This window comes from Alosa pseudoharengus, unplaced genomic scaffold (assembly GCF_046254945.1).
Source record: "Alosa pseudoharengus isolate Yale_2024_CS ecotype anadromous, Long Island Sound unplaced genomic scaffold, YU_APseudo_1.1 YU_APseudo_1.1_scf_16, whole genome shotgun sequence".
Taxonomy (NCBI): domain Eukaryota; kingdom Metazoa; phylum Chordata; class Actinopteri; order Clupeiformes; family Clupeidae; genus Alosa; species Alosa pseudoharengus.
The window spans coordinates 32,249,718-32,321,806 of record NW_027468630.1 but is presented as its reverse complement, the minus strand read 5'-3'; the positions used below and the strand labels follow the sequence as shown (position 1 = coordinate 32,321,806).

General features: G+C 43.7%; 3 protein-coding genes across 3 annotated transcripts in view; 1 reads left to right on the top strand and 2 right to left on the bottom strand.

Moving 5' to 3' along the window:
• Positions 1 to 8,182, top strand: part of LOC143126329 (neural-cadherin) — a 158,161-nt gene extending 149,979 nt beyond the window's left edge. Inside the window, exons 32-33 of the mRNA XM_076288219.1 lie at positions 5,914 to 6,068; positions 7,481 to 8,182. Of these exons, the coding sequence (XP_076144334.1) occupies positions 5,914 to 6,068; positions 7,481 to 8,182 (857 nt within the window). The remainder of the gene's footprint in view (positions 1 to 5,913; positions 6,069 to 7,480) is intronic.
• A 21,095-nt stretch (positions 8,183 to 29,277) lies between these two features.
• dpy19l3 (dpy-19 like C-mannosyltransferase 3) lies at positions 29,278 to 58,682 on the bottom strand. The gene is made up of 20 exons (XM_076287735.1): positions 58,554 to 58,682; positions 57,838 to 57,966; positions 56,815 to 56,942; positions 53,548 to 53,638; positions 52,652 to 52,773; positions 52,240 to 52,385; positions 51,906 to 52,029; positions 51,413 to 51,547; positions 50,187 to 50,318; positions 46,217 to 46,318; positions 45,799 to 45,872; positions 45,041 to 45,199; positions 44,065 to 44,193; positions 43,518 to 43,615; positions 42,499 to 42,514; positions 40,559 to 40,610; positions 40,190 to 40,272; positions 34,666 to 34,798; positions 32,745 to 32,903; positions 29,278 to 31,873 (listed from the first exon to the last, which is right to left on the bottom strand). Exons 2-20 carry the CDS (start codon positions 57,944 to 57,946, stop codon positions 31,670 to 31,672), a joined length of 2,196 nt encoding a protein of 731 aa, XP_076143850.1. The 5' UTR covers positions 57,947 to 57,966; positions 58,554 to 58,682; the 3' UTR covers positions 29,278 to 31,669.
• Positions 58,683 to 65,220: 6,538 nt separating this feature from the next.
• Positions 65,221 to 72,089, bottom strand: part of znf507 (zinc finger protein 507) — an 11,902-nt gene continuing 5,033 nt past the window's right edge. The window contains exons 4-7 of the mRNA XM_076287734.1: positions 70,874 to 70,994; positions 69,624 to 69,728; positions 68,888 to 69,022; positions 65,221 to 68,680 (exon numbers count right to left, since the gene is read on the bottom strand). Coding sequence (XP_076143849.1) covers positions 68,248 to 68,680; positions 68,888 to 69,022; positions 69,624 to 69,728; positions 70,874 to 70,994 — 794 coding nt within the window. The 3' untranslated portion in view covers positions 65,221 to 68,247. The remainder of the gene's footprint in view (positions 68,681 to 68,887; positions 69,023 to 69,623; positions 69,729 to 70,873; positions 70,995 to 72,089) is intronic.

The window sequence follows — 72,089 nt, the reverse complement described above, 5'->3', positions numbered from 1 at the left end:
TAGTTGTGCGTGACGATGGCAGGGCTTGGAGAAAATCTTCTCCCAGCCAGGGAGGGAATCCGCTGAGATCAGCTTGGGATGTGGAGCAGTGTGTGGATGCTGTGTGACAGGTGTGTGCGTCTGTCTGAGCAAGAGATGGCTTCAGGCAGGACAGCGCGCGTGTGTGTGTGTGTGTGTGTGTGAGAGAGAGAGAGAGAGAGAGATGTGGTGATTGTTTTTCCAGGTTAGTGGAGAGCGATCTTGCTCTGATGCCAACTCTGATCTCGAAGTCCCTGTCGGTTACAGCAAAAGCTCCTTATGTAAAGAGTCAAGGTGCACACACACACACACACACACACACACACACACACTCGAGCATGGAGGCCAATATAGCAAAAATCCACAAATCACTGAGCAGATGAGTGTCAGTGGAGTGTTGCACAGATCAAACATTTCCAATCCCAAAAAGGCCATCACTGGATCATGTGATGCACAATCTACTCCAGAAATCTTTACAAAGAATTACATCACCCTCAGTATCCAATAATGTGCAATAGTGAATGTTATAATTGAAAGGGCTTGTTTTCAAAGCATTGTGGGCTAACACACTTGAGCTATATATGTGCATTCATTTATGATGTTATCAAATGCAAACGATCACAGTAGTTTCCCTTAACTCAGAATCAGAGCCATTAAAGATACTCCATGTGCTTTATGAAAGGACTGTACATTTGCTTTGTGGATTGCACTGTGTACGTATGTAGCCACACATTGTTTAGATATATGCAAAATACGCCTAATAACTATTACAACAACAAATTCAACCCCCTGTTGTTGTTTATCTTCTGTGCCAACAAACAAGAGCTGCTAATGTGTTTTTTTCCCCATTTTGTTTTTCAAAAATTGATTGAGGAAAAAATGAAATAAAACTATCACCAAATAACCCCCTCATGTCTCTCATTTGTAACGTTTGCCATCTCATTTTCCTGTTTCCCACTCACTTACATTCCCTGTAATGTTAGGGATTGCCTGGTTCGTTAAGTTGGTTCAATTCAAATCATTAACAATGCAAATATCACTTTTATGTTATAAAAGAGCATGCGGCATGAAAAATTCATTATGGAACTGTTGTATTGTCGTTGCACCTCTGTTTGCCCAATGATAGCTGGCTGCATTTGCCATATTCTCTCTTTTAATTAGCTGTGATGGGGATTAAAAGCACTGCAGCTTATTATTTGCTCTCCGAGGTGCAAATCAGATGTTGAGAGTGGTGGTGTTTTTGCCCTTCCTTTGACAGTACTGTGAAAATAAGTGTTCTTTCCGTGGGATCTGGCACTGAACTTTCAGCTTCACAGAAAATAATATTTAGTATTCTATGCAGAGCAAAGACCCTAACAGAAATCACCTGACCTCCTTGACAGCAGTGAATTGACTGGAATAAAATGGCAGTTTTGTGGAGGTAGCACAACATGAATATTGGTACATGAATGTAGATTTTGGTAGAATGTAGCGACTTGTTAACAATATTACACAAGCCTTCAATGTCAACAGGTTTGTATTTTTATGCAACTGGTAAGACTTTGATTGTAACTATAAAGAAGTATAGCTATAAAAGACTGACTCTGTGGGGCAAAACTTTTCGCCCATTATGCCAGTGCCACCTCATCTCCGCTCATCCCAGCTGCCTGTCTCCAGAGGGATTAATTGCTGTGGCGCTGGCTGTAAATGTCAGGGGCTTTCAGGCCTGCTCTTCATTTTAGCCTTGTAAAGGTGTCGCTACTGTGGCTGGATCTGGGCTTGGAGAGCCTCCAGTGACAGGCAGAGAGAGCCAAGGAGAAAGGAATGATTGGGCTCATCTCTGGGGGCGAAAAATGTTAACCACAAAAAAATCTTAGCTGTGTTAAGAAACTACTGATGTGTGTTAACATGCCAGGAGAGGGAGAGCAGGAGAGAAATGAGATTATATGCAAATATGCATAGAGTATATATTATAGATCTATAGTGTGGGTGTGGAAGATTGTGAGTGAGACTCCATTCCCTGTGGTAAACATTATTACAGTAATGCCCAGATACCTGCTAACCTCATTATTGGCTGCCATTGATTTATTCATTTTGACAAGTCCATCCACTGGTAGTTTCAAGTGAAGAGCTTTTCAGAGCATGCCTTCCCTTAGTTTCTTGTATGTTATATTCAAAAGGCTCTTAAGTGTATGTATTTTTTAATCTTATATAAGTATATATACTTTTTTTGATCCCGTGAGGGAAATTTGGTCTCTGCATTTAACCCAATCGGTGAATTAGTGAAACACAAACAGCACACAGTGAACACACAGTGAGGTGAAGCACACACTAATCCCGGCGCAGTGAGCTGCCTGCTTCAACGGCGGCGCTCGGGGAGCATTGAGGGGTTAGGTGCCTTGCTCAAGGGCACTTCAGCCGCGGCCCACTGGTTGGGGCTCGAACCGGCAACCCTCCGGTTACAAGTCCAGAGTGCCAACCAGTGGGCCACGGCTTCAGTGGGCAAGCCATTGAATCTCGTGGTGAATGTTGAGTCAGGTGTAAAATGCCTGCACTGTTTGTTTTGTTTTGTAGCTAGCGTTCTGAAGAATAGATGTCATTGATGGTTAAATGTGAAATATTGTCTAAGTCAACATGTGTTATTCAATTCCATTTCCTATTTAGTTGGAAAATGAACAAGTAAAACTTGGTGCGAATTGAACTGTGAGGTGATTCATTTGCCTCAAGCTGCAGTTTTTCGGTCCACAGCAGCCCAGAAAAAAAAGTTTTGTGAGTGATTGAGATGCGTCCAGTTGGGTGAAAAGAGGCAAGTTATCACTGAAGTCAGGAGATCAATAAAGCAGACAGTCTACGGTCTGGTCTGCTTGGTCATCTGCCTGGACAAAGGAAAGCCTCAATGTGCTCGAATTCAACTTAAAAATCATACGAAGGGATGCCTCATGCAAGAAATCCTCTGAAGTAGCATACAGGTTCTGGTCATATAATTAGAATATCATGAAAATGTTGATTTATTTCAGTAATTCCATTCAAAAAGTGAAACTTGTATAATGTATACATTCATTCCACACAGACTGATATATTTCAAGTGTTTATTTCTTTTCATTTTGATGATAACTGACGAATGAAAACCCCAAATTCAGTATCTCAGAAAATTTGAATATTGTGAAAAGTTTCAATATTGAAGACACCTGATGCTACACTCTAATCAGCTAATTAACTCAAAACACCTGCAAAGGCCTTTAAATGGTCTCTCAGTCTAGTTCTGTAGGTTACACAATCATGGGGAAGACTGCTGAATTGACAGTTGTCCAAAAGACGACCATTGACACCTTGCACAAGGAGGGCAAGACACAAAAGGTGCTGAAGAGGTTAGCTGTTCACAGAGCTCTGTGTCCAAACACATTAATAAAGAGGGGAAGGAAAGGATGTGGTAGAAAAAAGTGTACAAGCAATAGGGATAACTGTACCCTGGAGAGGATTGTGAAACAAAACCCATTCAAAACTGTGGGGGAGATTCACAAAGAGTGGACTGCAGCTGGAGTCAGTGCTTCAAGAACCACCAGGCACAAATGTATTTCAGCTGTCGCATTCCTTGTGTCAAGCCACTCTTGAACAAGAGACAGCGTCTGAAGCGTCTCGCCTGGGCTAAAGACAAAAAGGACTGGACTGCTGCTGAGTGGTCCAAAGTTATGTTCTCTGATGAAAGTCAATTTTGCATTTCCTTTGGAAATCAAGGTCCCAGAGTCTGGGGGAAGAGAGGAGAGGCACATAATCCACGTTGCTTAAAGTCCAGTGTAAAGTTTCAACAGTCAGTAATGGTTTGGGGTGCCATGTCATCCGCTGGTGTTGGTCCACTGTGTTTTCTGAGGTCCAAGGTCAACGCAGCCGTCTACCAGGAAGTTTTAGAGCACTTCATGCTTCCTGCTGCTGACCAACTTTATGGAGATGCAGATTTCATTTTCCAACAGGACTTGGCACCTGCACACAATGCCAAAGCTACCAGTACCTGGTTTAAGGACCATGGTATACCTGTTCTTAATTGGCCAGCAAACTCACCTGACCTTAACCCCATAGAAAATCTATGGGATATTGTGAAGAGGAAGATGCGATACGCCAGACCCAACAATGCAGAAGAGCTGAAGGCCACTATCAGAGCAACCTGGACTCTCATAACACCTGAGCAGTGCCACAGACTGATCGACTCCATGCCACGCCGCATTGCTGCAGTAATTCAGGCCAAAGGAGCCCCAACTAAGTATTGAGTGCTGTACATGCTCATACTTTTCATGTTCATACTTTTCAGTTGGCCAACATTTAAAAAAAAACTTTTTTGTATTGGTCTTAAGTAATATTCTAATTTTCTGAGATACTGATGTTGTCAGTTATAATCATCAACATTAAAAGAAATAAACATTTGAAACATATCAGTCTGTGTGTAATGAATGAATATAATATACACGTTAATGTATAATGTATTTAAATCAACTTTTTAATGATATTCTAATTATATGACCAGCACCTGTATTTTAGCTGTAAAATAAAAAACAAAAAACAATCAGCATAAATTTGAAGTGATGTTCTGAGGTAGACCATGGAATCATTTGATATTTCATGAGTTTAGACGATGGAATAATTTGATATTTCATGAGTTTAGACGTATGTCAGTCTGAATGTCTAGCCCTATATCTCAACAGCCTGTACTTTTCAATTCTCCTGTGCTGTTGAGCAATGCAGTGTCTACACAGCTTTACCTAATTTCAATGTGTAAGAAAATAGGTTTTAATGAAACAATTGTCACTTGTTCAAATATTAACAGCTCCATTCCCTAGCTGCCTTTGGGCAGATCTATACCTCTTTGATGTCCCTTTTAACAGTCCCCGACTATCTGAATCTCATTTGGTGTCATTAAATGAGCTAACAGAGCTAAAAATGCATTTTAGCTCTGGGTCTCTGCGTTCTTTTGGCACCAATATAGCGTGACAAATCTTCACAGAAGACAGATAGCCTGTGTTTCTATTTGTGGGATGCAGTTGGCAAAGAGTAAGGGATTTGTTTTTTTTTATTATTATTATTTTTGTTGTTGATGGTGTTTTGTACTCCCGGCTGATTGCACAAATACACAATTTAACATGTGCTTGGAGTTGACGCATCAGTGACTGATTTTCCCTACACAGTAATTTGAACTTCTGAAGCCTATAGTCCACTGACAGCACGAGGTTTCTGAACAAGAGGTCGACAAAGGCAGGACCAAGTGTGAACAAAACATCACTTGAAGAGATAAAGGTGTGAGAATGAGCAGGAGAAAGGGCACAGTTTAGAGTATAGAAAAAGAAAGACATGCAGAGAGAGGAGTCAGAGAGGGAGAGAGAGAGAGAGAGATGCGCTAAGGGCCAGATAATATACTGGAAAGGTCATCTGGGTCCCAGTGTGGATTGATTCTCCTTGCAGCCTTGACATGGCTCTGAGCTCTTATCGAGTTAACGTCGGCGCTGTCGAACAGTGCCCCCATCTCAGCCACAGACATTGCCCTGTCAACACGGCACATCAGAGCTCCACTCCCCTCATGCTGCTGTGCTCCTCACAGACTCCGAGGTGTAAGGAGTGCAATCAGTCTGCTACAGAACTGCACAGATCTCTCCTCGGAGACCCACAAGTCTGCAGGGCTTCAGTTTGTTTCCATTTCGTTCTCACACTCTAACAGAAAGTGAGTCACACCGAACCCTGACTGGGTTCACGTAGACAAAGTAGTAAGTGAAGTAAGGATGTAAGTGAAGAATGGCTACAGAGTTTTTAACAATGCAGGCTAGTTAAGTAGACAATGATGATGATGGAGCCTATTTGCTTGGACCTGGTAGGGTAATAATGGCTTATTGAAGGGTTTGTGTGTAATCGTGTCTGCTCTGTTGCGCCCCCTAGTGCTCCTGCTGGGAATCTTCCTGTACACCCGCTGGCGAAGCTACAAAGGGCTGAAGGAGGGCGTGTACCATGTGTCTGCACACCATGATGGCTGGGAGGATATCCGTGAGAATGTCTTAAACTACGACGAGGAGGGTGGAGGAGAAGAGGACCAGGTGAGGCCTTGTGTAACTATGACAGAGCCATCTGAACTCTCCAGTCCCACAAAAAGCCCCCTCCTGCACAGTAATAAAGTCACCACTAAGACCATAGACAGTAAACAAAAAGACCACAGCAGCTTCCTGTTGCTCCTTTGTCATCACATACTCTGACACACCTACAGTATGACTCCTGTTCACTATGGCAACGCATCTTACCGAGAGCTTTTCATCCAGGTCACCATAGCAACCTACAACAATAAAAGCTCCTCAGTTTTTTTTTCTTTCTCGCTAACCAGCAAGGGATCTTTTTTACCCTCTCTAAGCACAATAAAGATATTCAAAAAAGAAAAATGGTGGAGGTACTGTAACTCCATAGACTGTTAAGACCTATCAGCAGGGTACATATTTTCTGCTGGAAGCCTAGATGGTGGGAGTGTTGGCATGGCTGAGTGACACTGCCACTTTTTGCCTTATATAACAAGGCACTAACATGATTATCAGATGCCAAACTGAGTTCTGATCCCGTGACGCGATCGTGTGATGAGACCCGGGACGTACGATGCGTTTCTGCACACTTCTTCTCATCAGGTAATCAATTAGCGCGCGCTCCCACGCGGGCGTTACCCACACCTCCGCAGCCCCTCTTCTCCAGCGCTATCACATCCTCCAGGGAGCTGCGTTCCCTTTCTCTCGCTGGCAAAAGCTCGGCTGCTGTAACGAGAGGAATCAGTCTCGCCTCAATGGGATTAATGTTGAAGTGATTATGCCCTGCTATATAAAAAAAGGAAGGCTGCACCATAGCCGTCATGTTCATGCTCGTCTATTCAGCTCAGAGCTTGAACGCTCTCCCCCTTGCACTTTACCTTTCCACTCAGATTATGCTCAGTGCCCAGGTGGAGTAGCTGCAGCACGCGCAGGCAGCAGCTGCTGCTAATATGGCTTTAGCATGAATGACAGGCTAAATCTGGATTTGCTTTAGTCAGGGAAGCCGTGGTGATAATGACACTAACTTATTTTACTCTTCTCTATGTGAAATCACTGTGTGTGTGTTTGTGTTTGCTTTAGTCATATAAACTGATAGATAGATAGATAGATAGATAGATACTTTATTGATCCCCAAGGGGAAATTCAAGACTGACACACATATTCGTGCCAGGACACACTCACACACACACACACTCACAATACAAAAGCACAGAGTAGTCTGAAAAGGTTAAAGCCATTGTAGAGATGGGTTGTAAACAGACGGAAGGGCATCATAGCCTGACTGTTTTCTATTTCAATCATATTTTATTCATGAAGATATAAGGCCCCCGCAATTTGGAAGCTGTTGTGGAAATTCACATCTTGTCTAAATAAAAGGTGAAACAAAGTGCTCATTTCTTTTTATCGTTTCTGTGTCTTCTCCTCATGTTGTCCCTCTCCAGAATGCCTATGACATGGCGGAGCTCCAGAAGTCTCTGCAGCCCAGCCCGGCCCAGTCGGTGCAGTACAGCCGCTCGCGGGCGGTGCAGCTGCACGCCCACTCCGTTCAACAGCAGTCGCTCCACCAGCAGCCTCCACACCAGCTCCACCACCACCACCAGCAGCAGCAGCAGCAGCAGCCTCCACCGCAGCAGCAGCCCCCCTTGTGCCAGCCGGCGACGCCCCTGCAGACCCTCCAGCACCAGCCGGACTCGTGTGCCCGCTCCAGCAGCAGCAGCAGCATGGCCGCCTCCTCGTCCACGGGCCCGGCCACCTCGGCCGCCACCACCACCACCACCCTGCTCCGCCGGGACGTGCCCCCCGTGCGCACCCCTGCCCAGGGCCAGAGCTCCAGCGGCCGGGCCGCGCAGCTGGCCCGCAAGAGCCTGTCCTTCTCCAGCCAGGACCTGGCGCGCTACCTGTGCGAGATCATCCGTGACGCCGACCAGCACCCCGAGACGGCGCCCTTCGACTCCCTGCAGGTGTTCTCCACGGAGGGGGGCGGCTCGCCTGCCGGCTCCCTCAGCTCCTTCAGCTCGGCGGGGCTCGACGAGGACCACAGCAGCGGCGGCAGCGGCACCGCCCCCGACAGCCTCAGGGAGTGGGGACCGCGCTTCGAGAAGCTCAAAGCGCTCTACGAGAGAGCCGAGGCCAGTGACCTCTGAGCATGCAGGCCGAGACGTTAAAACCTCCTCACGGCACGATAAACCCAGGAGAGATTCCCACTGGAGAACAGAAGCCCAGTGACACCTCAACAGACACTTTGGGAATTAGACAGGATCAGGAGATGGCAAGTGGGAAAAGGAAGTTTAAAAAAAACACACATAAATCAAAAACTCATACATTGCTTTATCACTCTCTTTATCCAAAATTCCCATGTTTGATGTGTGGGCTCCTGAAACTGCTGCCCATGTGGTCTTTCGGAGTTCATCTGACACTGCAGAAGCAGTGACACCATATTACTGAGCTGTTACATATGGCACTTACTGCAGGGGTTGGAAACAGCAGACCCTCTCTGGCAGTGACTTGCGGATGACAATGATGTGTGGGAGAGATGCTCTCTATTCTCTGTTTGTTGACCACACTTGAGGACTGCCAAGCGCCTCTTGGACCTTTCTAATATGCCGTTCTATATGTCTGTATGCTGTCAGTGTTTTAAAAAAAGATTAATAAATATTACAAGAAGTGCTTTGACGTTTAATATGGGACGATTTCTCTGTGGCCTTGCAGGGGCTTGGTTTTCTAAATCAATTTGCCGCTTGTGCTGTCGAAGTCGCTGGTCTTGCTCATCAGTCATAGCCATCCTTTGTTAGATTTGATTTTTCTGTTTATGCTGCCTCTTGTCATATTTGTTTTTTCACCCATGGTGCAGCCCCAGAATGAACAAGTGGCTGTGAAGGGACCGCAGGAGTTGGGTTGGGGTGGGGGTCTGGGTTAAATGGCGGAGGGCCAAATGGTGATTGGGAACTGCTCCAAAGTAAGGAGCAAAATGGTTTTTATTGGTCTTATTTTTGAAGCTTCAGTGGAATACTGAATAAGTCCTTTCAGCTGGAGCTAGCGGCTTGTGTGGAATACAAATGTCGGTGAGTCGGATGAAACCCCCCCCCCCCACACACACACACCCCTCAAGGCTGAGCTGCCTGCTGTGGCCGACAGAGTCCTTCTGTTCGGAGAGTGATGGGCGGCATCCGCACGCGTCGGGACAACTGTGAGCAAAGCTCGGTGCTACCGTGAGCGCGGGTCACTGGCTCAGCGATCGGCGCCGCCAAAGGCAGCAGGAGGAGGAGGAGGAGGGGGCCTCGTGGGTGGGATGAGCTGGGAGCATCTGAGAGCCGAGCGGCGGAAGCAGTGTCCCTCCGGAGTGGAGGCGCATGGTCATTACCGAGGCCTCTGGAGCGAGGGGCGTCAGTCCATTTAGCCTCCCGCGAGAAAGCATTATGTCCTTAACACAAAACCTCTTACTCTGTCACCGAGTCCCGAATCATCCACCCGGACCCCCACCTCGCCCACCCGTAACAGAGGAGAAACGCTTCAGCTAGCACTTTGTCCTCCGATCGCGTTATCCACCTCTGCTGGGAATGTGATGGAGTCCAACATCACCACAGTGAAATTACCCCCCCCCCCCCTCCGTCACCTTGGTCTCCTAACTGAAAGCAGTTAGGCAGGCAGCGTGTCTCCGACAGAGTGAGAGACAGCGAAAGAGTGAAGGAGAGAGAGCAAAGGAAGGAGAGAAATAGAGAGGGCCAAGGGTGAGCATCTCCCCGACCCCTGCAGTTAATGCAATCGTGTGAGGGGAGACGTTGGAGCCTCATACAGAGCAGTGGGGGGTGGGGAGCTTAACAAAAGGCTCCACGAGTCATTTGGCTCACTGGAAATAGCGTCAATCGAGTAATGTCGCCTCCCTCCGCGCTGCCTCAAATGCCATCCTTGTATTTTTATGAATCTGGGAGCCAGAATTATCTCACCCTTTTCACATGATTTTATTTTTTCCAGGTTTCCTTCCCTGCGTTTTTGTTGTGTAGAAATATTCGCTGAGCGTGACGGCACAGTTGTAAAGGGTAGGAGGGTGCTGAAAGACATCAGGACCTCTAAGCCTAATGTGAACTGATTGCTTGCTGTCATGCTGCAAACCAAAGGATCATGGGAGTTTCAAAAAGTCGACCAAGAAGTCGTCTCTCTGGTTATGGATTTCAAAAAGTGCCAATTTTCTAAAAGGCGGCAACATGAGTTTTCTAGAGGGTTATTCTGTTTCAATTCATCCGCGCCACAAGGCTTTTGTGGAAGCCAAGCTGTATGGAGTGATGAATATAATCACAGTTCAGAGATGAGCTTGTTTTCACCACAGATTCTTACCATGGAGACCAGATTAGTTCCGCTGTCATATCTCCACCAAGTCTTTTATTTGTGATGGATATATAGTATTGCATATCGTGAAATGTTATGGTTTTACCTCATTTGTACATAACAAAGAGATATTATTGCTTTTTAAAGAAATATTGGGGGAAAGATACAGAATACATTACTTTTTTCAAGTGATATTGTGATCTTTTTGTTACCAGCATTGTTTTTTTCTCTTTAAACTAGACACAGATACATTTGGTGTTTTGTACTTGTATCATTTGAACTGTTGTTTTTCTTTTCCTCAATAAATAAACGTCTCAACCTCAACTTTGGCTTGTGTTGTCCCTGTTTTTACTTGACCCAATGGGAGCATGTTTGCTTGCGCTGAGTGGCTAGCGTGTTTGTTCAATTTTAAGCGTACTGCCCAAGGGCTTTAATGCGAATGTTGACCTTGTCTGAATACAGCTTAGGGTAGGTTTCCTTACCATATCATCTTAAATTGATTTTGACATTATGTCTTGGTAGCTTATTAGTTAGAGGGGATTGAAATCCGGAGACTTCTTATTAGAGGGGATGCATCCCCTCTATTGAAATCCGGAGACTTCTTATTACAGTGCATGAAAATGCACTGTACTGTTCTTCCTAGGCTTCTTATTATTATTCCGCTTACCACTTTTTCCATACCCAATTTCTCTTGAACAGTTTAACTTAGAAACTTCATTCAAACTTTGTAACGTAGGTCTTCAAACAGATCGGGTTGCTATGTCTTTTCAACTTTGAAACTTTTATACTTTTTAAACTATTAAAGAAAAACTTTTTAAAAATCCCCATAGACTTAACATTGCCGATTATGACATCATAATACGGCCATTAAGCAATTAGAATCCTATGGCAGGTGTTCAGGCCACCTGCAGCCTCAGGCTTTAAGCATACAATCTGGGTCAATTAAGACTACACATCCTATTCAACTGTTTCCTCTGCCCAAAACTGTTTCAAAATAAAAGTCCTCACTACAATAATCCACTGTTAAACAATGTAACCCATTAAACTACTGAACTTTTTACATTCAACTTTTAAACGGTCTACTTTTAAACTATCATTAAACTATCTATCTATTAAACTAGCTGTCTATCAACAACTTTTAAACTATCTACATTCAACTTTTAAACTTTTAAACTATATACATTCAACTTTTAAACAGTCTACTTTTAAACTATTATTAAACTATCTATTAAACTAGCTGTCTATCAACAACTTTTAACTTGTCATCAACTATATCAACACTTGTCATCAACTATGACTCCTACCCACTGTAGCTAGTTAGCATGGTTAGCATAGTTAGCATGTTAGCATTGCTAGCATTGTTAACATTTTTAGCAAAACTGATAAAACTGATTAGCTAGGTTAGCTAAGTCACATGGTTAGCATAGTTAGCATTTTAGCATGGTTAGCATACAAGTTAGCATAGTTAACATAACAACTAAAAATGATTAGCTAGGTTAGCTAAGTCACATGGTTAGCATAGTTAACATTGTTAGCATGTTTATTAGCATAGTTAACATAACTACTAAAAATGATTAGCTAGGTTAGCTAAGTCACATGGTTAGCATAGTTAAAATGTTAACATTGTTAGCATGTTAGTTAGCATAGTTAACATAACTACTAAAAATGATTAGCTAGGTTAGCTAAGTCACATGGTTAGCATAGTTAACATGTTAGTTAGCATAGTTAGCATAACTTCTAAAAATGATTAGCTAGGTTAGCTAAGTCACATGGTTAACATAGTTAGCATGTTAGCATTGCTAACATAGTTAGCATGTTTAACAAAACTGCTACAAAACATTAGTTAAGTTAGCTAAGTAGCATGGTTAGAATAGTTACTATTGTTAGCATGTTTACAAAACTGCTAGAAAACGTTAGCTAAGTTAGCTAAGTAACATGGTTAGCATGTTAGCATTGCTAGCACTGCTATAAAACATTAGCTAAGTAGCATGGTTAGCATAGTTAAAAATCTTAGCATAACTGCTAGCAAACATTAGAGCCATTCCAACTTTCAGTTATCGTCAAATATCTACCTATACACAGCCATTAAACTATTTGAATATCAACATTCATTAAACTTCCAGTCTGTCAACAACTTTTAAACTATTTACCTTCAACTTTTAAACGGTCTACTTTTAAACTATCATTAAATTATCTATTAAACTAGCTGTCTATCAACAACTTTTAAACGATCTACTGTCTATCAACAACTTTTAAACTATCTACATTCAGCTTTTAAACAGTCTACTTTTAAACTATCAACTTTTATTAAGCTATGCAACCACCATGTCTATCCTAGCATCACCGTATTAACCATCTCTGTATTATCTGTTTTAACTATACATGATATTTTACATCACAACTTAAGCATTTTCATGCACTGGTAATTCCTTGGAATTGCATTTCTAGTTATTATTATTTTTCTTTTTACCTTTTTGTGCGCGCTATTCAGCCTAAACCGCTTAATGTACAAACTTGGTTGAAGCACCGTTCCGTAGATCTTCCAAGGCTTTACCGTCCTATCCGTTTTCAAAAAGTTTATACTTTTTGAGATATTTGTAATTAAAAGTGTATTTTTCCCCCATAGATTTGAATGGGGGCTGTGATGTCATAATAGAGCCAGCTGCGCTCGTTAAGTAGTTCTCAGAGCAGTTCCCAGGCTAATCAGAACACTGGCACAGGTGTCACCTGTGAGGAATTCAACTGTCTCAGCTTCTAAGCATACAATCTAGCTCTACCTGAACTACACATCCTGTTAAGTGTTTCCTGTGTGTCAAAATAAAAGTCCCAGCCATATCTCATGCATTCAGCATTATATCTCCAGAACGGCTTGACGTACATGCTTCAAATTTGGTACGAGTGTTTTTATGGACTCAAAAGGCGAGTTCGACTTGCGGCAGATCTGTGCAGATCTGACTTGATGTGATGCATGCTGGGTTGAACACAATGCATACTGGGATGGATGCAATGCTTGCTGGTTAGAAATTCTGTCCGACTTCTGTCAGCCGGGGAGGGACTTACTACCGTGACACCATCTCACATGGCCTTAAAATATCACGGGAGTCTTAGCCTGCAGACAGATCTTGCAGTTGCCTTCCACGAGCTGCACGAGCTGAAACACGCCCTCATGACGTCAGTTCAAAGATGTGATAGGGCCATTTGGGAGGAATGTCCTCATGACGATTATGACGGGAGGCTCATGCTGCTTCCTTATGTTGGAATATGCGAAAATAAACAGAAATCGAAGGGATACCTTCTTATACGTGATTTCTGCAACAATGGTAGGCTAGCCTACTGAAAACGTTTGGATATTCTGTTATTTTCTGCTGTTGGCTAAATAGATAGACACACATATAGGGGAAACACTTGATATTGAATTTATGTGCTACAATGCAGGCCTGTTTAACTGTATGACAACAGTGGTTTATTTAAAATACATCATAAGAATTTATTTCGTCAGTCATCATGCTCATTTTAATGAGTAAGAATGAAAGTTCTGCTGTGTTTATTGCAAACAAAATTCCGCGATATCTCCCGCGAGTCACGTCAGGCAGACTGTAGCCTGTCTGTCCGGGATGAGCTGCCCTCTGTTGTAGCTCCTCCCGGCTAGCCTCTGAAGATCACGTTTACGTAGTAAGCCAGACCAAGTCAAACTCAGTCCATCTCGAACAAGCCTAAAGATGAAGTGAGTTGAAGTTGGAGGTTGAAGGTCAAATGTCAAGGTCAAAAACACCTGGAGTATGATATCTCAAGAATGCCATGTCACACAAGATTCAAATTTGGTTACTCCAAAAGCACCTTTGCAGGTTATCACAATTACCCTACCAACCAGCTAGCAGCAAGCTCAACAGCCTCACCAACACCCTAACCAGCAGACTGCATCCCCTCGTGTAATTCCTCGGAATTGCATTTCTAGTTTGTTAATGTTTTTTTCTTTGTCTATGACCCCACAGAGTAGAATTCTCTATTATTTACTCCATTAAAATAAAAACAGTCCCAATCTCTCAGTGATTCAAACACACCCTTCAAACCCCTCACTGCTCCCCGAGCGCCGCTGTTGTTGCAGGCAACTCACTGCGCCGGGATTAGTGTGTGCTTCTGTTCACTGTGTGCTGAGTGTGTTTCACTAATTCATGGATTGGGATAAATGCAGAAACCAAATTTCCCTCACGGGATCAAAAGAGTATATATACATACTTATACTTATACTTATACATACTTAAAAGACAAAGCCATTTGCACTCAGGAAAAGAACCAGACCAAAGCCTGTATTTTTCTCTTACCAAGCCAACAGATGTTGAGGACTGTACTTTAACCTATTATTGACAGTTTTATTGTTATGCAAAACACCTTCCCATACTGAATTTTCTCCTCTTAGACAAAGAAAAACATGCGCGGACTAGGCCTTCTCATTGCAACTCCCCACACTGCCTCTACGTTCCCCCCTAACTGTCCTATGAGCACGTCGACCTCGTCTAACATACCCAGTGGCATTAGACAAAGGCTCCACCACGTTACTGTCGCCGCGATTGCGGAGAGGCACACGGTCAGAAGACAGAAGCTAGCGCTACATGGGCATTACCTTCAGCCTCGTTCGCCACACCACTAACACCCTGCTTACTTCCCGATGAACACTCTGACCCCGTGAAACATTATTCCCACCACTGACATTGGGCAAACGATTCAATGTTTGTGCTTGGTGTAAGCTAAACTCACTTTGTCCAGCTGCATCATAGCAAGGCAGGGACGCATCTGAAGCCTCACTAAACGAATCACCGTCATTTTCTGAAGGCAGATATTCCCCTTCAGAATCAGGGTCCGCGAATAGAAGACCAAACACTTCATTTCGGGTAAATGTTTTTGATGCCATTAGACGATAATCTAATGCAAATACTCGCTGACGTTGACAATATCGCTCTGATAAAGTAGCTCACACGCACACTAGCTCCGGTATTGCACGCACTGATTCAATGCGCTGTAGCTCGAAAGTTTTGTTTAAAGCATGACCTTTTTTGGACTCTGGGATGACATATGACATGTCTGCCATCTAGTGGAGTGGAGGTCGAACGAAATATGACACCCTATTTGACTAAATCGGCCGTTTTATTCAGTACCGCATCTTGTGGAGTAAACTCGACCGTGGCGCCTAGAGGGTTAAAAGCCATGGCTGACGAGGAGAGTGGCAGCAGGTGTAGCAGAGCAAACACAGGTGATTGACGCCTCCCTTGTCAGTCAACCAAAAGCCAAGGCAGAAGGAAAACCCGGACAGTACCCCCCTTCCGACGGACGCCACCAGGTGTCCCAGTCAGGGCCTCTGGATGCTGTTGGTGGAACTCTGTGATCAGGGTACGGTCTATGATGAACCGGGCAGGAACCCATCTGCGCTCCTCTGGACCATAACCCTCCCAGTCAACGGGGTACTGGAAGCCCCTGCCTCGACGACGTACCTTCAGGAGCCTTCTCACCGAGAACACCTCACCACCATCAACAACCCTGGGAGGAGGAGAACATCTGGAGGGTGGGGATAGGGGGCTAGACACAAGGGGTTTTACTTGGGGAGACATGGAATGTTGGGTTAAGACGCCGCATAGTCAGAAGCAAGGTAAGTCGAACAGAGCAGGGGTTGATTACCTTTGAGATGGAAAATGGTCCAATAAACCTGGGATTCAGCTTGCGGCAGGTGGACTTGAGAGACAGATCACGAGTGGAGAGCATTACCCTCTGACCCACTCTCTACGCCGGGGCTGATGAACGATGCCCGTCTGCCTGTTTCTTGAAGGCATCTACTGAGCGCAAAAGCTGGGTCCTGGCCCGAGACCAAGTCTTCTTGCATCGACGTACAAAAGCCCGGGCTGAATGGACTGCCACTTCCTCCTCTTGGGTGGGGAACAGGGGAGGCTGATAACCCAAACAGCAGTGGAATGGGGAGAGACCACTGGCAGACGTGGGCAAAGAGTTGTGTGCATATTCCACCCAGGGAAGAGTCTTGCTCCAAGAGACAGGGTCCTGAGAGGTCATGCACCTGAGAGCTACTTCCAGCTTCTGGTTTGCACGCTCGGTCTGTCCATTTGTCTGGGGGTGAAAACCTGAAGACAAGCTGGGAGAAGCACCAATCAATTTGCAAAACGCCTTCCAGAATTGAGCAGAGAACTGTGGGCCCCGATCAGATACAATGTCAATAGGAAGGCCATGCAGACGGAACACATGAAGGGCCAGCAACTCAGCTGTCTGCTTAGCGGAGGGTAGCTTAGGCAAAGGGACAAAGTGAGCTGCTTTAGAAAAGTGGTCCACCACAGTCAAGATGCATGTATTACCATGAGAACTAGGGAGCCCTGTTACAAAGTCAATGGCAATATGTGACCAGGGACGGTGAGGGATGGGAAGGGGCCTTAGGAGGCCAGCAGGAGGCCTGTTACCTGTCATGTTCCTGGTGCAGACGTCACAGGCTGCCACAAAACTCTGGACATCCCTCTTAATGGACGGCCACCAGAAGCGCTGTCTGACCAGTGCCAGGGTTCGATAAGCCCCAGGATGGCAAGCAATTCTGGAGCTATGGCCCCATTCCAACACCTGAGACCGAATAGAGAAAGGTACAAACAGGTAGTTAGCTGGTCCTTTACCTGGTCCTGGTTCCTGATCCTGAGCCTCCCGGACCAGGGTCTTGGTGGAAGTGAGAGCAGTGAGAGGGCCAGCAACCACACTATAATTCCTGATAAACCGCCTGTAAAAATGAGCAAAACCCAGGAAACGCTGGAGTTCTCGCCGTGTGGAAGGAGTGGACCAGTCAACCACTGCCTTCAGTTTCGAGGGATCCATCTGGATCCGGGAGGGAGAGATGATGTAGCCCAAAAAAGAGACTGAGTCCTTGTGGAATTCACACTTCTCTGCCTTGACAAAAAGTTTGTTCTCCAGAAGCCACTGGAGAACCTGCCTGACATGGATCCTATGGTCAGAAAGAGAGCGTGAAAAAGTTAAAATTAAAATATCGTCAAGGTACACAAAAACAAAAATATTCAAGAAATCTCTCAATACATCATTTACCAGAGCCTGAAAAACAGCTGGAGCGTTGGTTAATCTGAAAGGAGCCACAAGATACTCATAGTGGCCGGTCGGGGTGTTGAAGGCTATTTTCCACTCATCCCCCTCCCTAATCCTCACAAGGTGGTAGGCATTTCTTAAGTCAAGCTTTGTGAACAAAGCCCCCTGGAGCAGCTTAAACGCCGTTGACATGAGAGGTAGGGGATATCTGTTCTTAACAGTGATGTCATTCAGTCCACGGTAGTCGATGCAGGGGCGCAAGGAACCATCCTTCTTCCCAACAAAAAAGAAGCCAGCACCAGAAGGGGATGATGACGGACGAATGATGCCAGCTGCCAATGACTCTGAAATGTACTTGCTCAAGGCCTCCCTTTCTGAGGGAGAAAGGGAGTAGTCTACCCTTAGGTGGAGAGGTGCCTGGAAGGAGCTCAATAGCACAGTCATATGGCATATGGGGGGGCAGGGAGACTGCCTGTGATTTACTGAATACAGGCTTGAGGTCCAAGTACTCGTGGGGAACCTTTGACAGGTCAGGAACTCCTCAATAGCTGGGGTAGGAGAAACAGGAGCGTAAGCAGACTTGAGGCAGGAGGACACAGAAGGGGCTCCATCCCAATATGGTGTTATCTGACCAGTTAACGTGGGGATTATGCAAGGACAGCCAGGGGAATCCAAGAATAGGGACATGGGGTTTCTCAATGACATGAAAAAATATTGTTTCAGAATGGTTTCCTGACATTCTCAACAAAACAGGAACTGTTCTGTGGGTGATCAAACTCAAACAGCTACCATCAAGGGCCTGGACAGTGAGGGGCTGATCAAGAGCAACTACAGGAATGCCAAAACGGTAGGCCGCAGCTGAACAAATTAAATTCCTATCGGCACCTGAGTCAATGAGGGCGTGAAGGACATGGGACTGATTCTCATGAATGAGCGTGACTGGAAGATAGGAGCGCTTAATAGGGGAGTGATGCTGGACTGTGCCCGCCAGGCCCCCTACTCTCACTGGTGGGCATTTACATGCCTGACAAAAATGGCCCACCTTTCCACAGTAGAAGCATGCCTTCATGTCCCGCCGGCGTTGACGCTCCTCTGCTGTAATCCGGGCACGGTCAACCTGCATGGGCTCCGCAGGTGGAGCAGTGAGTGAAGGAGAGGCAGGAGGTTGAAACTGGAGAGGAGCGGGAGTCCTTTCCCTCACTCTGCGTGATGCGGGCATCGATTCGACCAGCCAAATCCATTAGATTAGAGAGATCTGAGGGCAATTCTCTCGAGACCAGTTCATCCTTGACAGGATCAGACAAGCCATTTAAAAAAGCATCCAACAGGGCGTTATCATTCCACCCGCAAGACGCTGCCAACGTGCGGAACTCTATGGCATAATCATAAACTGACCGTGAGCCTTGTCGGAGTCCCATGATCTCCCTCGCTGCTTCTCTTCCGTAAAAAGAGCGGTCAAAAACTCTCCTCAGTGAAGGCCCTGTAGCTGGAGCAGCATGGAGCATTGGAATCCCACAGGGCTGTCCCCCACTCTCGAGCCTTTCCAGTAAGGAGGGTGATGATGTAAGCTACACGGGAGTGTTCTGTGGGAAAAGCTAGGGACTGCAGTTCAAGAGAGAGAGAACATTGTGAGAGAAAAGAACGGCAGGTACCTGGATCTCCATCATATGGCTGGGCAGCAGGGAGCCTTGGTTCTCTGAAAGGTGACGGAGAGGGAGCTGGACCAGGAGCTGGAGGTGCAGGACTAAGTGGCACTGGGGCCTGAGCAGAGGGTGAAGCAGCTGCTGCACTTGACCAGAGAGGGTGTTGAATCTCTCGAGGAATGTCACGAGGTTCTGATTCACCTGTACGAGCTCCTGCTGATGAGTGCCTAGCATCACACCTTGCTTCTCCACAGCGACCCTCAGCTGTTCCATCTCTGCTGGTTCCATGATGGCCAGATCGTACTGTCAGGGCTGGTGAGGCCAGGTAAGGGACTGTGGAACCAAAAGCAGACTCAGAAGCTGATTAAAGGTTAATTAGGTTTTAATGTTAAAGAACACAAAAATAGGCAGCCAGGGAAAACCACTTGATAGGCAGAGTCAACTTAGTAGGCGAAAAAAGCACAGGCAGCAGTACAGGCAGGGCTCAAGCAGATCTCCAGAGTGGCAAAAACAGGCAGAGTTCAGTACACAGGTAGGCCGCAGGCAGTTAAGCAAAGGGGCTAGGCAAGACTCACGTGTCAGAACAGGCAGAGGTCGGTAACAAAGAGCAAGCAAAGTCCAAGCAAAGGTTTCCAAAAAGGTTCAGGCAAAATCACAAAGTCCAAAAACAATCCTTGGTCAAAAAACAGTAAATCCAGCAAGAACATGAGACAACGCAAGAATCCACACTGAAAGACGTGACGATCTGGCAAAGAGTGTTCCACATGGCATGGCTTAAAAGCCATGGCTGACAAGGAGAGTGGCAGCAGGTGTAGCAGAGCAAACACAGGTGATTGGACGCCTCCCTTGTCAGTCAACCAAAGCCAAGGCAGAAGGAAAACCCGGACCGGAGCAGCAAAGGCATCTCAAGTCACAGGCTAGGAAACGAGGCTTCTGGACCGGGTTGTGACACAAAGCCTGCTTGGCAAGCGCTCTAGCCAAGGACCTGAGATGCTTTGCATGACATCCTGCAGGATTTGTGGTGCAGGCAGGGATTGTGGAACAAGGTTGCACACATACTCCCATGTATTCCCAACTGAGAAGGAAGGCAGGTGACAGGACAGAGGATGGGCTAACAAATTGTATTGTAGAAATCTACCACATTGATAGTACTGCTACCTATGGTATCTAAAGAATGTATTTGCCTTTGTGAATTGCATAAAGGTTAAATGGTGCAGTCCTCCTCATAGTGCAAGTGCAATGTGTGTAGACTGCGCTAACTAAATCACTGGTCCAGCCTAAACGATCACATAGATCAGAGATTCCTGTTACTTTCTACTTGACCTCTACAAACTGACAATAAACCACATCGGCAGTCAAGAAACAATGTATTTACCCTTGCTGAATAATTTTTTAAACTGCAATTTTCTGATGTTTGCAGGCTTTGCTACTACCATTTATCACAGCCACTTTCGATTTTGAAACTTGTCATCCCCTCTCATCGTTGATTGACCCTCCATTCTGGTGGCTCAGGAAAACTTAAACACTTTGAGAGGAGCCAGACTAGTATCTCAGTGAAATGAAAATGAGTGAAGAATAGGTGGGTGGGGCCAGACTATGAACTTGTAGCTGCTTCTGATAATAAATTATCAGTGGTGGACGAAGTACACAAATCCTGTACTTGAGTGAAAGTAGAGATACACATGGTTAAATGTTACTCCAGTAAAAGTCCTCCTTTTACATTTCCACTTGAGTGGAAGTACAAAAGTACTTGCCTTCAAATGTACTTAAGTATCAAAAGTAAATGTCCTGAAATGTATTATGACTAATAAAGTTGCATTTACTATTGTTGAAATGATTCGGCACAGACATAGGCATTCATTGAGCCTTTCTCCTCCATTCAATGACAAAATAAGCTAATAATTGTTGTATGTAGAAAGAACTAAAAACAAACTAATGTGATATCTTATCTTAGATACTTCAAAGTAACCACATTTTTCTTTGTTGAATGAATTACACTTTCGGATCAAATCAAGATGTTCCCTTTTGTGTTTGATAGTGTCAGATTGTCTATCATTGTCTATCATTTGCTCGATGGCGTCAAGAGGCTAGTTATGGTAACATCAATATTGTGTAAAGGGGTAAACAAGGCACAGTGAATGGTGGATATGACTATAACATAGGTTAGGCAACACCGTTATTTAAAGCCTAGCTCACTTAATGGAAAATATGTAAGTACACATGTATTTGGACAGTCTTTTTTCCAAAAGGAACTTCAGTTGTACTTCAGCTGTCACAAAATGTAGTGGAGTAAAAAGTAAGATATTTGGCCTCAAAATGTACTGGAGTAAAAGTAAAAAGTTTAACAAAATTGAAATACTCAAGTAAAGTACAGATACATGAAAAAGCGACTTAAGTACAGTAATTGAGTAAATGTACTCAAGTAATGTCCACCACTGTAAATTATTAGTAAATATGTGATAATTCACAAAAATGTACTACAGAAATGTGTTCAAATGATTAAAAATGTTGTATTGACTATCACATAGCAATTGAGAATGTTCTTGGATTAGAGGCTCATAGGGAACAAAATATCCATAATTACCTGTAAATACATTTGCTAAACTGCAATTATCAGGTAATGACAGTCTGTTCATTCTTGTTTACCATGCATGTAGCAGTAGTTATATGGTCTTTTGGACTCCAACCGTCGACTTCAAGGCAATGCTGCCTGGAAGGCGCTAGGGTTAGGAAAGGGTTAGGGTTAAGGTTAGGATTAGGTGCCTTGAAGTCGACGGTGGCAGCGCTGCCTTGAAGTCGACGGTGGGGGTTCAAAAGACCATCAAGTACTGCAGTATGACTGAGGGATTTTTTGTAAGTTTATTTTCTAGCCAAAGGTGCTTGGAACCATCTGCCTAATGGGAGCAGCTGAAAGGAATGGTGGAGGAGTGTGAAGGAGCCGTACTGATTGAGTCTGCTTGTCTTTCTACTACTGCTGTGTGAGAGGTACCAGTGACGTTTCTTGCCCGTTTTTGCTGATTCTCTTTGTCAGGAAGTTGTATGCCATTGTTAAAATGTCCCGTCTAACATCAAAACCTCTCAGGTTCCTCAGAAGAAATGTGCTGTTGTGCACTTGTACAGATTCCATCAGCATGTGAGACGGACAGACTGTGGTCAACCTCTGTGCCCAGGTACTTAAGGATCTTGACCTGCCCCACCACCTGCCCCTACAGCATGAGTGCTTTGGGGAGAGGGTCGAGGGGCAGCAACAGAAAAAGCCCTATCACCTTTCGTTTTTAGGATTGCATTGAGGACTGAAAGATGTGAGGAAAACCTTAGTGGGCTAGAAGGACAGTAAGGACTAAGTAAGGTCACAGATATACTGTGGTGCCATCCCATTTAGGGCTTTGAAAACAAAAAGCAAAACTTGAATTCTGTATTTTTAACCAGTGGAGTTGGGCCAGCACAGGACTTATGTGCATATGTTTCTTAGTTCCAGTAAGAAGCCTAGCTGCTGCATTTTGGACTAATTGAAGTCTAGCAAGGTTGGTTCAGACCTAAATACAGAGAGTTACAATAGTCCAGCCTAGATAATACAAATGCATGGACTATAGTTTCTAAGTCAGTATATTAGAGCTAGGGCTTTAATTTAGCTATTGTTGTTGAAAAAAGCTTCCCGTAACCACTGACTTGCTTTTTGAAATTCAAAGAGGAATCTAGGTAAACTTAGATTTCTGACCTAACATTATCAGTAGAAGTAGGCTACATAGCGGCAGATGTCCTTTACATTATAAATGTATTACTGCTGTCTGGCACTTTTCCTAAGTCACTGAAAACAGCTGTTGTAAAGCCACTTCTCAAGAAGAATAACTTGGATGCCTCCAGGGCCGGAGTGGGGCCACTTTTCAGCCCGGGAGTTTCAGGCCCAAGACCGGCCCACGTTTTCCATAGTGGTGGAAATTGGATAAATGAAGCAACATTTCAGCTATCCTGTAGTTTTTATTAGTAGCCTACCATGGTTCAACAAATGTGTAAAGGTTATAATTCACTTCAACTGAGAAGTTAACAAAAATATTCCACTATTCCACAAGTTAACAAAAACGGAAAGAAAGAAAGAAAGCCTTTGAAATGTAGCCTATCCCACGCTTCCACAAAGGCATATTGAACTAATGTTTAGGCTACATGTTTTTGCATGGGTAGGCTGCGGTTTGGTGATTTAGCCTACTCCTTTACTGCACCCTCTTCTGAGCAAACAAGGCATATACAGTAGGTTTATCATGTAGCATAATTGCTCTTTCTTACATTAGCCTAAATAACTATAAATAACCTTTCTACTTGTCCCTGTAGTCATGGCCTCCTCATCACTAATTCCGGGCTCATAATTTTCAGCGGTCGACTGGTTGATCTGCTGCTCAGAGGCTACAATTTTTATTGCATAGGTCTACACAGATCAAGCTTCAGTTTTGTTATCAATATTTGCATACTGCAAAGTCTATGAATCGGATACAAAAGGCTAATATTTTAAGTAATGTAATATGTTGCTTGCGAATAGCTTGACAATGCTACAAACGTCCAATATTAGCCCAATAATTACATTGCCAATAGGCTCATTGCCTATAGGCTATCTCTCCTTTACCAGTTGCCACTTTTGTCTGTAATCTGGAAGCTTCGCACATTTAGCAGCATTCTACCTGGCCGTTTCAGTCCCTCCTGGCCTCTTTCTACATCCATCCTTCCTGACGCTTATGGCTACTGTAGGGCCGGCCCGGCTATCCGTAGGCTATCTGTGAAAACTTTTTGGAAAAGACGGGCGATATGGACCCAACCAACTCTTTTTGGGAGGGGAGAACTCCCTCACATGGTATGCTACAACCCATGCAGAGGCAACGGTGTCATGCACAGAATGCGGAACGTGTATAGCCTACTTATAGACTAACGTGACAAATTTAAATATTTTTTTCCTCGACCGGCCCAAAAGTGAAGCGGCCCACCGGGAATTCTCCCGATTCTCCCGACTACCCACCCCGGGCCTGGATGCCTCCATGCTAAACAATTACAGACCCATATCCAATCTACCTTTTATTGGCAACATTATTGAAAAAGTAGTCTTTAATTAAATAACCACCTTTCTAACATCAAATGTGTATTTTGATTACTTTCGGTCTGGTTTTTGGGCATATCACAGCACTGAAACAGCTCTCATGTAAGTTTTCAATGGCATACTCCTCAACACAGATTCAGGTAAAACATCAGTCAGTGCTACTGGACCATAGTGCAGCATTTGACACTGTTGATCACAATATTTTACTACACAGACTAGAACACTGGGTTGTATTTACAGACATAGTTATCAACTGGCTAAAATCATATCTACAAGAAAGGAGTTTCTTTGTTGCCATCGGAAACTGTACCTCAACACCAACATCCTTGACCTGTGGTGATTCCCAGGGGTCGATCTTGGGGCCACTATTATTCAACCTCTATATGCTCCCACTTGGACAAATCATCCAAAATAGTTTGATTTCATATCATAGATATGCAGATAACACACAAATTTACTTAGCCCTGTCACAAATTACTATGCCCCCCTTGAATTTATGTGTCTTTTTATAGAACAAATCATCACCTGGATGTCTCAAAATTTCCTTCAGCTGAACAAAGAAATAACTAAAGTACTTAAAAAGGAGGAAAGACTCCTTGACACAAAGGGGTTGAAGGCAAAGGATAATACTGTTAAAAATCTTAGTGTATTAATTGACAGTGATCTAAATTTTAACAGCCACATGAAAGCAATAACTAAATCAGCGTTTTACCACCTCAAAAATATTGCCAAACTTAGAGGGCTGATGTCAAAACATGATTTAGAAAAACTCATTCATGCATTTATCTCCAGCATGGTTGATTACTGTAATGCAGTGGTCCCCAAACTTTTTCTTCCAAGGGCCAGCTCACTATGCCTGGCTCTAAGAGAGGGCCAGAGATTCGGAGTATATTAGTAAACATAAATAGCTTAGTGCTGTGAACAACAGCAGTCTACCTTAGTTGAATATTCCATTACATTTAATCATAGGCTACTGCAATTTAATACCATTATTAGCTGTGTTTATATTGCCATCATACCATATCAGTGTAAAATGTAGCTCAAATGAAATAATACTAATAAAAAGACTTTAACATTCCCAAAAGTATTAGCAGGGAGTCCCAAAAGTGTATTTGATCCAAAATGTGTGAACTCTGAACTCTGTGTATTTGCATACACAGCCCAAGTTGTGAACAAGCAATATCCTACAAATAATTTGAAGTTCTCAAACTATGAGAGTTTTATGAAGTGCAGGCAAAAACATCTGAAATGACCACTTTCACTCACCTGATGAGAACTTGTGAATATGTATGAACATTTGAACGAGTGAATAAAAAATAGAAATAATTATCCCAGAAAGTCCCAGAAATATGACTTGACTTAGTTAGTTATTAAAAATTAATTGATACACTTCTAGAATACTTTGAGCACTAATACAGTCAGCCTCTTGCATTGTTTGCAGGTAGGCCTACGTTTCATTCCGTTTTCGATGGCAAACGCAAAACAGCGCCAAAACAACCACCAGTGGACAAAAAGAGTATTACATGTGTGTACTGTTAAGACTCGCCATAGAGAATGAATGGTGGAAATTACGGAAGTTATAGTTTGACGATGTCGTACTCCCATGCGGGCCAGATGCTATATACCGCGAACATGTTTTGGGAGGCCACCCAAAATGAGGTGGCGGGGCCGTAGTTTGGGGACCACTGCTGTAATGGACTGTTCACAGGCCTTCCTAAAAAGACTATTACAACAGCTTCAGGTGATACAAAATGCAGGAGCTAGGATTCTAACAAAAGCTAAAAGAACTGACCACATTACTCCAATTCTTAAGTCTCTGCACTGGCTTCCAGTAAGTCCCAGAATTTACTTTAAAGCACTGCTGCTTGTTTATAAATCAGTAAATGGAGCAGGACCTAAATACCTATCAGACATGCTTCAGCAGCCCACACACCTTCTTGTCCTCTCAGGTCCCAGGTGAAAAACCTGTTAGTAAAACCTGCTGTTAGAACTAAACTGCTTTTAGCTGCTATGCGGCTCAGCTCTGGAACCGACTTTTGGATGACATCAAAAAAGGTCCCAACTGTAGCCAGTTTTAAATCTAGACTTAAGACCAAACTGTTCTCAGATGCTTTCTGCTAACTGCGCTGAGTTACAAAATATGAATCTGCCTTGATTATTCGACCTTGTCTTTTATTTAGGGCTGTCAAAATAACTGATTCATTTCGATTAATTCATTTGAGAAAAATAACTGATTAAAAAAAATAACGCAGATTAATTGATTTCGTGTGACCTTTGACCCCGAGCCATTCTAGTCAGTAACCATTAGACTGTAAAATGAAGGAGAGAGAAGAAAATGTGCTGCCTAGATCATTGATTGGAAAATTTACTTTTAAAAAACAGCCTGATGTTGATAAAAATAAAGTGTTGATTAAAATAAAGCCCTCTGCAATGTCTGCAGCAAGGAATTTGCATATCACCGGAGTTCGTCAACTCTAAAGTCGCATGCATCAATGCAAAGAAATAATGTTGACATTCAGGGGAGTGTTAATTTATTTTCATTGTGTCCCCTAGGTTATATCTGTGGCCTGAAATGCCTTGTATGTGAAAAAAAAAAACTTCTTCCACTTGAATTGATTTCCTCAGCATATTAGGTCATATCATAGATTATTATGGCCATTATTTGAACAGTGAAAATAATAATAAAAGAGTTTTTGAACTTTAATGTCACTAATGCTGATTATTCAATGATTCATTTGAATTTAAATATTTAAAATACTTTCACAGCAAAAAATATATATGCGATTAATTTAGATCAGGGGTCTCAAACACCCGGCCCGCGGGCCAAATCCGGCCCGCGTCCTGCCCAATTCCGGCCCGCGACGTATGACAAAATAATTATGTAATCCGGCCCTTGAGGCTATTAATTGCGACAAACAACGATACTGATTAAAATAGACGATAGATCCAGGTACGGTGACAAATCTCATTTGCAGGCCTACTCTGCTCCACTATGTGCAAGACATCCAGAGCTTGATTCAAACCCAAAATCGCTGCGCAAAGTTTTCAGGAAATACTACACGCGAGAAACACAAAGACGTGCATATGTAATGACGCGGAAGCGATGCAGGCCATAGTGTTGCAGAAATTGAAGCAGAAATTAAGCAGAAATAGGCCTACACCAAATGTTGAAAAACGTTCACGTGTGATCTTAGGTAAGCTATGTTATTCACCTATTCTAATTCTGAAGGAGAATATCCTTTTGGAGATTATGATCGATCGTCTATGACAGTGATAGTCACGGTGCGTCTGTGAATGGAGGTGCGTGTATACAACGGTGTCCACTAAGCATACCATGCTTGTTTCGACCCTCTGCCCAACATAGCTTGGAGGTTGCAGTGGTAATCGTGATGAGTGTCCGTAATGGATGTGGTACAGACAGCAGGGCTAGTAGAAATAGGGCTCTAAAGAACTACAAAGTCACCCGCAATATGATGCGAACTTCTGGGTACTGCAGATTACCCGCGATAGGAACTGTTTGACCAGAATACTTTATTGTAGGCCTATATTGTAGTAATCTATTACTAAACCACAACATCTTAGGTGTTGGTATACATCTTAGGTGTTTTCCTGTTAATTTGTTATGTGGGTAATATGAAAAAAGGAAAGTAAACCTGTCCAGTATTTACTGAAAGGTGCATAATTTGAGGTGCTTGCCATCCAGTGACAAATTAGATGGGTAAATTTACCCCCTTCATAAACTTTACAGTAGGACTTTATCTGTGACCACTTTCAAGCCATGGCCTTTTGAAATTTTGATATAAAAATCCAATGGTGTTGCTTAACCCTGATGCCTAGTTTGCCAGGTTTAAAAAAGTTATGAGAGGAAATATTTTTATTTGGTGTGAAACACACACACATACCTGTTTTTATGTTTTTCATTTATTTTATAATTTGTATTAATATTTATTTTATCATTATTTTATTTATAAGCTAAGGTTGCTAGCACAGGTGTCTAAAACTAGATAAAAACACTTGCACTTTCTGTTTGCAGTTTTGTGTGGTATTTGAAAAAAAGAACATTGCATTTTCAGAAATAGCCGGCCCTCCAATCAGATTACGTTGGCAGAATTGGCCCCCAGCTCATTTGAGTTTGAGACCCCTGATTTAGATTAATTAATCACGGAGTATGTAATTCATTCGATGATTTTTTTTTAACGATTGACAGCCCTACTTATATTACTTTTTTACTACTTTTGCCTTTTTTTTGCTTATTAATTATTCTTTATTTTTAAATGATTTTACCTTGTGCGTTTTATGTTTTCTTTTTATTATGATCTTTATTATTATTCTTTACTTTTTAAACTATTCTTTGACTATTGCCCTTCTATAATTTTATCAGCTATTCCTGTTTGCTTTTGTTTATGAAAAGCACATTGAATGACCTCTGTGTATGAAATGCGCTGTATAAAGTTGACTTGACTTCACCTCACTGTGGCAATTGACTCAAGTGCACTTCTTAGCTTAGCAACAGAGCTGAGTGGACCAAAAATAATTATCTTTTTTTTCTTTTCATTTAATTGTAAGACATTTTTAGCCATCAAACTTTATTTCATTAAGGTAGTTCAACAGACTTTCCAAAGTGCAGGAACTTTCGGTTGTTAATGGCAGGTAAAACTGAGTCATCTGCATAGCAGTGATATTGAATGTTGTGTTTGTTAAAGATGGAGGCAAGTGGGAGCATATATAGGGAGAATAGCAGAGGGCCTAAAATGGATGAGTGACGAGCACAGCCTTGTGGGACCCCAGTATTTAAAACAATGTTGCTGGATGTAAGACCATTCATTCTGACATGTTGGGGTGTGTCCTTTAAACAGTTAATCCAGAACAGCAGTGTTGTGTTGACTTTTAGTTCTTAGAGGCAATACAGATTGTATAGCACTATACATTACTTATGGGACTGAACAATGAATTCATTCAAGATAATTCTTTTATACAACCTTATAACTAAAATAATTTCCTTTGGCTAGTGGCATGCCAAAAAATCCATCTTATAATAAACAATCCCTGTCATTTAGGCTTTTTAAGGCTTTAAGTCAACAACAGTGAAAAGGTGGATAAAAAATGTAGGCACCAATTTCAAGTATGTAAATCAATTTTATTACAAATACACAAAACACATTTGCACACTGCTTCATGGAAATGGCTCTAATGACAAACATTAATGTTTTCTGAAGAAATGTAAACAACATGAGCTTTGTCACTCTCAAAACCACAATATTACTCTAGTGCAATTTCATACGGCCAGCAGATCCTACGTTCACTATGCAAGTAGACAATACTGACAAACATAAGTGCATCCTGAAGAAAGCCATTTTCCTTATGAATTGCCATGATTAGTTCATTTGTTTTCAAATAGACTGGTATCTGATGTGAAGTAGAAGATTTGGCACAAGACATAGATGGAATACCACCGGAAGCAGTTCTCAGCTGTCCCCTTTGCAACGTCCCTGACATCCAAACCCAGTGCTAAGAGCCACACGGTTATTTAGGAGTGCAAGGTGCCCTCTTAATACCACACTGGGAGCTTTGAAAACCCAAAGCCAGAGTGGGGAGCGAATGTGCTAGTGCTCTCAGTGCTGCGCAAACAACCCTCTCTTGCCTCTTCTCACCCTGGTGATGGAGCCAATGACAGCTGGAGTACTGGAGCTGGTCCAGTCGGAGCTCTGCAGAGTCTAGATCATAGATATTAGAAAGCTAGATACCGCATTGTCCGTCGAGTTCTATTAGGTGGCATTGTAAACGCGGCCGCAATATTTCTGGGGGCAACACCTTTACTGTCTATGGGCAACGCTTGCCGCCATTCAGAGACACCTGTCTGATTTCCAGTCAGAGTCACATGCTCCTCCATTGGCCTCCAGTGATTGTTGCCCCCACCAAGATGGCGTCGCTATTTACGTACATTCTAGAGCCCAATGCGGCATCTAGCTTTCTAATATCTATGGTCTAGATCCCCACCTTATTCACAGAACTGCACAGCACACAGACAAATACAGTGAAGAGGAAATTTAACCATACGAGACAAAGTGCAGCTCAAATGTTAACCATCTGGCTAAAACCAATCATTAACAATGTTATGGTTAGCAACAGCAAGGCACTTACATGAAGTCAGCCTTCTGAATCATAAATTACCAGTGAAAATACAAACAGGACCATGCCACTTTACTTGATCTGGATACATACTAAAGAACAAAACACCAAACACTACGTAAGACCCTGTAGAAAGCATTGCAAGTCAGCAGCTCATTCAAATAATAATAAAAAAAAAACACTTAAAAAAGCTTTGAAAATATTCATAAACATTCAGCGTACTAATTGAGGGTGCTTTACTAAATGGGGCTAACGCACTGAGGTTAGATGACAATAATGGCACAGGCATCCAAGCTTCCCCCTAATTAAGGCGTAATTTACCACGTGAGAATGCAGAGATCACACACTCATTTGTTCAGCGCCTCTTGAGTGCAACCTTTTTGTTGTGTATGGAAGGTTATAATAATAGGCTGGCCAATCTCAGGGGTTTAATAAGCTAGATGAAACGCTTCTATTAATACCATTAACACAGGGCATATAAACAAAGATTTTAGACAAACATCTTATCAGTACCATAGAAGTAAATGTAAAAAAGACTAAATTGTACCTCCAATTAAAGTTATTAATAGACAAAAATGATATTCACAGTGATAAGACCATCAAGCTCTTTACTGCATTGCGAGTGTATGGCACTTATCGCATTCACACAAATTGTTTGTTTGCTTGTTTGTGTGAGTGTGTTCCCTGGCAGCGTACAACTGCTGAGTGCGGTTATTAAAAAGGAAAAAGCTTCTGAGTCAGATGAAGACATGACAGTGTGTCTGAGTTTGGCCCTGGCAGCTGGGCTGTGATGGAGCCTGGGCTACTCTCAATTGCCCAAACCACTCCGGCTCTTTCCGGATCGCTCCCATATCAAAGGCTCTCCCTTTTTTATCCACTGTCATCCTGGCTTTCGTTTTGCCTCTATTTGTAACTCAGTGAAAGAGGCAAGAAAAGCTGTGTGTGTGTGGTGTGTGTGTGTGTGTGCGTGCGTGTGCAGTTTGTGTTGGAGCGGGTTAAAAATAAAAACAAAAACAAAAAACGCTCTGATGCCTTTGCTTTCCAGAGCGCCATTTTCATCCTCACTTTCCCTGTTGTCTATGCTGCCTGATTCTGAGCCCAGGATTGGTATGCATGAGCTCACCCGTCTGTCTTGCAGCCTCAATCAGGCCAGCTTTTTCCAATCAACATCTCTCTTCCTGGACTCCCCCTCCACAACACACACACACACACACAGACCCACATGCGCATCAAACTACCCTTCATTGTCTCCTCTTCCTTTCTCTGGTGTGATCACACATACCAGAGCTCAGGATGCCTGTCAAGATAGCCAGGCTGGAGGCTGGAAGCTGGGGGGGGGGGGGGGAGGGGTGAGATGAAGGGAGGGAAGGGAGGCTTGACTAGACAGCCCTGTCCACTGCCTTGCCTTCCCCTCGACCCTTCTTCTTGGGCTTCTTCAGTCGGTACACGTTGAAGGTCTTGTTCTTGAAGACGCGCGTGAACAGGGATGAGTAGACTGGCGAGTCTGTCTTGATGGCGTCGCAGAACCTCGGGTCAGGCGACGCCACCAGGTCGGGGTCGTTCTCTCCCTCGCCGTCCATCACCTGGCAACACACAGCGACACCTCAGATGTGAATCAGACCCTCTCACGTGGCTCACTCCCAGTGCTGCTGTCTGCAGTGTCCAGCACCACCCGGGTGTTTAACAGTGCTGCTCTACCCCCAGAGGCAGGTGATGACCACTCGCTTTTATTATTATTACTTTTCTGCTTTACGCCCATTGATGTAAAAATCATGCTCCATACCCACCCACCCACTCAACAACACACACACACACACACACACACACCAACATGCCCCCCCCCCCACACACACACACACACCAACATGCCCACACACATAGACTCACACACACACACACACACCAAGTCACGCAATCAGTGAGAATTCTTGCATTCCCACCACCATAAGATGAAAGTCTAGACTGGGGGATAGGTGCTCCATCCCCATCTAAATAAATAAATAACTATGAAAAGTGACTCATTTACTGGCAGCATCAAACGGGGCTGTGAGGGGCGAGGAAGGGCTTTCATGCGCTGCTGACACCCAGATCAGACATGGCTCCATCTTGGGCCCCCTTCCTGCCTGTAATTGAGCTCTTTCAAAGCCATCACTCCTCTAGCTGCCACTGACTGACGGCGGTGACAGGCAGCCAACAAGTTATTTACAGCACACGCACACCCCCTACTTACACACATACACATGCCCAGACGTACACCCCATATCTCACACATACACACACACACACACACGTTCCCACACACACACACAAAGTCTACTTTTTTAGACCTGTGACATGAAGCTGAGCTGAACAGGGAACAAAGGGTTAGCCCACTTCAATCACAGCCTTCTACCTCACACACTCACACACACACACACACACACACACACACACACAGACTTGGGTGACACCTACGTGTCCATTGGCCAGGTCCAGCAGGTCTCGGAGGCGGCAGCCGCGGCTGTGTCTCCTCTCGTAGCAGATGCTGTCCTCCAGCACCACGTAGTCGGCTCCCGCCGCACGCAGCACCCGGTGCACCTCCTCTGGTGACTGCCGTGCGTACACCTGGTACACCTGCCAGCCAGAGAGAGAGAGAGAGATCAACACTACTGACGCACGTACACCTGGTACACCTGCCAGCCAGAGAGAGAGAGAGAGATCAACACTACTGACACACGTACACCTGCCAGAGAGAGAGATCAACACTACTGCCGCGCGTACACCTGCCAGAGAGAGAGATCAACACTACTGCCGCGCGTACACCTGCCAGAGAGAGAGATCAACACTACTGCCGCGCGTACACCTGCCAGAGAGAGAGATCAACACTACTGACGCACGTACACCTGGTACACCTGCCAGCCAGAGAGACAGAGAGAGAGACAGAGAGAGAGATCAACACTACTGACGCACGTACACCTGGTACACCTGCCAGCCAGCGAAAGAGAGAGAGAGCAGCAGATTTTTAGATCAACAGTACTCTATTAGCCAGCAGGGAAATCCCACTAGCCTGAGGGTGGGAACAGACTACCAAAGAGTTGGTGACAGTTTCCAAAAGCCATTGCATACCACAGTCAAAAATTATTTCAGATCATCAGTCCCCATGCTCCTACAAACTGATGTATCCCTCACATAAACATAGAAATAGTTTTATTTTGGTTTGCTTTTCTTGTAGAGTTGTCTACACATCAGACTCCAATATGGATTAGATGGTGAGGTAGCTGAGCTAACTGGAGACGTGTGCACTGTGGAGGCTGCCGACAGCAGCAGGCTGGGCTATGCTCACTCTGTTCTCTACATCAGAATGCGCGGCGTGCTGGTGGTCAGGCCCATTCCGCTCACGTCCCCCCGGCTTGGAGCGGCCGCCACGGCGGCAGAGCAGAGGAGAGGCGAGGCGAGGAGGCCCTACCCCGCGCTGTCGGCACATCCTCATTAGTCCCCCTCATGCAGGGGTCTGCATGTGAACACGGCACGGCGCCACCCACGGTGGCCTGGAACGCATCCCACCCCCCCCACAGCCCAGCCCAGCCGCCCCTCCTGCCCCACCACCCCCACAGGCTCCTGGCTTTGTTTAATGCGCTTTCTAGGCGGCTTGGGCAAAGCAACAATTAATCTCTGCCGCTGACAAGTGCCTGACTAGTGCTCCATCTGTCAGAGGGCGCAGACAATGAAAAAATGGCATTGTTTTCCCAGATAAAGAGACACTGACTGAAAGAATTACTAAGGAGGGGCGAGACGGGGGAAGAAGGCCGCGTGCGAATAAGAGTGAGGGCAAGGAAACATGACTGGCCTGCAAGTTCATAACACTGACTCAGTTTTACCATTAGAAACGATATTGTCAAAGACATTTGTATTAATGCCATCACCTGACACATTCCAATGCAAGTCTAATAGAATTCTGAAGCCTGGCGTATGTACTGTATTTGTCCAACTCAGTAAGAAAATGCCTCTGATTAGCACAGCATAATTTGGCAGCCTTGACACAAGGTCAAAAACCGATATTTTGTTCAAGTTCAGAAAACACAAGAGAGCACATGCATGAGGTGCGAAAGCTGGGTTTTCACACACATATCGACCATAATTTCTGTTTCCAGGTCAGGTCTCAGGTTCTGTTCTGCCACGCGTGTGATTGTTATCTCACCTTAAACTTACATAAACTCCACAAAACACCATTGCTTATTTATGGCCCTCGCATACAAAATTCACCAGCACCCCTTCACAACAGAACGTGATCCCTGGGAAACACACACACACACACACACACACACACACAGGATCGATCAGAGTCCTCTTGCTGCGTGCGCTGGGGAGTGGAAAGGTGTGCTGGTGGTAGGTTTACCTGTCTGGTTCTCTCCCTCAGGGCCTTGTCTTCGTAGTGTGGATGATTGGTCAGAACCCTCCCCGTGCAGAGCTTGATCCCAGCCAGCAATTGCATGCTGCCTGCAAACACTGCCTTCTTGGGGGTCTTTGAGCTGGGGAGAGAGGGAGTGAGTGAGAGAGAGAAAAAGAGAGAGATGGAGAGAGCGATAGTGAAAGATAGACAGAAAGAAAGAGCTCTGTGTGTTATTAACGATTTGAGTTCAATGAAGCAGGGTGGTGTGTGAGGATATTAGATGGCGGCAGAGTTCACCGTCAGCAGTTTACAGGCTCATCATAAATATCAGAGAACACATTAACATGCTGGATTTCTGAGGGACCCACCCGTTCTACACAGGTTAAATTACCTGTGTTCCTCCAGCGCGTGGCTATAAAGCACCCAATACCGCTCTTTAATGGCCAGCTGTGAGGACCGAGGCTCCCTCACGCTCTCTCTCGCCAGCTCGGACGTCCACTGCAGCCTCTGAACAGATTCCCGCATTTAAATTCCACAACACATCGGAGGCCGGTGCTTCTCAAAAACATTCTCCTGCGCTACTATCAGCGGACTTAAGACTCCCCTGGAGTTAAACCTGAAGGACATTTGTAACGCTGAAAAATAACACAACTATCTGCGTGGTGATTCCTGACACGACTAAAGGCCGTTTACCCTGGGGGACGTCAGCAATGTGCTCGTGAAGGTGATGCAGACAATGCCGCGTGAGACAGAGGGAGTGAGAGAGAGATTGGATTAAAGCTCCGGCTGGAATGTTTATTAACGCAGGCAAGGCCGGGCCAGAATGTTTTCATTACTGCCTTTTGACCCCGGCACCACCACCACCACCACCCTTTCCACTTCCAGCCCGGCTTGTTGTGAAAAGTTTGGGGGTGAGAGGAGGTGAGCGGTGTGGAGGTAAAAAGGCGAAGCCAACTATCTCATGCTGGAGCTAGGAGCAGATGAGGTCATCCTCTTTCACTCAGTCTCTCTCACTGTCTACCTCGCTCCAGCTCACCTGGGAGGAGGGGGTTGGGGAGCGGAGAGGCCGTGTGGTGGGGGGGCTTTTAATCTCGGCCAGGGTGAGATGGTGCCATACTGGCAAGGAAGGAGAAATCGTTACCAATACTGAGAAAGCCTCAGCTCTATGTGAGCTGGCGTGTGTGTGTCAGTGAGTGTATGTGTACCTGTATGTGTGTGAGAGTGAGAGTGTGTGTATAGTGTCTGTGTGTGTGTGTGTGTGTGTGTGTGTGTGTGTGTGTGTAATTGTCTATGTGCTCATCCTCCACCTCCGCCTCCTCAATTCTGATTACTGCGACGTGGCCCCATGTCTCAGTGCTGAGGGCTCCTGCCGCTAATAGACTGCAGTGGGGGCTGCCATTAGTCACCCAGGTGCCGCTGCCACGGCCGTCTCCCGGCGGGTAATGTGTGCAGAGAATGAGCCAGGCGCAGGCTCCTCGGGGGCAGGCTTTGAAGTGAGGGGGCCGACACAATACACCCGGATCACTGCAGTGGATGAGCGAGCGAGTGAGTGAGTGAGTGAGTGAGTGAGCACGGGCCCAAAAATACCAGCACTCTGGGTTAGTCAGAGCGCTGGCGGAGCCGGAGTGGCACACATACGCACGGGCACAGCACGGCACAGCACAGCACTGCACGGGCACACAGGAACTGCTACGCCCACCCTGAGGATTAAGCCATTCAATCCCCTGTTACAGTCTAATTGACTGTTCCCTCCTGCAAGAGTCATAGTGTTATCGGTGTTAAGAAAGAAGGAACAAAATATAATTATTTGGCAGCATAGCAAGACACCGCACCAGGAATATCACACTCTTCTCTTCTGTTCTCTCTCTCTTCTCTTCTGTTCTCTCTCTCTTTTCAGTGTGAGGAGCTATTTTCCCCATCTTTAAACCCCCCGTGTTTATCCACAGTTCTGATCCAAATGGAGGAAAATAAGACCATTTTGTCAAAATGATCCACCCCCTGAGACCTGTTCTGTGTATGTTGTGACTGGGGGGGGGGGGTACTGCAGGGCCATTAGGCACTCTATTTGAGATGCCTTACTGGAGTGATGGGATTGACCTTTGACCCCCCTCCTCCCGGGTCGCCTACCTCCCCTCTTGGCATGTGTCCATCTTTAATTACTGAATATTGACGGTGGGCACCTCGGGACTGGGGCTGATTTACATTTAATTTCAGATTGATGTGCTCTTATGTAAATGCCATCCGGCGTTAGCCTGCACCTCTGGTGACATTATAAAAATGGATTAATGTTGTTAATATTCGTGTGTGTATGCGTGGGGATGAGTGTGTGCATGTGTGTGCGTGTGTGAGTGACTGTGGGGGCGCTCGTAGGCGGTTTGTGTTTGTGTGGTGTGCGGACACATTGTTATGCACGCTGGTGCCCAAGTTGCATCGTGCACCACTGTGTGTGGTTGCCTCAGAGCTCACGGAGTGAAATAAATGACTTTGTGTATATTTCTGGACACAAACTCATTGACGCTGTGGCTACTACGACCTTATATGAGTGGACGGTATGGGGGAAAGGAGCACAAACAGACACCTGTGCTACCTTCATCTAAATGTTTGGCTTAACATGAGGACAGCGTCCTTCACCTTTAAGGCTGGTCAATTCATCTCAAAGGAACACAGCGGCATTGGAAGATCAGGTATCCATCTGTCAGTCGAATGGATAGATTTTCATCTGAACACCTGGCGAGGGAGGGATTTATCACAGTGGATGCAACATCAACTGGGCAAACACACATCAATGCACTAAACCGATATAAGTGGCAGGGAGACAAAGTCCATTTGGTAGGTAGGATTGCTGGCAGTGTCTCTTTCATTAGTCTGTCATACTGACAGTGAGTTAAACCTTTATATACACACAGATACAGGCACAGTCACTTTCACAAACAAACAAACAGACAAAAACACACACACACACACACACACACACACAGACACACACACACACACACACGTTCCTGAGGGAGGCACCATGAATGAATGTGATTGAGCTGTAAGAAAGGAGCAGGTAGGGTTGAGGCTGGAGAGAGAAGAGAGAGAGAGTGACAGGGGTTGAGCGTCTGTCACGTTGCGTCCCCACAGAGCGCCTGGCTCTGATCCTCTCTGTGCTCCTCCTCTGGTGCCCGCGGCTACCGGAGACGTGCTTGCCCCCCCCCCCCCTCAGGACCTCGCCCCGCCACGGCACGACAGCACCGCCGCTCTCCGCTACCGCCTCCTATTGATTGAGCCGCGTTAAAAGTGAGTTGTGATGTAATGACCGATAGCCGTGAGCAGTCCCTTTCTAATGCGATCGATTGCAGAGACCAGGGTGAGTTTGGTTTTATAACATGCGGAGCGTGGCAGAGTGAAGAAGAGCAGACATGATTCAGTCATGGGAAGACAGTCATGATTCAGTCATGGGAAGACAGTCATGGTGCAGTGAAAAACACAGGGAGCCTGGAGCTGCTCCCTTAGCTAAGCCTCAGTACGATAGAATCTGTAAGATGCCTATGATGTAAGTTGCTAATAAAGAAACCCAGGCATGTTGAACAATATGCTCAATTAAAGCCACCGACACCAGCCTGGAAAACAGTACTCAGTACTCAGATTTTTGGTGAGAGAGAAATTCCACAGAGACAGCAACAAAAAGTTGCTAATTTGAAGCAATTGAAAACAGAGGAAGAGAGAGCGTTAAGACCGACAATTAGCATGGAGGAGGTAGAAGGAGAGGCAGAGGGAGAGAGAAAATCTGGGGAGGTTGACAACAGTAACAAAAAAAGGGGAAAAAAATGTCAGAAACAGCAGGAGAAAAAAGACATGCTTTGTTCGGCTGGTGAACAGTGTAAATTGCTAAGGGCCGCCAAAAAATTCCTTAGACAAAAACAAAAGCCTAATTTGTCTTCATTATTCCAAACAAAGCAGGATTTCAAAATAACTAACCATTGTGCCATCAAAAGAAAAAAACACAACAGAACAGAACAGTGGCAATTTGAACAGAGCAGAGGGATGGAAATTAATCTGGTGGCAGGCAATGTTCAAAATGATAAGGTTGTCTGCAAATGGGTGTTTAACACCGAGAGAAACTCTGGCATCTCTGTCAATAGATGAGAGAGACCCCAGCCAGTCTGAATGGCTAAGCTGGAGGGGTGAGAAGAGCTGGACACAATGGCCGACTGGTGGCTGATCAGGTTACAAAACGCCAAATCCCAGACTGCAGCCACACTATGAGCTCAGGCCAGTTCTGCCGTCTGGTGCAGACGGTTGGCTAGCTACCACAACAGAGCTGCAGCAGCCTTCTCCTAGATACACGCTGAAAATGTCTGAGCGTTCATCAAACCTGAAGCTGTTGCAATTTCAGGATGTAGTTTCACCCCCATGAGCCTATGTCTACAAGCTACTATCTGTTGTGGATCAATACACACAGTCCAAACAAACAGGAAATAACCCCTCGAGGAGAAATAATGATATTAATAAACAAATTCCCATAACAAATCATCATTTATAAACTGGATAAATGAAAGCCTGATAGAAGCATAAACAATTTAGCTTATGATCCAGTAAAATGTGTCAAAAGCAATGGGCTAGCAGAGCCAAGCTTGGCAAATAACAGTAGAGCTGATCAAGTCCCATCATCATCACCACCATCTTGATCACCACCAGTCCCACTCCAAAACAAATGGATCTTCATCTTCAGTTCTCACTCAATAGACTACACATTTACTTAAAATATTTGTCAATTCGTAGCTAGTTGGATAGCTGGGGAAATTAAACTCAATTGCAATTGACTTTGCAGTATAACATGTCTGAGAGTATGTGAAAATAAGATTTTTTGCCTACGATTCACCTGCCCCATACGGGCCAATGGGAATTAACGATGTTCCCCCCTCTCATTCTCTCAGCATTTGAAAGCTCTACTAATCTACACGTGAAAGTGGAGGAGCTTTGGTGATGCGGGGTTTCACGAAACATGATTCCCGCTTAACTCTTTCATCTGCGGCGTAATTAGCGCGCTAGAAGCGGCTTAATGCCACTGCGCGAGCCAAGGTAACTCCAAACCTTAATCCCCCACGCAAATTGGATTTGCTCTGTGGGGAGGGACCGGTGTCATTACGCTCGCAGCGAAAGCGTTTGCGCTGATTACGCCGCTCTCCTCTGCTGGCTCCCTCGTCTCTCTCATTTCCCTAGTCCTCGGCTACTCTTCCCCACTGCTCAGGGAGAGGAGCGGAGCGGTAGCCAGTGCAGCTCAGTTTGGCGGCCTTGATATGATGATGAGAACATTCCAGAGAAAGGGTAGCTGCCAGATTTATCCAGCGGCCAAAACAAGTCTTATTCATGGGCCAAATAAACAACGCGCCATATATGGCTTCATGTAAACGCAGCTAGCCAGCCGCTTTGGCGGTGGGTTAGGAGTTGTGGAAAAATCTTCAATTAGGTTTTCCCATTAACTAGGGTATGTGTGTGTGTGTGTGCGTTTGCATGTGTGTGTGGTCAATGATGCTGTGGTTACCTTATCCAGGCCATGAGCTCCACGGTGTCTGGGTCATAGAATTCCCTCAGTTCGGAGACTTCTTCCATCAGTCTGGGCCAGAACTATGAGACAGAACACATACTGCCAGGTGAAAACCTCTGAAAGGAGCCACAGTTACATCTAATAGCAGTCACACATTATTAAAGGTAGCCTACACACAAAGACAAATTTATCTGTGCTACCACAAAGGAAAACAGAACTTTGAAAGGAGAGAGAAAACTCTTTCGGATATTCAGGAATATCTTGGTAATTCAGCAGAATAGCTTGTCTAAAGTGGTACACAGTTACACTACAACAGGAGATGGAAATATGCAAAATGTAATGAGATATTTTTTGCAAATACCTTACCTTGTAATAAAGGAATGCAAGAATTACAATTGGAACCGTGTATCTGATAAGCCTTAACCCAGTACACTACGGGTGACCCGTATTCGGGAAAATACAGTGCCCCCCACCTCCCCCCAACAACCCCCATGCATCTTTTTGCACCTTATCATGAACTACCATAGTCATGCTATATACCATTTTAAAGCTGAGAAACTCAAGAATCGATATATGTAAAGCTTTCCATGAATTAACATATATTTCGTGTGTAAAATATAAGTTTATCCCGATATATAACATATCAGAATACCCCCCTCCACCACCCCCCAAAGTTGCTGCGTTCATACTTTGTCACTTGTCTGTATGGCCGTACCAATAAGTTAGCCCAGCATGCTTGGTCTTGAAATTTTCGTAAGAATCCATAGATGTAAAATATCTACATTGTTTTATTGCCAATATATTGAGTAGTTGTACACGCCAGTACAAACAAAACAGATACATACGAAAAGAAGCGAAGTAAAATCTTAGTTTTCGCGGAAATCCAGATATTTCGGTTCTACTTCCATTATTGTCGCTGGATTCACGGTACTCCGCGTGTTCACGAGGCTCTTCTGATTCCATCGATACCCATTACATGTCTGTAGGACCAATGAGAGTCGAGATAGATGCCATCAAAGCCAATGAGTCACGTAAGCGATGAATCTGACAACCAGTCTTTGAATGGCCATAGCGCTGTGTCTGAGTGAGCCAATGAGATGGGACCTAGATGTCCGTGTAGCCAATGAGGAGAGCTTTCTTTAGACATGTGACACATCGTCACATTCTACTTCCCTGTCGGCTAAACTCAAGGCGCATAGCCCATGCGTAACCAGATTCCGAAGCAGTGGTTTGGAAGTTTGTTACTAAACAAGCAAGAGACATGTTTTTGAAGGTTTTTGTTCGTAAAACATGCCAAAGAGACAAAAAAAGACGAAACATGTCGAAGAACCCGAGGACATTGAAGATCTGGAGGACATCGATGAAGGAGAAGAAAGCAATTTCTCGGAATGCGACTCCGAGGAGGAGCAGAACTTTTTAGCTGGGAAGGACCCTGATTTTGAGCTGTGAGTAGACTACTTATATCCATATACAGTTACAGATACAGTTTAGTTTGTTTTTGTAATGTTTAGTGCATAGTTTTTCATTTAGCTTTGTTTCATAGTGTGAACAGTGTTCTGGTACCTGGGGGGGAGGGGAGTTAGGTGAGAATGCAGTGTGTGTTTGTGTGTGTGTGTGTGTGTGTGTGTGTAAAAGAGAGAGCAGGGGGAGGTGTGACCTGAGTACACACATTTATATCATTTGTATAAGTTGTTGGGAAGGGTTTTCATATACTTTAGTGGGTCTGAGCCTAACTTCCACCTGTACAATTGTTTCAGTGACAGTGATGAAGACTGGGCCCCACCAAGCAAAAAAACAAGAGCTGAGGATCCTGTGTCTGAGGAAGAGGAGCCGGTGGCCGAGACTATTTCAGTTGTTCATAACACGTTCCATTTTGTTGACCGTGGTTGCCAACATAAATACATTTCTATTGCATTGAATGTGAATCATTTGATGTTTCGTTTGCCAGGGTATTGTTATTTTTTACCTTTGTTTCATTTTATAATACAAATGTTCACTGCATTACCTTGTTTGTCCTTTTTTCATGGAAATCTCAAAGGCGTAGGAGCAAAAGTAAGAGTTTCAGGTCAGATAATGCTTCTCTGGACTCATGGCACAGCCACTGCAAAGCACTCATGGTACAAGCAACATGACACAGAGAGTGTAACCTTTCATTTGACACCAAGATCATGGTTCTACATAAAGGGGTTCTTGTATAGGAAGAGTTTTAGTTTTGGGTAACCAAAGGTCCTTTTGGAGTCTCCAAATGGACACTTAGCAAAACGCATGTGTATGCCCACACAAATATGGGTCCCACACAGTCATACTTCATCCTATAAGGATCTACTTTGACATACAGATTCACAAGACCTGGTAGTGGGCCTCAGTGGTGTTTTCAAGAGAAAATAAGTGACCAAGAGGGCAGAATGTGGTCATTTCTAGAGATGTACATAACCGCCTATAAAAAAAACTATCATTCTACCCTTTGCCACTCTTCATCACACAGTCAATCTATTGGTACCAAAAAATTCTACAAGGCCTTAGCTTTCCAAAGAGGTCAGGCACTTGATTGTAAGTCAAAGTATGTGGCAACAGGGCCATTTTAAGTAGGCGGTGTGCAATTTCGAGGAAAAACTCAAAATAGGGGTGTAAATGCTATGGGTTAACTGTATGAATAAAAAAAGAGAAGAAAAACATGTTAAAAGATGTAAAAAGAAAGACACACAAAAAGAGAACTTTCCAGCACCCTTTGGAATCAGATTGTAACCATACTGCCACCTAGTGGGCATATCAACGGAACCTATTTGATTTGTTTATCTGTGTTCCAACCCTTATTTCCACATACTCCAGTAAAACCCACATTACCAGTCTACTTCACGTCTCTTGTAACAGATCCACATGGCTATACTGCCGTATCTTTTTTAAAACAAATATTGCCTTGTGTCTGTATGACAGTGATGAAACATTGGGGCAATGATAGCATCTCCACAGAATGACAGTCTTGTTTTAGTGGTTTTATAACAGAGTTAGCAGACGAAAGTGACATGTCAAAAACAACACATCAGGTTCATCAGAAAGGTATAGACCAGTGAGCCTTTCTTCAAGATAAGTTCTCCATATTTTTACTATAGTAGTTTTTGTACTATAGTTCTATATTTAGAGGTGTCTGTCTTCATAAAAACAGACTAATTGGAACAGTGATGTTTTTGCACTGTGCAGGATCTTAACTGCGATATGTTCAGGCTAATGATTAAAGTAAACAACTACAGATGATCTGACACATGAAGCAACTTTCCTACTGTAGCACAGGCAGTTTGTGCAGGTGGTTTTACCTTGGCTTTGGTACTGCAACGAATGACCCTCAGATAGAGCTCCCAGATGTCCTTGCCACACACACCGTAGGCAGCAAAGGCACACATGTGTCCAGTCCACAAGTACTTCATCCTGCGGACAGAGGGAGGTTCATAAAGGCTCCTGTCCACCATCATCATCCTCATCCTCTCATTTGCCTTATCGCTACTTCTGCATCGTTAGCGGTGTGCTCTCCTCATTAGGGGCTAATGAGAGTAAAATTACACATTAAAGGGAGCACAAGAGACTGGAAATGAGACAGATAAGGAGAGTAATAAAAAAGTAAAAGAAGCGAAAAAAGAAAATCAAAGAGGTGAAAAAAGAAGCAGGTCATCCAATAGCGCACTGGGGTACAGAGAGGGACATGTTGAGTGGGAAAAGAGAGGAGGCCGAATGAGGTGATGGGTTTGTGCTATGTATGTGTATGTGTATGTGTGTGTGTGTGTGTGTGTGTGTGTGTGTAGCCGGCGGGGGACTGCAGCACCAGCAGGCGTCTGGAGTCCGAGTGCCGGTCAGTGGCCCCCATCAGTGGCGCGGCTCACCTCATGGTGCTGAAGGCCAGCAGGCCGAAGAAGACGGTGTGCAGGAGATTGTAGGCGACGTCTGGCCTCATGCGGATGAGCGACTCATCTCTGGATGCTGCCACACGTGCCCGAGCAAAGCCTGAGTCACTGAGAGAGAGAGAGGGAGAGAGAGAGAGAGAGAGAGAGAGAGGCGAGCCATGCATTAAACATAAAGCAGAGCTCGACCACTGGTGACAAGAGATTATTCCTTCCCTCCCAGCGGTCCAATTTTATTTATTTATTTCTAAGGTGGAAATGTTAACTGGGCGATGGAAGAGAGAGAGAGAGAGAGATAGAGAGAGAGCGCGCGTGTGTGCTGTAATCAGCCACGTGTGTGACTGCACCGCCCCTCACCCCAGCACAGCCCTTGGGGATCAGATGTGAGCGAGGGGGGCAGGAGCGCGTGGAGCTGCTTCTGTCTGAATGATAACAAGAGGAGCGGAGGGCCCAACACGGAGACGTGACCAGACAAGAGAAGGAGATGGAGCACCAGCATAACCAGCAGCTCCACAGAACCCCACAGAACACAGAGCGCTGTGTGCTGAGGAACATTGCCTGAGGAGCCGGAGTTCTCTTGGATATCTGTGAACTCCCCGCTGCTTGCCTGTGTGTACCGGTATATAAAAAACTTGTTTGTGCTCATGTCTGTTTAGCTTATATGTCTGAGCAGGCTACGTGTGTCTGAGTGAATGTAAGTTAATTCAACTACCAAAAAGGCACTATCAGCATGTGGTTGAAGAGATATGGTACTGGCATTTGCAGGAATATATCAAACGTTCAGAAAACTTGAATTCTCCCAGAGTTTTAAAATATGCTCGCTAAAAGCAAATGGAACTTTGGTCAACCGAGGGTGCGATCATCCTGATACGCTAGCACAACCAGGACAGGACTTTGCCTGTGGCCTGGTGTGCATTGCTTCGCTGAGACGACGCCAGGCCAAGGCTGCCCCACTCACCTGAGGTTGGCCAGGGCCACCAGCGCCAGCATGATGAGCAGCACGCTGAGGGTGGACAGGTACGGGTACAGCATCAGAGTGCCCCCCAGACGCTCAAAGGTGTCCAGGGGGAGCAGCCCGAAGGCCTCCTCGCACAGATAGAGACTGGCATCAAAGTCCCTGCAACACCAGAGCACACAAAGGGGGTGAAGGGGGGAATTAAGCCAGAGATGAAAAGACCATGGACAGAAGATGAGGGAGGAGAAGGAGCTGGGGGAAGACTAGACTAGACTGAGTTGGGGGAAAAGAAGTAGCGGAAAGTACTAGATTTTGTACTTTAGTGAGTTTATTGCAGTGGTGGGGTGGTAATTTGAAAAGACAGACCAATGAAAGCGTAGGGCAGGCAAGACAGAAAAGGACTGGACAGAGAGTGCAACGGAGAGGCGGAGAGAGATTTGTCTGAGAGGAGGAACAGATCATAGATTTTTAAGGCTGTGTCTGATCACTGATACAGCTGCTGAGTGCTTTATTAGAGATAGCTCTGTGAGCGGCTACGGATGGAGAAGAATGGCTCTCCGTGACAGATACCTTTTTCCTCCGAGTTGAATGGGAATTTATAAATCTGCCAGAGATTAATGGACTTGGCATTAAGCACTGTCCCTGGCCTTACATACACCATGAACACAACTTCTCGTTAATCTAGATGAATAGTGAGTAAAAAAATGTGTGTGCAGTGTGTGTGTATGTGTGTGTGTGTGTGTGTGTGGGTGGGCGCATACCTGGTGGCCCCAAGGCCAAACTTTGCTTTTATGAACTTAAAGATGTGCTCGTCAGACCAAAGCTGCAGTGCTCTCTGCCAAAAGAAAGTGAACAATCCAAGCGACAGACACGGCATGAAAGGGTTTGACGTGTTAGTACACATCATTTTAGCATGTTTCTCATACATACCAGAATAATGCATCTTAACATACCAGAATAATGCATCTTAACACTAAAACATGACCGGTACAATATTATTTTAGACAAGTGCTGCATAGTGGTGCCGGAGCCAAAAATACTACTGCTCTAAAAAATCTACTAGCACAAGAAAGCGCTCCACAGCACTTAGTCCATGCAGGATTACTGGCTCATTCCTGATGACATAATGGAACAGGGGCAGAGACACGGGGAGGATGTAGTACATGTCTCATTGCTCACCTTGGCTAAATAATTAATGCTGAGAGCTAATGCCAGGACCAACAAGGTGTGCAGTAGCAGCTTCGCCACTCGTGACAGCAGTCCCCCGGACTTCAGCCCCCTCTACGATAGAGAGAGAGAGAGAGAGAGAGAGAAAGAAAGAAAGAAAGAAAGAAAGAAAGAAAGAAAGAAAGAAAGAAAGAAAGAAAGAAAGAAAGAAAGAAAGAAAGAAAGAAAGAGAGAGAGAGAGAGAGAGAGAGAGAGAGAGAGAGAGAGAGAGAGAGAGAGAGAGGTAGTGTTGGGTCATGGCCTGACATCTCCATTTCACCTCTGTTGACTGGGACAAAATCTTCATACACAAGCACGAATGAAGCTGAAACTGGACTATATCAAACATACATGAGACGGCCCAGGGAGAGGCATTCCTGCAGAGAGACATTGGAGAAAAAACAAAAACATCTGAACTTCAAAACGGGGTTCTGGCACAGCCTGCGGACACGAGGTTGAACTGCAGAGGTCAAACAAAGGTCAGGCTAGAAGAGTGCGAGGAGACGGATGGCAGACTCATTTTCGAGTCTGGCATCACTAACTGAACTCCTGAGACCAGTCTTCCAGTCAGAGATAACAGGTTTTGGACGAAAACAAATCTTTAATGAACACTCTTTCTGTGCCAGTGGGATCCGCATCTGTCTGGGATAAATGCTCCTGAAACACATCCAGCTGGAACTGCAATAGCAAGGATGTGTACTAGAGGACTATGTCCAGGACAAAGTGCACAAAATGATATAAACCACTATAAAAACTATACAAAGCTATAAACCACTATGTATAAGTGCTAGATAGATAACTTCCATAAGTGCATGAACCATAAGGTAAAATCAATGAGAAAAGCAGCTGAAGGAGACTGGTCATGTTTCAGAGGTGTAAAAGTCCAGCTCCAGAAAATAACATCTCTGTCATGTTTACCTTAACTGGCATCAGGAAATAGTTGACTGAAAAAGTTCACATTTATAAACTAGTATTTGTACAAAAAAGAAAGGCATACATAATAAAACAGAGAGACTCATCAATCATTGATGGAAAAGAGGCAAGAGAAGGCTAAATCATTTTAGGTTTTTCACCAGATGAGTAGCCCCTTCTCCGGTGAGTCATAAAGAGGATTGCAATTTCAGTTGTAAAGGGTACGGCTGCCTCTGTGGACCATCCTAGACAGCTCCTATTGACTACTTATGGAACTGAGTGCAAGAGGTCTATTACTCTCTGTGAAATGCAGAGGAGGAAATAAACAGGTCTGTCGATTATCTTATTAGTCCAATTATTCTTAGTGCTACAATAGCATCTAAGTGCATGCCATATCAAAACTACTTGGACAGTTTAATGAATCTAAGACTTACATTACCAATCCATTTATTGCATCTTAGAATAGTATGATGTTAATTTAATGTCTTGCTCTTTGTGTTTAAATGTTAATATTACATATTATTATACATTATATATAATTGCTATGCTTTCCCTTATTACTAGTGTATGACTGTAGAACTCATCCATTTTACCATCTAATCTAACTTCCCATAGAGGAAGTTATGTGTAATTAACTGCTCATGAAACACTATAATATAACTAGTTACCATAATAAATATACTGTAGCTCATAACAGCAACAACCTGATGATGTAATATGTTCTCAATACTGTAATACAATGTTGCCGTCAGAATCCAATAACATAATAATTTCCCAATATTGTTACAACTTGGTCAATGTTTTGGTAGCATGCCACTAATGGTTGAGGCCAAGCAGTGAGCTGTATCCATCCATTGTGTCTCATATTTAGCTATAGGGGGACAAGCAGGGAAGCTGCTACCTTTCTTTTTATTATTATTATGCATCTTCTGTCTTCTGCCATTGGATTATATGGAAGGCTCCTGAGACACACATACCGGAGAAGGGCTCCATCTTTTCACCAAGTATCTACTGTACACCTTGACCTCCAGAGTCACCATTTTAGATTTCAGTGAAAGGTTTCAAATGTTAGTGCCAGACAAGAACACGCAGTGATGAGAAGGCCAAGCAGCCCAGGCGGGTATAGTTGTTATGGAAATGTGGAGCCACTAAGCACCAAGATCAAGTTGTATGCTAAATGACTGAATATTAGCCTATCATTACCTGTTCAGCAGTTTGGCCCAAGTGGATCTGGCAGCAGCTACATTAACTTTGTTCCAATTTATTTAAACGCCCTCTGAATATGATCTCACTTTCTGCCACTGATTTTTATAATCTAAAATTCCTCTATGGGGATTGGTTTTGGAAGATTTCTATTGGGAGTTATTACATTTCGGGAAATGATTACATTATTGGGTTCTACAAGCACCTTTTCTATATTTTTGCAACTGAAATGAGCAATTGTCTAGAGGTAAGGCAACTTCAGCTGAAATTTAGGACATCTGGAACTTTCCTCATATTATTTTACAGTTCCTTTCTCCAAAAAGAATTTAAACAAGCTGTTTGATGTTAATAACTAATTGAAGCTCATCAGAAATGCCTTCAATGCCTGCAATAAGTTTAACAGATAAATAGCCTATTTCAAGTAGTTTTATGGTGAATGGATAACACTATTTATAAATAATTCACACAAGTAATGGAGGAAGAGATGCGACTAAATGTTTTTTCATACTTGAGCATATACATCCCTCATGGCCTGGTATTGATTTTTTAACGCTCTTTTAACTAAACTGATCTGACCAATCCACCTCTTATGTCCTGAATTCAAATGGAACCTGACATTTTCCAAGATGATCTATGACTTTGGTCAATAGTGGCATGAAACAGAAAACTTCAGACAAAACTATTTGTTTAAAGGAACTTCTCAAAAGTGTTAAAATCCTACACACTGTTACTTTATTTTTCCTGCACAAAGCTCTGACAATCCAAGGACTGTCAGTCCAAGAACTGTGGCATGAAAGGCTCCACATGTGCACAAGAACAAGAGCATGTTAACAAGTTTGTTCTGCATTCCATCTGAAGAGAAGCTTCACTTGCCAGGTAGAATGGAAAGAGTTTCTGAGCTGGTTATGTGAGGATGTCTTTCTCTCTCCAATTGAGCTTAGGGACCTTTCTGCCAAGAGTAGAAACTTTCCACTGAGATGCACAACATAGCAGATGCACACCGAGATATAGCAACACTGCTCCTGTGTCTGACTGCGCAGGACTTAGAGCAACAAATAAAAGCAGGGATGCCATATTTGGGCAGGCTTCAGAACAGAAACGATTTAAAAGCATTCACCTGTCTTAAGACGCAAAACTCCCCAATGCATTCCATTTAAAGTAACAAACGGACACAATTCTCATTTCTATATATCCATTTCCACCTACTGTAAATTTAACTTTGTTTGATTGTGGGTACCAGTTGGTGGTTCTAGCCATTATTTGATTCACTGGATTCCATCACTCGGAGAGCAAGAATGAAATGGGTAAGCCACGGTATCACAGAGATAATGAGACTTCACTTGTGTGGTCTGCTCTTCTTTCTGTCTTCAAAGGTTGCAAAACAACAATTGGGGGTAGACAACAACACAAGGGCAGCTTGGACCGGGAAAAAAACTGCTACAACGCAACACGAGTCACTGCATGATGAGCCCAAACTTCAGAGAATGTTTCACCAACACAACGCATAGTGACACAGTGCTTAGGGAGTGTGAACAAAACACATGATAGAACCGGGCTAAAGAGAGTAACCCCATTAAAATGTAGCTACCTTATTAGACCAATCAGTTTAAAACAGTGAAGGCGTCCTCCTCGTTAGGATACAACCCTCAAGCTGCATCCCTAAACTGGTATCTGTTGTCTCATTAATCCAGGTCTTACAGGCAATCATGCTTGCCAAAAGGACTAATCACATTATTGTTGCCTTTGAACTTCAAACGGCAGGGGCTCTGTGTGTGTGAGCATTTGTGGACTGGTTTATACGATTGTGTATGTCATTAGGAAATCCCACCTGGAAGTGTCTGACGAAAAGAGCCGCCACGACAAAGCTGAGGGCCAGGGAGCCGAGGATCATAGAGTTACAGAACTGCAGCAGCCACACAGACAGCAGGCTGATCGCCTGCACCAGGTACAGAGAGGTCACCTACAAATACACACACACACACACACACACACACACACACACACACACACACACACATACACATGTAGCACTTTCAGATCAGATGCTATAACATAACAACTGAAAAATAAAATACCCTACTTTCATAATTTAATATCAATAGTAAAATACTGTCAAATTATATCATTCAAACGCTATTAGAAAACAACCTAAATCTAAGAGAGAATATGAAAATGTATGACAAATGAAGACATAAACTGATATCAGATCTTGACACATTCAAGACAACATTTTCTTATTGTCAGCTTAATGTCAAATTGTTCAATTATTTATCTAGGCTCTCTCCTACACTCATGTCAATTAATGTAGCAACAACATAGTTTGAAAAAATGACATTTGATTTAGGCTGACGCTGTAAATATGCAAACCCTTTTGAAATCCACTTTCATCCTAGTCAAGATCCCTCCAGTCAAACTGCCTGCGTCTGATTTCACTGTGTCTAATCTTGCTATTAATCATGTCCAATCTCACTGGTAATAAATACCAAACTGTGCCGGGCCTCAGTAGACTGCTAACAAGAGTGCATATTTGATTACGACTCCAGATCAATTGGCAAGCACAATCCTCAAACCAATGAAGAGAGGAGGCACTCAGCCACTAAGAACACTGTGTTCCTAGTTGTGAAGAGAATGCTATTGATGCAAGATACACTGTTCAAAACCTTGCTTTTATTGCAGAGTGATTTTTTGAACTACAGAGGGTTTAGCATTGTTACTGCAAAGAACTGGAGCCAACAATGTGAAAAGTTGTGAAGACAAAATGTAAAAAGTTATTTCAGAAAAGAACTCAAAAGAAGTGCATGTTGTCTCAGGGTAAAGTCTAAGGCCAAGGCCATTTTATATTTCTATAAGCATTCTCAGACACTGGGTGCAATTCCAATTCAACCTTATCCAACCTTTTTGCACTTATAGAAGATGAACCAAACTAACAGTCTAATAACTTATTTTTGCAATCTGAATCATCTGGCAATTTGGTGTTCTGGCAGTGGACTGGTTGACACCTTGTGTCTGAGGCAGAGCAGACCATCCAGACACACGTGCAGATCGATGGCTCACCTGCTCAGGGCTGAGGAAGTCCAGGGCATCCAGAGTGAAGAAGATGAGGGCCTGGATGAAGAGGATGAACTGGTTGAACTGCCAGGTGAGGCAGAAACAGAAGGTGGAAACAAAGACCAGCCAGAGCACCACCCTCTACACACACACACACACAGAGAGAGAGAGAGAGAGAGAGAGAGAGAGAAGAGAGAGAGAGAGTTACAAACTGACAGACCTGACAATAAAGATCACCATCTGTGTGAAAGAGAAATATCTTACAAACCCCTGGCAATAAAGACTGCCCTCTGTGTAAGTAATGAGAGACGGAAGTGACATTTGCACGGAAGTCATCCATGCAGCTCCTTTAACAAGCTGAACTCTGAACTGTTCTCTCTTGTCTGCGTGGAAAATAAGCTCACACAGGGAAATGAGCTGAAGATAAGAAGCACAATTGTGACCAATGGTGCTTGCCAGGTGGGAGTCACCTCGAGGGTGGCAGTCACCTCCCATTTACCTGGTGAATGGGCTTCAGCTGAGGCCGCAGATAGCAAGTGATGGCCGCCACTTGCAGAGCAAAAAATGGCAATGACCAATTCTCCCTGAGCGAGATGGTGAATTCCACACGTGTGGTGTCCACTCTGAAAAGCATAGGGAAACAACATCAGTTCTACAACCGCACTTCAGCACTTTCCATTTCTACAGCATAGTTTGCTACAGTGTCTGGTAAGCGCCTTGAGTCATTTAAATTAAAACAAATATTGAATTGGATTCAAGTGGTCATGTGTTACGTGTGAGAACTTTGCAAACTCTCAGATGTGAGCTGGTGGTGTGTCTACAGCCAGACTGACCTGTTAAGGATGTACCAGACCCCCGCCAGGACCCCCGCCAGCCAGGAGCCGCTGAGCAGCCAGCTGGTGATGTAAAGGGCGATGACATACACGGCCTGGAGAGAGAACACCGTGTAGATGTAGAAATACACTGGCTCCAGGTACGCCTGCAAAACAAAGAGAACATGCGGTCGCTCAGAGACCTGTCTCTTCTTGAGCTTAAAGTTATACTGTACCTGCATATATTCCGTAACCACAAAAGACTCTACAGTACAATAAACAGAATTCCTGCCCCTGACCCTGAATGCTCTTTTGTGGTTGAGCATTTAGTCCCAGGCTTTGCTAATAACATGCTCTTTTCATGGCTTTCCACTTAGCCTTCTGCTGTCCCTATTCATGGCACTCTGTTCTCTAATTGAACAGCTCTTAATACCTGAATGGGCAGAACTCTGTAGAGGATGCTGAGGAAGACTTCCTGGTATATGTTCATGCGCTGCAAGAGGTTAATGGTTCTCTTGGATTCTGTCATGTTGTCATTGATGAGCTCGACGAGGCCTAGCAAAAAAGTGAGAAAAAGCGAGACAGGAACTTCTTTTCAGTTTAACTGACACACACACACACACACACACACACACACACACGCACGCGTAGACACACACACACACACACACACACACATACACGCACACACAAGCAAAAGCACACACAAACAAAATGCTGGATTCATCCCTTTGGAAATTGGTTATAGCTGACGAGTGAAGCCCAAACAACAAAAGACAGTGAGGCATAAAAGTTGAATTCTACCCCAAGGCTAAGAGGTATCAAGAGAACAGCTTCACACAAGCACTGGGACTGCAGCCATTTAGCTGCTGATCGGCATGGGCCTAATTGCAGTTTTTCCTGTTGAAAAGTACAGAGGAGACCATTTAAAATACAACTATTAAAGGACTCATTTTACCCAAGGCAACTTAACAGAAACATCACTTTTTTATCTTCCTTTATTTAATTTCCCTTTCCTTTGCTTTATCCATTTGGTTAACAGTCCTTTAATGGTGCTCTGATTACACAAGGTAAGAGGCCATTGGATACTGTTGTATGTTCTAATATCCTGCTATTTTGGTTCGCTTCCACAGCCAATAGCAGGCACAGCTCTCCAGTATGGGACAAGGACATGGTTCATTTACTGTTTAAAGGATAGGCAGCTTGCAGCCTTTCAAGTGTTATGATGCTCTAAGGACATCAGCAGTCCACTCAATCCTCACATGACAGGAGGCCAAAGCTGGGACTGCGTCTGTTAGTAAGTGTGCCTGGATCAAGAGCAGGCCCTACCTTGCTGAATGGTGGGGGCCTTCAACATCTGTTTGTAGTAGGAGTAGTACAGGCCACATTCAGTCCGAAAAGAGATTTCACGCTCAACCTCCTAGCAGTCAAGAAGGCAAGAAGGAAGGAATGAAATGCACAGGGGGAAACAATATACAGCAAATATGCCTTCTCTACCTACAAACAAAAAGATCACATACAAAACAAACACACTTTTCAGATGAAAGTATTCTTCAGTGCCAGTAAAGCGCCATATTTTTGTCTATACTGAATACTAAATGTACACAAACAATCTGAGATATATTGAGCTGTTAATGCAACAATATTACATTCCAGAAAGATAAATGAGTATACAATGAGTGTACAACAATTACATTTTTACACTGCTGAAAGTAAAGAAAGCTTGGGTAAATAAAGCAAGGGGGGATTGAAATTGACACAAGCAATTTTCATTAATATAAAATATATCTTTAAACAGAGATAGTCCTTAATCCTCATGTTTGTGAAATCAATATGGGAGGCGATATCTTCACAGACAAGTAACATCACAGACTTCACATTATCTTCACAGACTACTACGATGGGAGAATTGGCTGAGAGCAGTTCCTCAGCATAACTGGCCCCAGGTTCATGCTACTTACCTCCAGGTGGGAGAACCAAAGCAGGTTCTCGTGTATGGAGTTCACTGCCCACGCATGGAAGATCCCTAATGCCCCTGCCAATGACAACCCAGTTGCCATGGCAACACCATGCCAGTACAAAGCCAGAACTCCAGACTGCTGAGAGTTCTGGTAATGCCCGCATTCTTCCTTCTCAGCCTTCCCTGTGGACCGTTTTGTCTCGGCCTTTCCCATGGACGCACCATCACGGGTAATCCCGCAGTGCCTCTCCAGCTTTCTCTCCCCTCTCCTGCGGGCCTCCATGTCAAATTTCAAGCAGCCCTCCTTCCTCTCCCCGGTCACTTCTTATCTAACTGGCTAGAAGCGCTAGTGCTGCGGCACTTTCCATGCTACCACGTCACGCTGCCTCTCCGCTTGTGAAGTAATCGGTGGCTGGGGAGACCAAAAAAGCCTTTGCCTTATTCTTGTGCTCTTCCACTCTGCCTTCCGAACAATGCCTCCACATCTCATTAGGAGAAAATATCAGTCCGGACCACAAAAAAGGCCTTCAGAGGACACAATGTCCAGAACTCCGACTAGTGAGCAATGAGAACAGAATGCGCTCACACAGGCCAGTAAACGGAAATCTCTGCGGAACACAGGAGGATCAGCCCACAAACAGTTGACCTCTTAGTACATTTGTTAAAAAGAAAAGAATAGCAACAGGACGGGGGTAGAACAGGACTTGGAACATCATTTGGAAAAAAAGGGTAAGCGCATTTGTCAGAGCACTTATATTCTCTGAGCCTGGAGAGGGTGCCGGACTTAAATAAACCCCGCGAGGTACTATAACCGTCATGGACATGACCTCACACATGATGAATTTAAGGGGCTGTGCAGCAGCTGTCTCCCACCACACAATGGCTTCCCAAAGGAGACACCTACAAATGCAAAGGAGAACTTCAAATGCTGGCGGGGAACTGCCTCACTAAACTGGGGAAACATAAAAGCAATATCTGGCCATAAAATGCAGACATGAGGAAAAAATATACGCGTAGGAAAATCCATGTGGATTCACTTTTTCGAATCCGAGTTCATTTTTTTCTCAGCAAACAATGCCGGCAAAACTTGGTTTCCCCATCACTAAGGTCTGCAGTCACATTAGATTAGACACAACAACCAGTCACCACTGAGTCACCCAGGCCGCTCAAAGAGAGAGGAAATTAATTTTACAGTGTGTGCAACTTTTTCGGAAACGGCAGATAATGCTCCGCTTTCCCACAACCCCTGAATAAATCCAGGAGCCTTTGTTGCCCAGGCGAAACAGCCAAAAAAAATAAAAATAAGCAGGAAAGCAAAGCTCTGGCAATTTGATATCTATCTACAAGCGCTATTTAATTGCCTAATGTTCTGTCTGTAAACAGAGAGAACCTCAGAAGGCATAGAGTGAATCAGAGAGGGAACAGGATACAAAAGACCATCTCTTCTGCGTAGTGCAGCCTTTGTTTTGTTAGAAACCATGTACCATGAACCTGAGACCAATTTAAAATTTGGTCTTTAAAGGCTGACAGGAAAGCATGGCATGTATACACCCCTCTAAATCACCAGGCACATACACTTGGACACAACAGGGGGCCTGCAGGTAGATGCACAGCTGGAAAATACATGCAACTAGAGACTCCGCTGGGAAGCCCGGTGGCTTAAATGAGAACTGGCTGCCCGTTCAAAACAGTGCTCCTGAGCTCCCTGTTCAATGGAATGGGGGAGGGATGTGTGCCAGCGCTGTAAAGTGACCCATATTCATAATGAATGAGAGCATCTGCGTGCTCTGTCAACATCAGGAGAGAGGCGGCAGGGAAACGAGAGAGAAGGAGAACCTGGACAACGGTAAACGGGGGAGAGAGAATCTAAGAGCACAAGCAGAGCAAAATAAGAGATCAGATGCCTTACACTATTATTTTTGCTGAGACACCCACTCAGTGTTGTTCTCTCACTGAACAGCAAAGGCATATTGTTTGATCCCTCTGTGGTGTTCTTGCTATGTGGTTGACATTGCATGGGAAAAGCTTGAACTATTTTCAAATGTACAGTGTAGTGAGCCAACAGTACTGTCAAAATATGTCAGGAGGTGACATGTTCCTTGGCCAGACTTAGCACTTGTAAATCATGGGGTGCAAAGAGTGGGCAGAATGGCTGAAGACCAGATCCCTCTCGCAAACTCTAGGATTCATTTTAAATCAAACATGACACAGTATTTCAAGCTCCGTAATTTGTATGAAATTATGGTGGAGGAACTTTCTTTATTATTTTGTGCTGCAGATGAATGAATTTGATCTCACAAAGCATATGGAAAAGGAATCCAATGGATGTGGCAGAGAATTTACATTTAAATAAAGTCATACACATAAACACCAGACCATGTCAGCACAAGCATGCTTTCTTACTATCCTGAAGGAGATTTCGTTCAAAATACTGACTGAAATGGGCTATGTCATTTTTATGTGCAGTCAATACACACAGACTCCTATAGATACTAACAATGTTAAGAGAGGACCACTGAAGCCTCTCAAGAGAAGAGCCATTATATGGCATGTGGAATAGGCTCTGATTGGACACCCCAGGAAATCGTCAGGCCTACATCATTTAAACCAATGCAGACTGCTAGTCTCATGCTTACCTTAATGTTGGAAAACCACAGGTCATTTTCGTGCAACGTCGCCACATAGATACAACAGGCAAGGCCAAGGCATACCCCAACAAGGGCCCCAAATGTTCCACAAAGTATTGTCCAGCCTGTCCAAACATCTGTAACAAAAACATAGATAATTCAACACGAGGAATACATCCAACAAGCTTCACATTCAAAGATTTTGGAAATGGTTCATACTAGCAATGGCCAATGTCAGGTGTCAAGACCTGTCAAAATGTCAAAATGAGTGTTATTTGGCATGATGTTGTTGGAAATACATTTGCTTGACATTGCTCTTGTAGCCAACAGACAGTTTTCAGACAACAGTATAATTCAATCAACAATCAACAATCAACAACCAAGCCCATTTAACATTAGGCCTACATAACATGATGCAGGATACAACAATGCAGTTAGCTTGCAGCAGCCATTGTGCCCAGGATCTGTGAAGGCCCTCCTTCATGGTACCACATACGCTGCCAGTAGCCGGAAAGCCCAACCAAAGAACCAAAGCAACAAAAACACCAAACATAGCAACTTTTGTGCACAAAAAATAGCCCAATAGCCTTTGTGAGCATTTCACTGGGGTTATCAAGCAGGCACCTTAAAAAATATGTGTTTTGTTGAAACCTCCTGAAGGCTCAACAATGATGTCTGGCATCCCCGGAGCCACCCCCCTCCACACTCATGATAGGTTCTTTACCAACAAATAACGACTAATGATATTTAGGGGAGAGATGCAGTATAGTGTTGTGTTGTTGAGAGGGATATCGGAATCTGATTGCAAAAACAGTGCTAAATGACAACTGGAAACAATAACAGTGACAGATGAAATCGAACAGAGATAGATATGTAGTTAGTATGCTCTCTTTTCCTCTGTGTGCTCTCTCTTTGAACAGGAGTGAGGATTGGATTCCCATATGAGGACAACACTGAGCAAAACAGAATAAAAGGTATCTATCGTATGATGCAAGTTTAGATGTTAGGGTTTGATTGTGGAAATGACCTGACCTGGACTGGTCCTATGAGGAGGTACTGCTGATGAATTTGGGTTCAGGTTCTGAATCTCAGGGCCAGATTCCTTCCCTTTGCTGCCCTTCCTCTGCCGTAGGGCAGTCATGGTGGACTCACACACCAGTCCTGCAAACATATGAATACATTAACATACTACAGCCACAATAGGACCCTGCACTTCATGACACTGTTTCTGTGTGTATAACCTAGTTTTCTAAATCATTAGGAGAAATGAGCTTTGGCTTAGTGCTTTATGCAGCCATAGGAATATGAATGTAATAGCATATGAATTAATGAATGATCACGATATGTGAATAGACTAAATGTTTAATGTGAGAAATCACAATGTTATTCGATAGGGAATACGTTGCAATTTGGTAGAGTTTTGATGAATGCAACTTTGTAGGCCTAGCCTACTCAAAATTCCATTCCATTATTAAACATCAAAATGTCTACATCGAGCTCGCACATACAAACATTGACAATGGCATATGTTATATGCTATAGTTTCTCGTTCTCGCTTTAACATTAGATGCCTTAAAAACTGTCACACATGAAGTGCTTCCCAAAAGGCTGAACGGGAAAAACAAGACAGCCAACGCAAAAAAACAATGCGGTAAAGCAACGACAAGACCTAAACAGAGCTTTCGAGCAAACGTTATATCTTTTTCATTCATTGAAAGGCCTATTTTGCAGCGGCGTTTCCTACTCACGCCGCTGAGGGGGATGTCAGCAAATCTCAGATCGCATCACTTGCTAATCTCGGTCTTCGGCGACGGACAGAAGCTGCGACGCACTGCGAGAATCGTCCAAGCATGCATACACTTTAACAGACAACGAGTGAAATGTTTGCTATATTTCTTCATTCATTTCGCTCCCTACCCTTTCAAACTGAACGTAGTTCCTTATCGGATGCCTTCAAGCCCCTCCCCTACTCTCCCACGAACAATCTTTAGGGGGGCTATGTGGAACTGTCGAACGCAATAGGTGCTCGCATCCAATAATTCGCAGAATGAAAAAAAAAAATGCTTAGGAAGAGAAAGCTTTACAAAATGTCCAGACTTGCTCAGCGAATAACTAGCTGCCACATAGTATTGTAAACCTGCCACGTAATGATGTCGAAATGCTTGTCGACGGTTCACTCCAATGTCAATATTATGCAGACGCATCCACAGATACTTTGTAGCATTTGAGTTGACCTAGCGGTTATTGTCTGCGGTCACAGATAGCGGTTCCAGACTCCACAACCTGTTACAGGAACCAGGAGGAGGGATGGGTAAATAAATAGCCTACCTCAGTACGGGACACCTATGTGCAACAGTTATGCTATTGACTCCACCAGACGGCTTAAGCATAAATTTACACTCTGAAAAGAACTTAAGTGAAATTGTTGGTGGACCCATAAAGCATTGATATGGGACCCTCTCACCGACACAGCTATCAAGTGTATGCTATGGCCTGAAATGTTTACTCGTGTCTTTGTCTACCGTTTCCATGGGGCTTCGATCCTGTTAGGCTGTATCCAGTCAGTGTTTACTGAGGCCAAAGCTAAGCAATTCTCAGACACAGGCAGACAGAAAAATCACCAAGGCAGCTGATAAAAAATGTATTCGGTTTCTTCCCAGTGCAGCAATGATTATTGTAATGGCAGAAGAAGGAGCACTGATCACTCCAGCAGCAGCGGTAGCAGTAGCAGCAGCAGCAGCAAGACCAGCAGCAGTGGTGGTAGCAAGAAAAACAGAAGTTTCACAAATCTAACGTTACAATCTCAGGAGGAGCAAACCTCGAATAATTCAGCAGGCAAGTAAAATAGGTTTTGGAAAATATGAATTAGCAAGAGACAGACGACAACATTGTAAAATGAAGCTCCATTAGGCTCCATAAAATATTATTTAAGGCCTATATGTGCAGTAAAGCTAAGTTTGGTAATCAATATAGAATAGAATAGAATAGGCCTACGTTTTATTGTCATTGGGCAGCAGCTGTAACGAACATGTTCAGCATCTTTCCTTCAGTGGTAGGGCTAGCCTACGCAGAGAACAAATAACTTTAGGCCTATATAAAAACTAAATGGCACAGAAGACAACCAATCAGCTCAGACTCTTCTTTCAGCGTTAAAACAATAAATAAAATAAATGCAATAGGCTACTAAATAAGTCAGATATTACACATTTGTAGGCTATTGCAAAAATATTATTGCACCATTCATTTGGTTATTTGCTAGCGTTTAGTTCTTTTATGGCACGTGGATAAAAACTGTTCGTAGGTCAGGAGGGTCATTCCACGAAAACGTGCCATTTTGCATTCAAAATATCTAATTTTCAAAGTACTGTTTTTAAAATCTTGAAGCACCTATTTGGATGAAGTAGATTCTTACCTCAGAAAAACATGCGGTGCCATCTCAGGCTATCTTATTTATTTATTTATTTATTTACTTTAACAAATAGTCAATGGAGGTATGTGTGCTATGTCAACCCTGTTACCAAAAAAAAAACACATATATTATTATAAAATAATGAGTGCTCTTGTAACTATTCATGAATATTATACAAATAATTATGTGTTACATAAATAATTCTGGAGTTGAACACATGAATTATTAGATTTTAGGATTGACAGTAACAGGGTTGACAGTAACAGGGTTGATGAAATATTGTTATCGGCAGCCATTACTAGCCATGTGGTGGACACCAGGACACCACATGGTGTGCATTCAAGAGAGGTTAAAATGCTGTTAAATATTTACATTTAAATTTTCAATCAAATTATTTTTTAATGCATGATTTTGTGGTAACAGGGTTGACAAAACTAGCTTGTCCCCTTCTGTCAGACGGAGCAAAACCGTAATAAAAGTCATTAAAAGAGAACAACACTTTTCTGGTCTTTTCACCATTACCTTCCTGGAAGGCAGGGGATATCACTTCCTGAAAATGATGTAACTTTTGGCACAGTTCATTTTCTCCAAAGGGGGTTTTATCCAAAAGTAACAGGGTTGACGAAAACATGGGGACAAATGTAAAATGTTGATTTTTTCATAATTTTAAAAACATTCCAAATAAAATTGTTTAATGATCCATGAACAAACACTTGAGGCTTTTTGTACATGTATTTATTTTTATGATAATTTGACTTTTTTAATCCAAAATAGCCGGTGATACTAGACAAGTCATACCGAGGGACAAGCCATTTTTACAGCTTTTGCAATATTCCTAATACGAAAAGTGCTTAAAATCCTTTAAAAAAAAAGATGTATTCTTAAAAAGTAAATAATTTATTTTTACCATTATTATATTTCCTAAAATATAAAATAATTATGAAAAAAATATTGTTAATTCAGCTTTGCAAGACACTTTTGTTTGAGGGACATAAAATGTCACGTTTTCGTAGAATGACCCAGGAGGTGCGGGCCGTCATGGACCTGTATCGTTTCCCACAGGTCAGCAGAGTGAAAAGGTGGTTGGCTGGTAGTCCTGCTTGATGTTTGTGGCCTGACGTAGACATTGAGCCCTGTAAATGTCTTCTAGGGAGGGTAGTTGTGTGTTTGTGATGCCCTGTGCCGTGTATTGATATTGGTAGCCTATTCACTATCATCAGCACATTCATCTATTTCACCAAATACCTGGTTTTCTCACAGAATCAATCTTGGAACCAGAACATTTGAAAGGTGAGAACATGACAATGGTTCTTCTATAGTTGACAATGTTGGCTTAATATTTCCTTTATTCACTCTGTCCCTCTCTCATTAACTCACCCCTTATATTCTTGGTTAACAGCAGATAAAGTAAAACTTTGCTATGCATAGTAGGCTTACCATGTTTAATACCATGTGCAAAAGAGATACAGCATGTCTACTCCCATATGGCTTCTTGACTCCATTATGTTATTATTATGGAACTAATCTGGCAGATATTGATGAGGACATGTCCAAGGAACACACATTGCGTCCCACAAAGCCAAACCCAAAGTATAAAACCTCCCACCAGCTGATTAAAGAAAAACTGGGAAGAATAAAGGCACAGATGGAGAAGACCTCTAAAGACCACCTGCGTCGATGCCCAGAGAGGTGAGACAGTCTGCCCACATTTCCCTCCAACAACTAAAGCAACATTACATCTCATCTGGGAATGTGTGTGAGAGAGTGGAACTGAGAGTGAAACTGACATTAAACATACACCATGAACTTGCTAATCAGAATCAGCATTTGACTCCGGTTAATCTAATGTTATCACAATCATGCTTGAAAGGTACAGTCACCCTGATTCAGAATGTAGCACACTGTGTTTGTTTCTCGGTTGCTTAGAAATGGTAAACTGTGCTCGTGGCGGGGCCCCTTCACCTCCACAACTCACACAGAGCCAGACAGTGAGACGTGCATATGCGCAAACTCATAGACAAACTGCCATGAGGCATGCCTAAAATAGTTCCTGTTGTGTTCCTTTAAATCTGTTCGTGCTCCACTTGAAGCCACCCCCTGATATGAGGTACAAAAACAAGCTGTGTGAATGTGTTGTGCAGGAAGCCATATCATCCCTTTGTCTGGAACAGCTTGAGCCCTTACAGAGACACATATGAGATTGACTATCTCATTGCCATGGTGAGAGACTAATTTTCCCTCACACAGTTTGAGCTTCCATTTCACCACGTCAACTAACCCTCCATATATGATTTTACTTCTTTATTATTTGATGGGATTGCTGTATAAATAATGGATAATATAGCCTAATACATATTTGGAATATAACAAAATATGTGTTCTCTTTTGCAGAGTTCATCAAATGATCTACAGTCTGAGCAGGGAGATGCCTCCCCAATGACTCAAAAGTCTTAGCACAGATGTGCCAGACACAAAGACTTGTCGTCTCCATGGTCGTGATGAGCTATAATGTTTCTCCTAATACTCTGTAGATACCGACTTGCTATGATAGGGATGCTCACACACCTGTTAACAATCATCCTGTATTCCTGAGATTTTTTGAAGCGCAAGAATGAAAATAATTTTTATACACCAATATAAAAGGGCTCCTCATTTTAGATGTGTAGTTGAGTACAATTATAATGACAAAATAAATAAAAACCCAGTCTCTTGATCAATAAAAGCTTGTGATTATCAAAGATGACACTTGAGAGAACAAACAACAACAGTTGATTGATGTATAATTCACCATGTCCTTCTGATAAATCCCAGTCATTCAAAGATTCAGTTACGTGAGACTGTCACTGCTGAAAATAAAATCCAAATCAGCCAGGGCACATCCTTTCATACTCAGAGGGGTCCTGTCATTGAACACCCGGGTGCATTCCTTTCAGATATTAGCTGCAACAAAGGATGAAAATCTCTGGGCATCCAGATATGGAAAGCAAAAATATATATATATAAAAACAGGAAAAAAATGGCAGCAGCTGACATGAAAGGGCTGAAGATTATCAAAGAGATTTAAGAAAATAAATTGGCAGGCCGCTCATTGGAGTGGAGGATTATGGGGGAAGAAAAGCGTAAATGTTTAATGCCTCCTCATTCCTCTCCTTCATGGAAGGCACTTGTTTGTCTGGGTTTACTTCTTGATCAGCACAAAGCAAAAAGTAGGTTGCAACCATTCTGCCTGCATTTCGCCACTCGTGTCATCTGCTGCAAGAGACCAAGGAGACTTCAAGTGGAGGAGGCCATGGCCTATTAAAGCTAAGCCCTATCTGTCCCCAAAGACTCCAAAAAGGAATTCTTAAGCTCAGGATATAAAATTCTTTGTATTTCTCTCCCTTTAACTTACTAGAGCACAACATACGGCTTTCTCAAAAATAGGAAAAGATTGGGAATTAGCTGGTATACAAGCACCAAGACCTAAAAGCCACTTGAACTAAGTGTGCTGCTTCTCTTTCTTAAGTGATTTTCTTTCTTTCTTTCTGCACTGCTTCCCCCCACAGTTTCTCACTTGATCTCTTCTCTCAGGAGGCCTATAAAAATGTGATCGTGTAAACGAGAGTATTGGTGAAATGGTCCTGCTTTGTGGCACTTTGTGACACACTCAAGAGTTTCTAGTGAAATGAAGGGATTAAGAGGTAGAATTACTCATTCTCAAGGAGAGGGATCCATTCTGTGCTTATCGCTGCACTGCCAGCCGGGGGTTACACTATTTTACAGTGAGTTAAACCCACATTAAAAAGTAGGGGATCTTTCTCACATCCCTTTATTGATTTAAATACATTTCATACATCACCTCCTTTCTAATCTCAATTTTAATGACTCACTGTACAATGTGAAGAGGCAGTGAGATAGCATTTGAAGTAACTGCTGTTTATGTAGCCAGACATTTCATTCACTCTCCGATTCACTGACCGGTTATACCACTTTTTTGACTGTTAAACGGGGTGATGATTCGAACTGAAATTGACTATTCTATTTCAGTAAAGCAGTTAACTTGATGAAGTGTTGATTGGTAAGATACATAATGGAGCTAAAAAAGGATTCAAAAGAGCTATGGGTGTTTCAAATCAAGTACATTTCAGTTGCCAACTTAGTTGAGGCAAACCCCTACATGTGTGCTGGGAAAGAAGACTCATTTGGAGATTAAAGAAGCATTATGGAGTTGTGTCATAGCACTAGTGAGCTACCTAGGCTACCTAAAAAGCATGCAACCTGGCAAACACCCGTAACAGCACAGTTGGAACTGATGAAAGCTTTTTAACATGCTAACTGGCACGGCCATGTTGTGCTCTGAAAGCTTTTCCTGCATTTTCACAGGGTGTTCTTACCCAAATCACGGAACTACATAGGGTAGAGCATAGCTTTGATGGCGTGTGGGAACAACATGTGTTTACTTGTCTTTGACATGACCAAATTAAAATAAGTGTTAAGACTTAAGATTATACCAAAAGCAGTCACTAATGCAAGTGGCAAATTGTTGCAGAGATGCTTCAAGGTCCAGATGAAAAAAAGCCATAAAACACCAAGTGGGGCAGATCATGTTTAGTTCCTACTTTAGTCATGGCTAGAACAGGTGGTACAGTAGCTCCTTATCCGGATGGGCAGAAATTAATTTTGTAAAAACAACTTCTGATGAGTGATTGATTTGGCATGTCTCCATTTTGTTTTATTCGTGTAGCCAAGCTGCCAAGCCACATAATGAAGATATGCTTCATGACTGAAGAATACTACTTCTTATGAGGAAAGATAAAATACATTGATTCACACAGCTCTCTCTCTCTCTCTCTATCTGGAGGCAGTGTGAATGTGCAATTTTTTGAGGGAAGAAAACAAACTACCTGATGCCAAGAGTATGGAGTTAATTAAAGAAATCATGGCACTCATCCTAGCCAATCAAGGGACTTAAAAAACCAACATAACCAATACATCTCTGAACCCAATGACTGCAGAATAACACTGGATCTTATTTTAACCTTTATTACCAAAAATACATTGGCAAAATCATAATATAATACACGTACTGAGCTGAACTCGAACATTAACATAAAGCCAGAATTGGCTGTAGTTGATGAGAACATTTGGATCCTGTAGGCGAGAAGACTTGAGCCGTGTTGACGGTCACACTGAGCTCACAAATCATTCCCTCCTTTGGCACGAAAACATGCAGCTCAATGTGCTAAATTAAATTACTAAAACTAGTCATTCCCTCATATACAATGCAATGAAGAGAACCATCCCCCTTGATACTTTGGCTTAAAAAAAAAAAAATCTGAAATTGGCTATTTTTGTATTTTTCCCTGTAGTGTTTTAACAAGGCATTTAGAAAAATAGATATTCTTTACAAAAGCATGACAGTTTTCAATACTACAGTATACATTTTACATGTTGGATGCCATACTAGTACAGTACCATAGCTTGCGATGCTTCCCAGATTGAGAGAAGACAACAGTGAAACAAGAACCCAATTCAGGGTTACCATGACACCACAAGGGTCTCCATGGTACCCATGGTTTACAGCCTTACATGTAGCTCAACACTGCCATGTACCATCTCTGTGATTCAGGTTCAAAATGGAAGGCACACAATTGGGATCCCTTCAGAACAATCATAACTTCTTGAAATGGCATCATCTTATTCTTTAGCATCCCAGGCCGATATGAATAAGGGACATTTTCCAGAAGAAAATGACAAAATAGCCCACAAATGTTTCGTCAATGTTCAATGTACAAAGTTCAAATTTGTAAGAATGCATTCAGTCACTGTTGTTTTTGATTTAGCATCTGTGGACACGAAGTGTGAAGGCTTGATTGAGGCTTGAGGTTTCACAGCCCATGCGAGAAGTCATGGGCCCCACGTAAACAAATGAATGAGAATGGGGAGCAAACACCTTGTTGCTTAAAAAAGAAGATAAAAAATGCCAAATACAACTGGCTAAGTCAAACAAAAACTTTTGCCCTTTGATCCTTTTTTTCTTCTTTCAACTTTCAGAGGTTCAGAGGAATGAGGGAAACAGCCTTGGTGTGCTGGATGCATAATGTATGGAACACTTGGGTAGCTCAATCAATATAGTCAATGCCAGCCAGTTATGTAACTTGAAAGAAGGCTTGCGCATCAACTCTTTATAGTGGTCATGTGTGTTAGAACACAAGATGAAACCTGGGGGGTGTAACAAGTAAGGAATTCACTTGCCCCTGTCTAAGCACTTCATCATGCCAAGCAGGATGCAAGGCCTGGATTAACATGCAAGCCATAGTAGCACATTGCCACATCATTTTGAATTGTAAATGAAGCCAAGACAATCATCATCTGGTATGCTAATGATTTTTTTTTACCCTCTTCCCCTCGACACAGCAAAGATAACGATTTCATTTCTTTGATATACTTTTGCTATACAAATCCTATCCCAAAAAAAAAAAAAACATGAATTATGGATTTTCATTTTAGCCACATGATTTTGCATAGCTTTCTGTTGACACGAGCAGCAGAAGGCGCATGCAAATGATTCTGTGAGAAATATTCTGCATACAGAATAACGTCTCCTTGCTCACAGAATGAGATACTGAGGTCAGGGGCCTTCAGGGCAGACAATCTGGGAATGGAGGTAGAGATGGGCTGAACGAGACGAGCGCGAGTCTACCATGGCTAAAGGAGAAATCACAGGCAGGTGAACGCCAAGCGGAAATGGGAAATTGGACCAGTGTGAGAATGAGCTCCTCATTTAGGCTAACTGTTGAATAAAATAACTACAAACGCACTGAGGTTTGACCCTGTAGGTTTGGTTCTACATTACATACTTAAACTTCTTACTCTATAGACTAGAATTCCTATGCAAGACAAATCTCTTTGAAAACTTGGAAATTCAATAATAATAATAATAATAATAATAATAATAATAATGAAAATTTCAGAGTTATCGAAAAACAATGACACATTATCTATAATAAATACTAGTAGTAATTTTACTACCAGATAAATTACAATTCTCAGGTGAGCGTACTGTTGACAAATGACCATAGAAACAATCGAAGAGTGGCGTCTTAAAAGACAGCAACGGCAGATGGCAACGGACTTCAACTACACAGCATTTTACTGGCGTGACTGAGGTTGAGAACTCATCCCTCAAACTGACCTTCAACTCAGGGACAGTCTTCACAGAGGGCTAACGTTTAAGAGCACCAAACAAAGAATAACTTCAACCCTTCATAAAGGTGAAGATGATTCCTTGAGTATGTATACACTCTATGTGTGTGCGTGTGTGAAGGTGTGTGTGTGCGTATTTATGTAAAAGCACACAGGTGCATGCCAACAGACATAACGGAAATAAATGTGGGAATATAAATAAAATGGATAAATATCAATGCAAGTAATACCGATTAAACAAACCGTAACCCAGGCATCTAATCTACTCCTCTTTGACATGGCTAGCATGGCCAGTACATCTAAACCATGTCAGCATAAATACCATTACAGTGAACTAGAGAAGCTGCCTGTTGTTTGCTGCAATACAAACCTTTTCTAAGCAAAGCTGCTCATTTATGCTGAGTCTAGATGTGAGGTATGAAAGGCCTTAAATTCAATTCCTACTTCAGCTATTGTACAACAATGTTTTAGCCTACGCTTGTAAACACTACAACGCTATCTGAGGATTCTTTTTGTTTCTGCTAAAACCCTTTCTTGAGTTCATGCACAAGGGGGAGGTGGAGGCCATCTTCTGAACAGGAAAGGCATGGTGAGGAGAAATGGATGGGGGAACTGGGAGGCCATTTTGAGGAAAAACAACACAACCCATTTCCCAGCCTAGAATGTTGATCGCCTGATATGTATGCATGAATGTGTGTCTCTGTGTGTGAGTAAAGTGCACTGGCTCAGTGTGAAGCATTTACTGGCTCTCCAGTGTGTGGGGATAGAGACAAACTGACAGACAGATAAACAAGTGAGAGGGAGCGGGGAAGAGACAGAAAGGTGAGGAAGAGAGGCAGTGCGCTCTCTCATGGCTCTACACTGCCCTCTGCTGGCAGCGACGGGGGCTGCTGCTGCTGCTGCTGCTGCTGCTCCTTGTTGAGGATGATGCTGATGATGTCTCCCTCGTGCTCCTTCATGTGCTCCAGCAGCTGCTCTTTGCTGGTGGACTCGAAGCCGCAGATGCAGCAGCAGAAGAGCAGCATGCAGTACTCCAGGCCCGCCCGCTCCTTGGCGGCTGGTGGGAGCGTGCTGCTGCTGCTGCTGCCGCCACCGCCGCCACCTCCGCCTCCCTCCGACCGTTCCCACGCGCACGAGCCCGCGGTGCCCTCCCCGGGGATGGCTGGCCGCGCTGGTCCACTGGGTACCGCTGTGAGGTTCTCCTGCCTGCTCAGCAGCACCACGGATGCCTCGGCCTTGGCCTCTGCCACCGCAGGCGCCTTCTGGCTGGCAGTGGGAGAACTACTCAAGGAAGGGAGAGCGAGAGGAAGGGTAAGAGCAGAGAAAGGAGGGGACATAATTATCAAAATATAGTCAGCACAAAGAAATAACTCTGGTAGTATTTCTACATCTGATGGAATCCTAAAGGACTACCCAGGGAGCCACTAGTGGAGATGGTTAATAGAGGCAATACTGGTAGACCAAGAGTCTTCCACAGGGAGCACTCACCGGCCACTCTGGGAGATGGCTTCATTAATGGCCTTGTTCACTTGCTCGTAGTTGTAGTTCTGATCACCAGCATGCTTCCACATATGCGACTTCAAGGACGGAGGGTGGCTGCACACGTAGCCACACAGGGAGCACCTACATATACGAGCAGGTGAGGAGGACAAGGAGCCCCGGGGGACAGACAACATCCTCAGTCATCAGGAGTTCCATCCCCACACAGCACATTACTATGCAGCAGCAGAGGCATAGGCAGACAGTTACTGCCTCTTTATTACCCTTGTGGCATCATTAGATTTTTATGAAATCAGTTGATTCACCCTTCAACCAGCGCCCTTGAGATATTCTCCCATGAAATGTACAACACACATGTAAGATCATACATGAACACTAAAGACATATCCTGTGTTTGAAATAATGCACTTATTCACCACACAGGGCACTAAATGGGGAATCAACACCACACACCACACAGAGTAAGGAGGAAGCCTGAATGTTTTGAGCACAAGAGGGGGATTCGACTTCATGTAGCCGCCTGCAGTCGTCTTAAGCTGACTGCATAAAGTGATTATTTCTGAGATTCTGATACGTTTTCAAACCGGAATTGTGCATACGTCATGGTTAAAAACAAATCAGAATCTCAGAAATCACGTTATGCAGTCAGCTTAAGATGGCTTCAGGCGGCTATATGAAGTGGAATCCCCTTAGTGATAGTGGGTATGTACGGTGTGCTCCTGACCTGTATTGTTCCAGGAGCTGCACAGCCTGGTGCTCCAAAGGGTGCCTCTTCATGTGGCTCTTCAGGCTGTTCATGTTGGTGGTGGCAAAGTCACAGCTGCAGCACCTGCATACGGGCAGACAGGCACACACACACACCAACCAAAAACAGTCAGTCAGAAAAAGAAAATAGAGTGCTCTAACACACACAAACACTTTCATACACACACATGCATGCGCACGCACGCGCACACACACACACACACACACACACACACACACACACACACACACACACACACACACACACACACACACACACACACACACACACACACACACACACACACACACACACACACACACACACACACACACACACACACACACACACACACACACACACACACACACACACACACACACACACACACACACACACAGCAAAAAGCTATCAGAACAGTAAAGCGTCTGCAGAACAATACAACTATATAACTATAAACAACACTATGAACTGCGGCTACGGCTCGGCAGGGACTCCCTGAGGCTTCGCTGGGCGAAGGCTTTTTGTTTGTTTGCTCCAATTTGAGCGCACATCTCTGATCCGCGCGGAGCGGTGCGCCCCCCCCCCCCCCGGGCCCATTTGTTGTGTTCTGTGAGTGGAGCGCAGAGTGTTATGAGCACGCTAACAAAGATCGTCAGAAACGCACAAACAACAATCTTAGCACGGCTCAAATGGATAATGTGGCTTAGTTAAGCATCTCCACTTAGGTGTGTGCGATGCTAAGCAGAGCAGAACAGGCAGCCAGGCTACATCTCTTCTGCTTAAAGGGTCCCCAGGAGGCGGATGGATAACCCACAGATGAAGGGTGTGTGGATGCCGGCTGTGTGTGTGTGTGTGTGTGTGTGTGTGTGTGTGTGTGTGTGTGAGAGTAAATTTGATCTGGAGGGAAAGGAACATGATCCACAAATTGGACATCTGACACCCTCAACACCCTAAACACAGAGAAGAAACCACAGCTGCTGGAGCAGCCTCTGTCCTTGACCTCTGCTGCCCTCTAGAGGCCAATGTGGTTATAACATCCACAAGAATGCAGTCTTGGAATGTACATGCTCATCACCTTTAAGAGTTTGTCCATAAATCCGTCACAAGCTTCCAACTATGCCAGTATCACTGATTGCTATGGGAGGCATTCAATGTTGGACTAACATGAACATTAAACACTAAACAAAAGCAAATGAACAAAGCAGGGGGGTATTGGTATAGTGTACCTGTAGGGCTTATCTGAGTTGTGGATCCTGCGGTGGTTCCTGACGCCCACATAGGTGGAGCTGGTGTAGTCACACACGTCACACTTGTACACCCGCTGGGTGGTGCTGACTGGATCTGGCACTGCAGACGGCACAAGACACAACTCTCTTCTCACAACTACTGTACACATGTGAAATTATGCTTAGTTTGGAAAGATAGACAGAGACCACACACACACACACACACACACACACACACACACACACACACACACACACACACACACACAAGACATGGGGGACTCGAGTCACATGACTTGACTCGAGTCACATTTTTTAGGACTTGAGACTTGCTTGATCAACATGTATAAAAGTCTCGACTTGACTTTGACTTGCTATTCATGACTTGAGACTTGACTTATTAAGAAGTGAACTTTAGTGAACTCAAAGGAGAAATGAACAGCAGTCTGCAAGTGTGCAAAATAGCGACATAACCACCACCACGTTGATTTTCATCCGTCAGAAGTTAGTCATGTTAGAAACCTAACGTCAAATTTAAGACATGTTAAGAGTTGGCTTTGAATCTATTATGCTTTTTAGTTAACACTATATTAGGTTAAAATGTGTGAAATGGCAAAGTGAAACATTTTCTTATCTAAGTTTAATCTTGATATATAGCGAAAATGTTGCCAATGTTACCTAAAGTAAGCGCCTCTCTTTCTCCCTCCCTCTTAAACACGTCCCTGTTCCATACGGTACAGCCTAGTACTAGGCTAACAACAGTAAGTAGGCCTAGCTAACTGGCAGCAATCAGCATAGAAAAGTAGCTTACTTCACATGTTAGGCTTATGTATATGATATAGCATTGCGAATATGAAACCCATTGAGCTGTCGCGCTTGTCAAAGTTTGGCAGTGATGTCGGCGGCAGCGTTTGATTGATTTATTAGTTCACTTTTTCAACATTATTGGGTCCCTGGAGATGTGACAGGTCAGGACAGGTGTAACTTGAACTGTTTGAATATATTTTCATGATTTGATGTAGCTTAGGCTACCTAATATTTGAGGCATATTGAAACAATAATAGGCTATTTTATAATAGGTCTACTTGAAATACATTTATTTTTATTTGTATACATTTCATCTTATATTATAAACCGTTCAGATGTAGGCTATGTGGCTTGAATGAATGCAATGTCTATTTGTTTGTTACAAATAAAACTCCAGCAGTTCATAACT

Excerpts from the sequence above, each read along its gene's own strand:
- dpy19l3 (XM_076287735.1), bottom strand. The coding sequence starts at position 57,946 with ATGACTGCCCTACGGCAGAGGAAGGGCAGCAAAGGGAAGGAATCTGGC. Across the intron at positions 53,639-56,814 it reads TGTGGTTTTCCAACATTAAG|GAGGTTGAGCGTGAAATCTC; the intron begins GTAAGCATGAGA and ends CTTGACTGCTAG. Across the intron at positions 50,319-51,412 it reads ACTTCCTCAGCCCTGAGCAG|GTGACCTCTCTGTACCTGGT; the intron begins GTGAGCCATCGA and ends GTGTATTTGTAG.